Here is a 50,655-nt window from a genome sequence, read left to right on the forward strand (position 1 = left end):
GCAGGCATTCCCAGCAAGCCAGACACTGGGATCCCACCATGTTGCATGAAGAGACCACCTTTTCTCTCTGACTCCATACATATCCCAGTAAATAGAAAGCATGGACCTCGGAACAGGTGACAGTGGGCTTGAGCCCTCAAGACTACAACAGGGAAATGAACTCCCCTGAAATGATCTTGCAGAATTGGAGCTCCAAAACTTCTATGTAAGTGAGTTCTTCTGGAATAATCTAAAAGACATGTAATAAATTATTAACTTCTAAGAAATATTAACACAGCTATTGTGGTACCCACAATCCATTTTAGGCACTCTAACTAGAGAGTAAGCTATACTAAACACATAAATATACACTGTGCTTACATCAGTCTTCCTATTTAAGGATGTTTCTATCATAATGGATTATTGGATGTGGAAAGCAATCCCACCCACCCCCCACCCCCCTGCATCAGTCTTCCTATTTAAGGATGTTTCTATCATAATGGATTATTGGATGTGGAAAGCAATCCCACCCACCCCTGCATCAGTCTTCCTATTTAAGGATGTTTCTATCATAATGGATTATTGGATGTGGAAAGCAATCCCACCCACCCACCCCCCTGCAGATACCTACAAATAGGCAAAATTAATAATCCACCTACCAATGTTGTTCCAGGATCCTTGGGGCGAAGCTGAGGTTGTCAAACCATTGCCAGAAAAAAAGGCCATACAATTCTTAATCCTGCCTTAGTGTTACTGATTCTTTTTTCAAGAGACAAAATGCAGTGACATACTTTAGAAGTATGGATTAATTTTGAACTAGAGAAGTTACGTTTGAAGGACATTTCCTCAACTTCATCACCTAAAATTGCTGATGTCTGGCAGCAATTCTCCAAGATTCCAGGCAAAATAATTGCTTAGCACTACTTGGGAATATCAGGGACTGAATTTGCAACATTCAGAGTCAAGGCATATCCTTTACCACTGAGCTACCACCCTTCCCAAACACACAGCATCAAATAAATTTGTGTGTGTGTGTGGAACTAAAGACACTAAAGGCAAAGTTTTGTTGGAAAAAAACATTGATTTATTATATGTTCGGTATCAGCCTTTTGCTTTCTTAAGAAAAACTATTACAATTTTTTAAAAAGTGCATTGATTCTTGGCACTTTGCTCTTGGCACTCATCTAACCTGTACAGGAGTATTAGACCTACGTCCACCACAATATAGGAATACCATGCCTACATCCACATTACAATTTATCCAGTCTGAAGGATGTTTTAAATGAATAAGAAAGTATTAAACAGGAGTGCAGCAGGGACAGATTGTATAAATACATTTTTTAAAAAACTGATTTTTAAAAAAAAAAACAATAGTTAATGCTAAGTGACCTAGCCGTTTCATGTTATGAACAGCATGAGGCACAGTGCAGACATATCAAGTATATAATTTTACATAAGGCAACTTAGGCCAGCCTATGTTCAGAGGAAAAGAAAAATAACCTGCCTCTGTTTTGTCAAGAGCTAGCAAAAACCATCAGACTGTGGAAGTGAGTGCCCTTTCTGAACAGCTATCTCAGACCAGTTTCACAATACATTGCTACTGCACACACATGCCAACATGTATGTTGGATCAAGTTAGTTTTCAGCACCTGTATGCATTCTTTTCGCAACTGCAGTAATCAAGGCAGCTCCCTTTCCACTCCCATCTTCAGACAGCATGAATGTCACATCACACTGAGGGGCCAGCTCCTTCACTGTTTCTTGCAAGATCCTAGAAAAGCTAAATATGCAGGGAGGAGGGGAAGACATAAAGAATTACAAGGATGTAATGTTTTAAATACTGCTTCTATCATTCCCATCCTTATGCTAGGTAAAAGGGGTGGGGAACCTGTGGAAGAATTACTATTCCCATTGTCTCCCCTATTTGTTATTTTAGGTCAGATTGATGATACTTGGAATTCAAGAACAGCATGGACTACAGGAATGAGGGAGATGGATCCTCACTTAGTACTCTCTACACATAAAGACACATTGAATTCGGTAAAAGACAGTCAGACAGGCTGTTCAACAGCTTCCCCCAGCATCACCCACATTTATTGGACTATAACTCCTACTATGCCAGCCACTACGCTGGCAGGGAATGCTAGGGGTTGTAGTCCAGTGCATCTGATAGGTGGATGGGCTGCAACAGGATGTTTTACTGTGCCAGGGATAAGAAGGCAGGTATTGCTCTCACCTCAGTGGGATGTCTAAATGCAGCACCTAACCCTTGTTACCCAAAAATATAGGTGGGGATACTTGGTGTCCCCACTAACTGTGTCAGTGTCTCCTTAAATGCTGGTGGAATTATTTAGCTTGGAAGCCTGCAAGAGGTTACTAACCAAAGGAATCATTTCACCTGTGTATACCAATACTGTGGGAGGGCTCCAAGTTTGGTGACTAAAGGTTTTACAGTATTTAGAAATATTCAAGAGAGCACACAGATACACAGTAATAATTCAGTCTGAGACACCATATATGGCAAACCAAAATGGAAATAGGAAAATGGATAGCAGAGGCTTAGAGCTATAGAGCAATCTTGTAAAGCAATCCACAGAAAATAGGTCATGGCTCAGGTAGTGTCTGAGGGCGATATGGGAAGAGAAGGCTCTGGATGTTGGACAGAGCTCCAGTGGTCACTCACCACTCTCACAAACTAGATATGTGCAAGGTGAATGTTTATATCCTTTTCAGTGCCCTCAAGGAGTACTTTTTTCCCATATGAAATACAAAGAGTATGATCACTTTGTCATGGGACTGACAAAGGGGGCAGTCCCTTCGCCTGACTGCTCAGGTGAATGCGACGGTCAAGAGCACCTGTCATCAGCTTCGGCTTATTCGCCAGCTGTGCCCATACCTGGCCCAGAGGGACCTTGAAACTGTGGTACACGCCCTGGTAACCTCGAGACTGGATTTCTGCAATGTACTCTACATGGGGCAACCCTTATACCAAACCCAGAAGCTTCAAATGGTGCCGAATATGGCAGCCAGGCTGGTCACTGGTACGTCCAGGGCCAGCCACATAACACCGGTATTAAAAGATCTCCATTGGCTGCCCATTTGCTTCCGGGCGCAATATAAGGTGTTGGTAATGACCTATAAAGCCCTAAATACCTGAAGGACCGCCTCTCCCCATACACTCCGCCCCGCACCCTCAGAACATCTGGGCAGCAATTACTTAGGGTTCCCGGGGCGAGATTGATCTCCACTACCAGGAGGACATATTCCATCGCCGCCCCGGCCCTTTGGAACACGCTGCCCATAGAGCTCCGCTCAGCTACCTCCCTGGCCCAATTTAGACGGGACCTAAAGACCTTTCTGTTCCGGACCGCATTCCCTGAATAAGGTCCTATAGGCCTCCTCCGCCGCACTGGCAACGGGACTGGCTAATCCTGGGGCCTTTTGTTTTGTATTTATGTCTTTTGTAATGGTGGTATGCTTTTAATTGTGTATTATTGTATTTTAAGTGCTGTAAACCGCCCTGATCTGATGGAAGGGCGGCATATAAATAAAAATTTTATTTTATTATTATTAATTCCAGTTGGTTGTCTTAACTCTCTATTGACAAAACAGTGATTGGATCTGAGGGAAACCCAAGACAGCTGGATGGGAAGGGCATCTGGAAATACGGAATGGGGTAGGTGAGATATATGGTTTCACTTGCCTAAACTGTATTGGGTACGCTAACACCCTTTTCCAAAATCTTAATCTAAATAAGCATAATGGGTTAACTAGGACAGTACGCTCGCAATTTCTTGCTTTCCATACTTTTTATTCCTACCAATGAAGGCAAAAATATTTAATTAACATGCCTGTTTAGTCAGGTCTACTGTGGTGCGTTACAGACCGCCTGAAAGCGGTGGTCTGCCGGCACTGCCGGTTGCCGTGTCCGGGAACCGCAGTGGCCAAACCACATGGTTCCTTGACGTGGCAAAAAGCCTGAAAATGGTGCTTCTTTCTGTGCCCCAGAAGTGGCGCCACGAGGCACTAGTCGCACACTCGCAGCGTCACTTCCGGGACGCGACATGTGGACGCTATGCGTCCGCTACGTCAAGATGGTGGCGCCCGTGTGGAAAGGCGATGCCATTTTGTATGTACCCAATATGTACTAGGGTTAGGGGCGTCAGGAAGTGTCACCCCTTCCTAACCCTAGTACGTCCTGGGGACATACTATAGGCTTGTCTGTAATGCACCTAAGTAAAAAAAAGTGATGACAAGTACTTACTGTGGATGCAGTTTGTATAAGGTGCCATCCACACCAACAGTGGTTTTTAGGTACTCGAGGTTTTTGTTAGTGCGTATCTTCTCCACTATAGCAGCCAATCCAGCTCCACATAGTTGGGCTGCTCTCTTGGAAACAGAGCCACACACTTCCTTCACAATGATACTGTCATCACAAGTGCTGTCAAGCCCAAGCTGTTGCAGGATTCGTCTCACTTGAAGCAGGGCAAGCCGGTCACTGTATTTGACCGAAACACAAAAGAGCAGTCAGAGTGTAGCTCTTGGAGGAAAGAACTGGAAGGCAGCACTAATATAAATATAAATATAAATATAAATAAAGAACAATATTGTCAGAGATACCCTCTGTGTCAGAGCTTGGGGAACAGTTGTTTCTCATCTGAGTACTCACACCAGCTTTCACAAAACCTTTACTCATCCAACCAAAATGTGCAGAATACATGATGCAAGCTAGCGAAGCTCCACTAGCTTTTTCATCAGGCAAAGGTGTTAAAAAACATACAGGAGGAAAAACAATTAAAATCATGATGTTAGTCACAGGCCTGCATTTTGTCAAGGTGTTGTCGGTGTGTTGCTCTGTGTTGAGATAATACGAAGGCATATCTGTGTATTCAGCCTAACCCTGAATACACATCAGCTTTTCTGCTACATATTTCAACTACAAATGGCATGGGACAATGTTTTCCCTGATAGAATACCCTGTGTGGGACAAAAAGAAGTACACCAATGACAAAATACAATTTTTATCCTGACTGTTTTTGCAATTTTTTGACAGTACACGGCAGATGGTGGGGTTGTTTAAAATCCTTGAGGTGACAATGCTGCAAAGTTAATTAATTAATTAATTAATTAATTAATTAATTTCTATGCTGACTTTCTCCCGGAAAGGGACCCAAGGCAGCTCACAAATGAAATGCTTATCTTCTGGAGTTAGCACTGTTAATTCTCAAACAAAATGTCACTCAGGGGTACTTTAGGGTATATTTAGTAGGGTGAAGATTTTAGAAAAAGGTTTTGTAATAAAGAAAATTATTCTGGGTATATGAATATTATCTTTCCCTTATCATTGGAAATCCACACTGCCACACACAGAGACATAAGGAACAGGACAAGTGTCTAGGGCAGCCAGAAGGTCTCCCATATTTTTTTTCCTCATCACATAAAGTGCATTCAATAAACTTCAACTGTTCATCCTCTCAACAGCTTTATGAGAAAGACAAATGGGTAGAAGTAGTTTAGTGCATCATTTTACCTTTCAATTTGAGACAGGAATTTAGTTTCAAATATTCCTCTTCGTCTCAGTGATTCTGAAATCTGGCCTCTGAAGAGAAGTCCTCGCTTAGTCAAGTCTATCAAGATCTGTCTCACTATTTCTCCCAAATACATGCCACTCGTCATTTTTTCATACCTTTTACACAAAAGAAAAACATTTAGTGTATTTTCAAGTATGTATTGCAGTAGCCCTACTGTTATGCTGATGACACACAACTCTACTTCTTTCCATCTAATTCCAAGGAAGCTGTTTCAGCATTAAACCAATATCTGTTCTCATTAATATCCTAGATGAGGATAAACAAATAAAAGCTTAATCCCAAGAAGACAGAGGTACTTTTGATCAGCCAAAAGGCAGAAAAGTGTTTTAAGGATGAAGTTACACACCCTTGGAAATCCAAGTTCATAGTTTGAGTGTACTGGATTTAGCCTTGAGCTTGGTGGCCCAGTTTTGGTGGCCCCAAGTGTGTTTGCACAATAAAAGTGAGTGTGCCTCACTTTTCCATTTCTGGAAATATCAGATCTGGCCAGAGTAACACATGCCTTCATTACATCCCATTTGGATTGTGTGTTGTTGACTTATGGTGACCTTATTAATTGCATAGTGTTTTCTTAGGCAAGGAATACTCAGAGGTGGTTTCTCCAGTTCCTTCCTCTGAAACATAGCCTACAGCACCTGATATTCATTGGCAGTCTCCCACCCAAATACTAGCCAGGGCTGACCTTGCTTAGACAGGATCTGGTGCCTTTAGGCTGTAATGCATTCTACATGGGGCTGCCTTTGAAACCTGTTCAGAAAAATCAGCAAGCCCAACATACTGCAGTCAGAGTGCTGACCAGGGCTGGTTACAGGGAAAACATAACTCCCTTGAAACAGTTCCACTGGCTTCTGGCCCCTTGCTAGTCAGAATTAAAAATGCTAATTATAGCCTGTAAAACCCTAAAAAGACAATTTGAAATACTGTGAAGATTATCTCATGGGAAAACAGGCACCAGTTACATGCGGTTTCTATCTGTCTCTGACGGATCTTACCGCACTGCCCTGTGCCCAGGCAGTAGGCAGCCCATATGCAACCCAGCAGCTTTTCAAGAATGTGCAGTAAGATCTGTCAGAGACAGGCACAAACTGCATGTAACCCGTGCCTGTTTTCCTGTGCGATAATCTCCATTATCTCCATATATGAGCCTGTTCAAGTCTTAAGATCCTCGGTGGATGGCTTTCTCTTGGTCTCTCCACTATGGAGGTCCATCAGGTAAGGACACATGAAAGGACCTTCTTGGTGGCTGCTCCCAAATTGTGGAATTCTTTTCCACAGAAAGCTAGGCTAGCCCCCTATCATCTCTTTTCTCACTAGCAGACAAAGAACTTTCATTTAAACAAGATTCTGAGGGATAGCTGATTGTGCAGGAAGGGTCCTCTAACTAGGGAGCTACTGTACTTTTATTCTTATGGTTATTTGTTTTTAAGCACTTTAACACTATTTTAAATTAGTACATTTTAATAAGATGGTTTATTTGTTTGTGTAACTTTTTAATCACCAGGTTTTCAGCTGTACTTTATTTCAATCTATGCTGTAAGCTGCCTTGGATATCTTGTCAGGAAAAAGATAGGATATAAATAAAACAATTTAATTAAATTATACCCTTAAATAAGCCTAGGGCCTAGTCTGCTATCCAGCAGCCATTTTACTAGGCTGATGAACCCCAAAATGTTAAAAACTTGTGCCGAAGTTTTCTTGTGTTTATTTTCTTTCCCCCTCCCTGTCTCCTTTTTTCATTATGTCTTTTATGGGTTGAATGCCTAATGGCAAGCACTATATTGATATCAACATTATCACCAGCCTGGAAGCCATTCTGAGACCCTTTATATAAGTGCCATAAAGAAATAAATAGTCCATAGTACAATATGGCAACAACAGACCTTATTGTCGTAAATACCGGCAAAGTGAGACAGTAGAGGTGACTTCCAGAGAAAAAGATACATCAAAAAGTCATATACTGGTCACAAAACATTACAGCAGTAGCAATAAAACACTCATTCTTGCCTCTGTTTCCCAGGATTCAGTGAGCCCTCATCCACTTCTTTATCGTATATTGTTCTGAGTTCATCTATGCAACCATTGTCGCCAAATCCTCCCCATTCTGTATTGATGCACATCCTGCCCTCTTCTCCTTCTACTATTTCTATATTCTTCATCTCTTCCATGTAGCAGACATTACTGCCTGTCCCTGGAACAAAAGAAGAGTCGTGTGCATTTATTCTGATTAAACTGTATTTAAAACAGCAGAGAGGCATAAAACCTAGGAAAGGAAGAGTGCTTCCTTATAATACATTTGCTTTTTTCCTGATGAGTGTTAACATCAAGAAGCTGAAAATGTAAGGCTGCAGTCCAGAAAAAACCAAATGCAAGCAAGGCTATTCAAATGTCAGAGTGGAAAGTGACCATTCCTCATAAGTACATTTTCCAGCCAGTGTTATTTTTACCTGCAATGAGGCCAATTTCACAGTTTGGATCTTCATAACCACAGGTCATCATTGTCCCAACGGTGTCATTCACCACAGCTACGATATCCAAATCAAATTCCTGTGACAGAAAGCTCCTTCAGTTAAACAGCAAGAAAATGCTGTAATGTATTATGTACTAGAAGTTAGATGTATTTAAGAAGGGAAAGGTTGTTTGTGCAGTAATTCAAATACCGAAATCACATTTCAGACCATTCTACAATATTTTTATTGTGAAAATGGTAGATTTAGCTATGCATACAGCAGACAAATTGCTTAAAATGCACTAAGCAGTTATAAAGTTAACAAAGAATATTGGTGAAGCCATAAAACTGGGTTTCTTTTAATTTATTTCTTTCCTCTTCCTCCTCTTCTTTCTTCTCTATTTTTACTACTACAGTATTACTTCTACTACTGCTATTTTATTTATCTGATGCAATCATCAACATACAAGGCACTTTGAAGAATAACAAGAAAATGACACATCCCTGTCTGAGAGTGCAGAATTAAAGCGGTTTGACACCACTTTAACTGCCATGGCTTTATCCTACAGAACTGTGGGATTTGTAGTTTGATGAAGTATTCAACCTGATCTGTCAGAGAACTCTGGTGCCAAAGAGTGAGGATGCTCTACAACCAAAAAGGAAACACATTATATGACCAAGTACAAAAAATAAAGAAAGAGAAAAAGAAAAAAAGACAATAAAAATAATACACTGAAGAACTATATGAAAGACATGAAAGGATAGCAGATTCATTCCAGGAAGAAGGGAAGTGAAAGCTGCATTCAGAGCACTTGGGAGAAAGAAAGAAATTACCAAGAACTGATGGCATACCAATACAGCTAGTGGACGCTACAGAAACAGAATGTACTTAGGTCCAACAAAAATCTGTCAGCAGATGTGGGAGAAAAACAGTAGCTCAGAGATTAGAAATTCTCGATATACATTCCAATCCCTAAGAAAGGGAACAGCAGGGATTGCTGTAATCACAGGACCATTGCATCAATTTCCTGTCCAAGCAAAGTGATGCTCAAACTTCTATAACAAAGATTTTTGCCATGTATGGAGCAAGAAATGCTAGATGCCTAAACTGGATTCAGGAAAGGAAAAGATACTAGGGATCTTAATGTAAACATATGTTGGCTGATGGAGCGCACCAAAAAATTTCAGAAGAAAATCAGCCTGTGCTTCACAGATCACAGCAAGGTCTTTCATTGTGTAGATCATGAAAAACTATGGCTTGCTCTTAAAGAAATGGGTGTGCCACAATAGTTTCCAATTGGCAAGTCCAACAAGGGTGTATTCTATCATCCTATCCGTTTAACTTGTACACTGAACATATCACACATGCAGCACATTGGAGGAAAGAGGCATGAAAATTGGAAGAGGAAACATCAACAATTTAAATTATGTCAATAACACCATACTACTACCAGAAAATAGCAAAGAATTGAAACAATTACTGAAGAAAGTCAAGGAAGAAAGTGCAAAGGCAGGTGTACAGCTGAACATTAAAAAAAACAAAAAGAATGGCCACAGATGATTTAAATAACTTTAAAGGAGACAATGAAGACATTGAAATACTTCAAAACATATATCTGAGGAAGTAGGCTCAAGTCTACAAAAGCTCATGCTAGCAACATTTTTTCAGTTAGTCTCCAAGGTGCTACTAGATCCCTTTGCATACCTTTGTTCAGTCATTAATCAGAAGAGAGACTGCAGTCAAGAAGTAAGAAGACTAGGACTTGAAAGGGCTGCTATGAAGGAACTAGACAAGATCCTGAAGTGTAAAGTTATCTAAATGAATACTAAAGATAGGACATTCATGCTATCATATTTCCTGTTTTTATGTATGATTGTGAAAGCTAGACAGTGAAGAAAGTTGATAGGAAGAATATTAACATAAAGTTTTACAGATACCATGGACTGCTAAAAAGACCAGTAAATGGGCCCTAGAGCAAATCAAGCTTGAATTCTCTCTAGAAGCCAAGATGGCTAAACTGAGTCTGTTGTACTTTGGACGTATCATGAAAAGACATGACTCACAAGAAAAGACAATAACACTTTTAAGGTAGAAGTTCCCATATTACAGATGGATAGACTCAATCAAGGAAGCCATAGCCCATGCACCAGCTATGGGTACTGGCAATATACTGGCCACTTTTCACACTCAAAAGAAGATGACTCACAGACATAGTTGATTCATCCAAAGTTCTGGAAGCTTTATCTTCAGTTGCAATGTTTACAATATGATACAATATTTATACACACCGATTATCCAACAGCTTCCAATCAACTAACCCAACTAGTCCAAACCAACTCAACTAACCCACAATTACCAACATGTGATCAATCTCTTTGTCCACTTATATAGGAGGTTGGCTCACAGTCATTATTCAGTGCCAGAAAGCATAATACAGTAACTTGGAGTTCTCTCATTTATAGAGTCACTGTAAGTTGAAGTCAACTTAATGGCAGTTAACAAGAACAACAAGAAGTATCCAATTCTAGGCCAGACCTTTTTAAAAAAGAAGTAAAGTGAACAATTTAATGTAAGAGTGAAACAGACGGGTGGAATGAAGTGGCTTCCAGCCACTTTGGAAACATATCTATTAGATGATGTATGCCTCCAAAGTGGCCAGAAGCCATGGTAAAGCCATGCTCCCACTCTTTGGACCAGAGCAAAAAGAAGCTCAGATAATCTGACTCCTGTCAACCCCTTGGGAGAAAGGCATGTGATCAGCTGAGTGTTGTTTAGCTCTGGGACAGGAAATTGTGTGATTAAATAATATCCTGAATTATCTGAATATCATGGAACAAAACCAAGCCATTTGAAATTACAGTGTACATTAGGCTACGTGGATACAGACAGACCTACATTTTGATAACTGAGACTCACGCAATGGGACTTCTGCCATACTTACATTTCTTCGTTTAATAGCTTCCCTCAACATATCAACAACATCTTCTCCTTCACAGTCAGTTGCCTTGAAACCTTTGGTCCACCCGACAAGAGTTCCCTAAGTGGGAGAGTGGTTAAAAGGCGATAAATAAAATATATTCACCAAGATGAGATAAATTGGGTGAAACATGTAAAGATGGATTATCCTTTCAAAAGAAGATTGTTTCTGCTTATTATATTTTAGAATGTTTATATGAGCACTTTTTACCTCTTCACAGGGGATGATTGTAAGCCCGAGGGCAGGGAACCGTCTAACTAAAAAGATTGCATGTACAGCGCTGTGTAAATTTACAGCGCTTCATAAATAAAGGTTAATAATAATGATGATGCTTCCTGGGGCTAGCAATAGGCAGACTGAGGTGCCTACCTAAAACTTTTAGAAAAAAAATAGCATGCCAAAATCTCAGCTTCACCCATGCCACTCCTTACCTTATCAATTTTTGCTTGTCTACAGGGGAAGGAAAATGTGAAGCCAAGAGGGAGCCGTGCACCCTTTATGCCCATGTACTCCAGAAAGTCTGCAGTGCATTGGACAATGTGATCAAACAGCTAGAAAACAGAGAAGGAAGGAAGGCATTTCTATTTTCAATTCATTTAGATCAACAAAAAGAATTCACTCTTGGTTTTTATGTTTATGTTTTTAACTTTACCTCTTCTCCTGTTCCTTGCATAATTTCCAAAGGAATGGCAAAGATTTTGTTGTACATTCGGACTGACCTGCTCCTTCCACTTCTGATTTTTACAAGCAAAACTCTGAAATTTGTTCCCCCAAGATCAAGAGCTAGGAATTTTCCCTTCTCTGAAACAGAAAAAGATAATATACTTTTCCCCAACACTTCTTCTGAACCAAGGCTGGGATTTTCCAAACAAACACAGACTGAATTTCTGTGATCTACCTTCAAGTGACTCAGACCACCACTGTCTTGTCTGGATTAAGTTTCAATTTTAAATAAATAAAAAAAGCAAAATGTTTATTTCTAAAAGTTTTATAGATGTGGTGGGGACCAGGTTGGGGTAGATACTTTGTGGTCTTTGCTCTTCTAGGTCCCTACCTGTTCCATCTGGAGTTCCATAAACAAACGTTGGCAGCATTTTCACAGTGGCTGTTGGGTTTGTTTCCTTTTTTAACCCACGCTCCAGTTCAGCTCTCATTTTGTTCTTCACACCTATGAGGTTCTCTTTGGTTAGCTTGAAATATGCCAAGACCTTATCGATCTGTTTATGTTGAGATAACAGTCTATATGCAACTGCAGTTACCATCGCAGCTCCTTTCCCACTGCCACTCTCAGAGACCAGAAATCGAACATCACAGTTAGGAACCAGCCTTCTAACTACTTTATGGAGACGTTTTGCATACCTAAAAGAAAGAAAGCAGGCAAGCAAGAAAACAAACAAGAACAAATTATTCTGGCAAATACCACATGCATGACCAACATGTTTTAAATACTCTGTGTCCATCACTTTGCGATATATCCGACTATCTAGAACTTGCAGAAATTACTTTTTTGTAGTACAATTTCCCAAGCCCCCTGCCTGCTTGGCCATACTGGTTGAGAAATCTAGAAATCATAGTCCAAAAAAGTATTGTGCACCTTTTGGGTACAGAGTAATCAATTTAACACCTCTCTTTGCCAGCCATGATAAAGTAATCTCTCTTAAGTGAACTATAATCAGCAGATGAATCAATATTCTGAGGCAATGCAAAACAGTGAGATACACAAACTTAAGCAAGTCTGAAAGGTCTCCAGAAATGCAGGGACGTAACCAGGATTTTGGGACTAAGTCCCACCATTCTAATGGGGCTTGGGTGTGGCAGCACAGCAGTGTACGCCATTCATTCATTGTATCTAACAGAAGGAGGGGTCCGGACCCCACGGACCCACCCCCTTGGCTACGTCCCTGAGAAATGCTTTAAAAAGAATTCCAAATTAAAAAGTTGTTGATGTAGGGGGGTATCTTTTACATTCAGCCAGACAATGGACAGTTTTACATAAAAACAAAGGATTAGATTGAAATTTAAATATATGCCACACATTAAAACAGCCCCTCCAACATCTGAGCCTTTCTCAGAACACTTCAGTCTCCCGAGGGGGGGGGGGAATCTACATTTTATGGGCAAAAAGAACTGGTTTAAAAATACACTGATGTAAATTAAATGAGAATGAATGTGAGGTAAATTAAATCGGAATGCTTTGCACCCCCCATGCAAATGGGAACGATTGGAAAAATTCGATTCAGAAAGCGAATCATGATTCACTGTAATTAAAGTCGCTTTAAATCCTAAGTGGGAACACCCCCAAAGATATTTCAAGAGGATACCACTAGGTGTCAGCTGAACTTAAGGGCTATATTGAGATAATACTTTCTCTATATTGAGATAATACTTTCTAAGCACAGGCTTCACAAGCTTACAAAATGTGCCTTTGGCAGATGCAATTAGACATTCAAGTTACAGTGCAACAGAACCAAAAAAAATACTTTATCATCCTTTTCCTGCTTCTGAAGTAAAAAGCAAAAAGCACTAAGAAGACTTGAACTGGAAAATACATGATAAATATGTTAAATCCCTTATATATTGCCAGGATGCTTATGCTAATCATTAACAGCCAGTGTTAATAGTATAATACTCATTCTCTGTGTCCAGTTTCATACTGTACCCATCCTGTACAACACACACATGTATACACAATACCTGAAGATCTAACATTGTACACCAGGGGTAGGCAACCTTTCTGAGCCGGGGGCCGGGTTTCTGTCCCTCAGACAACTGGGGGGCCGAAGCCGGGGGGGGTGGAGCTTCCACCCTCCAGGGGTGGTGCCACACACTGGGGGTGGAGCTTCCACCCTCCAGGGGTGGGGCCAGCACTGGAGGCCTCGCCCTCTTTCCGGGCCCCGCGCAAGAGGGAAGAGGCCGGCAGCCCCCCGAAAGGTCCCGGCCTCTCGCGCAAGCGAGCGGCGCCTTTGGCGGCTCGCACGAGGGGGAGGAGGCTGGCGCCCCCCCAAGGGCCTGGGGCTGCCTGCGATTGCCGCCGCGGCGGCAGCACCGGGCGCGGGCCGGTCCCCTAGCCTTGGTGGCCGCATGTGGCCCGCGGGCCGGGGGTTGCCGACCCCTGTTGTACACTATGAATCTAAGAAAGTGGATTGTAATCAATTAAAGCTCAGTTTAAAATATATATGTTAAGTACTAGAAGTGTCTCATGTTTAAGGTGTTTGTTTTATAGACACAGACTCCCATGGCTACAGCTTTGAGAAAATAACATGAAAGTTAAAAACTGTCATCACAACTAGTACATGTTGGTAGATCATGCATTTTTCTAAACTTATTTCAGAACCATTTCTGCAGGTGGTCATTATTATTTTTGCATATACACAAATGATTATGACATGCAGCTGAGCAATTTCTCCCTCTGTGTGAAAATCTGACCTGCTCCAGTGAATTAGTAAGTTGCTTACTGAGGGTGCGTCTTGTACAGTGTTCCATCCATTCCAACAGTGGTTCGGAGCCTTGTCAACTTTTTGTTTTCACGCAAGCGTGTCAGTATTGCTGCCAAGGCTGCAGCACAGAGGTTGGCTGAACGAAATGAAACAATAGTGCAGACATGCTGAACGGCAATGCAATCGTCTTCAGATGGGGTCAAACCCAATTCAGTCAGAATCTCTTTAGTATTGTTCAGGCCTTCTTTATATCTAACCAAAACAAACAAATTAGGAACACACCACTAGGTACCAGCTCAGCAGATGGAGGATGCAACAGTTAGCTGTTTTAGAGGCGGAACTAGTGTGTAGGCCAAAGTGATTCCTGAAACTTTATTGTACCTTGCCTGAACTATGGGACAGGAGAAAATACCTGTTTCCTTTGACCCGCCTAAATGGCACTCGTATTTATCTTCCTGCCACATATAGGCCTTCTATGTGAACTATGTTGTTACTGTGTGCCTTCAGTTTTCAACTTATGGTGGCCTTAAGGCAACACAATCACAAGCTTTTTTGGCAAGATTTATTCAAAGTGGGTTTGCACTTCCTCCAAAGCTGAGAGAATGTGATTCGCCCAAAATCACCCAATGGGTTTCCATAGCTGAGCAAGGATTCGAACACTCAACTCCAGAGTTGTAGTCCAATTCTATGAGTGCTATAGCAGCAGGTGAAGATGAAGACTGAGCCAAACTGCCCTAGGGGTTCCCAGAACTGTCCCAAGTAAACTAGTGTCCCTTATATAAAATGATGAAAAATTCATTTTTTTTCTTTTTGGATTTTTAAAAATATTTTCAAGCTATGGTTGTTTGAATCAATGTATGCAGAATCAATGGATACGGAGGGTCAACTGTGCTTTTCAAGGCAGTGTCTTCACCCTGAGGACCAGAGATGAAGGTCTAGCCAGGAGGATCAGGGCCAGGACTAGAGACATGGTAAACCTAAGAAAACCCCAAAACCAGTCTCAGTCAGAGCAAATCAGAACATTTTGCATTCTGAGGCAGAGTAGAAAATGTCCCCCCAGTCAGAACACACCACTTTGGCATTCAAGGAGAGTTATGATAATAGTATCATACCCTCCAAGTATACCAATTTGGCAGGGACAGTCCTGATTAATCTTCTGCCATGCCACCTTTTCAGCTGCTTTTAAAATGTCCCAGTTTCTTTTGCCTCCTCCCACTTTCCTCCCCTGTCCTCATTTTAGTTGATCTTCTACAAACTGAGATCAAGGTGCAAAAGCAAGCTAATTGCAGTTTCAGAAAATTATATGATGAACAAACTCAAACCTCTTACTTTTCCATAGCAGCTACATGTTTTGTCTCAATCTTGCCCTTGGTACAGAGAGCTGTTGACAATTTCCCATTGAAAAGCAAACCTTCCCTTGCCATTTTCAGAAGAATAAGCCTGATGAGTTCTCCTAAATACAATCCACTAATCATCTTCTCAAACCTGTCAAAAGAAAGCACTTGTTAAAACATGACAAGATCCTTAACAATTTCTATTTACGTTAGTATAATATTACTATGTGACTAAATAGTGTATGTAAAATATTGTTGTCTGTTGTTAACAGCTCTCGAGTTGACCGCAACTCATGGCAACCCAATGAATGAGATATCTCCAAGACTCCCTGTCCTCAGCCTCTCCCTTAGGAATTAGGATTTGCCTCTGCCAAAAAGTTTTCTCTGTGTTGGACTACAGCCTCCAGACACAGCACTCATCCCCTACTGCCTATGATTGCAGATGAACATACCAAAAGCTACTTTTGTTCCAAATTATGTCATAGTTATAGATATGCCTCTAACTGTTTCATTTTTAGAAAGAAACCTTATACCAAACTGGTGACTCAAATTACAATTGTTTCCCAGGGTTGATAGATCCCAAGTCAATCTCCTTGTCAAATTCTGTCCTGATGTCATCCAGTGACGCATCGTCTCCAAAGGCTCCCCATTCTGTGTTAATGCACATTCTTCCTTCATCACCTTCCACAAGATCAATATTGCTCATTTCTTCCATATAGCAAGCATTTGTCCCTGTTCCTAAATCCAGCAGATTTATTTTGGAAAGGGAGAAAAATACACAAAGATGTGTGAATTGCATTGTTCCAGAATTGTGTAGACTGTTATCTAACTCTTACTGTTGGTCCCAATTAGAGAAGACACCTTGAACCAATGGGATGTGCCTCCATATTGACTCACCAATCCACTGAACAACTGATTCAACGGGTCTATTCTAATTGGAAAAAACTAGTAGAACTCCATTGATTTGTCATCCAACCATTTGAAACTAGCAACAATATCAAGACAGATTAAACACCCATTTACACTGCCATTGTGAAATCAAGACAGCCTTGAAATAATCTTCACAAAGCTAAAATATAGTGCAGAAATTGCTATTTTAAAAAGATCTTTAAAAGACTGAGAAAATACAATGATATCAGGGTTTTTTTCAAAATTTAGTACTCTCTCCTTTGTGAAATACAACAGAGCGCTCTTCAGACTACTGCAAAGAAGTGAGAGCTCTCACAACAGAGTGAGTTTCATATTTTCTGTTTGCTGTTGTGTGCCTTCAAGTCATTTCCAACTTATGGCGAACCTAAGGTGAACCTAGGTTTTCTTGTGGGGTTTTCTTCAGAGGGAATTTGCCGTTGCCATCCTCTGAGGGTGAGAGCATGTGCCTTGTCTAAAGTCACCCAGTCGGTTGACATAGCCAAGCTGGTATCTGAACCCTTGTCTCCAGAGTTCTAGTCCAATGCTCAAACTACTACACCTTGCATATTAACTGTTGCATATTCTTGATGCTGCTTTTGCATCCAAGTGGAGCTTCTGCTCCCTATAGAAGCCTGGAGAGGAGGGAGGATGAAGGAACCTGTATGATGTAATTGGCTATTTGGCAAATCCTTATTCATATCTCATGTCACTGTAAGCAATTCTAGTCAATCGTCATTAAGACCTTTGCTCACGGTTGGATCTGAATTATGTGAGAACCTTTGGACATGCATTCTTTTTTAAAGGAACTAAAAATCGTAAGTGCTTCCCCCCTCCCATCCAGCGAGGAGGAGAAGGAATAACCAAGGAATTCAGTATAAATCACTCTGGGTGGAAATAAAATGTTGCTGCTGGTGCTGGGAATTGCCACTGAATGCTCCAGGAAAACAAAAATGTCATCTGGTTGTTTTAAAAAAAACTCAACAGCCAATACAACAGCCAGCAGCAACATTTATTCTATATGGATATCACCACAGATTTCACATTCTAAAACACTCACTTTCAGTTAAGCCCATCTGACCCTTACAGCAACATAATAATTACCAATAATAACACCAACTTCGCACCGTGGGTCATCATATCCACAGGTCATCATTGTTCCCACTGTGTCATTTACCAAAGCCAAGACATCTACATCAATGTCCTAATGTGACAAAAACAGCATGCCAGTAAATATAAGATCTGTTCAGATTTCTACAGTCATTAATATTATTGTGCTTTTAAATACAAACAACTTAATCCATGGGACTTTGTATTCAAAAGTTGGGAAAGGGATCGTTATGACCACCCATGATTTTCAATAAATAGAGCTATACATCATGAAGAAATAAATGCTTGAGGGGATCAAATCCCTTCATTTGTTTTAGCATAGGAGAATGCTCTGCAAGAACAATTTTCTAAAGGAATGAATGGAGCAATTCCTCTTTGAGCAGGGCTCTATGTATCGGGAAATGTGACACTCCAGACATTGTTGGACTTCAGTTCCCATTATCCATCACCATTTGCTATCCTGGCTATAGCAGATGGAAACTGCAGCCCAATAACTAGAGGGTCACACATTCATCCACTTCCCAGATGTGTATCACACCTAATGGAATTTCCACTAGTGTTGTTTTAAGAAAATGCACATGCATCATCAGTCATCATCATCATCATCATCAACATCATCATCATCATCATCATCATCATCATTTGTTGTTATTTTGCTGTAATAGTACTGTAGTAGTGGTAGTAACAGTAGTAGTAGTAATTCTGAACTTGCCTGATGTTTCCTGAGGGCTTTGCGAAGAGATTTCACGACATCTTTTTGCTGCACTCCTCGAACCTTAAAATGTTTTGTCCAAGAAACTAGTGCACCCTAAAAAATACTGCAGTTATTTATTATTTTTACAGCGCTTTATAAATAAAGGTTAATAATAATAATGACAGTAATAAAATAGTGCCACCAATCCACATGAAGATTTCCATAATGACAAAGCAAAAACACAAAAACCTCTCCCATTTATTTTGTTTAAATAATGGCAAACTATCCATTTTAAATTAAAAATTTCTCATAATGTAATTGGGCTGTGGGTATCCTTAGTAGGAAATCCTGTACTAATAGTCAACGTTGGCTAAGACATACTGTTGCTTGAGGCAGAGCACCAAATGTCATCTTTTATGCAATGCATATCCCACACAATTAACTTGATTTCCCTTTCACAGTATGATTTCCTCAGGGATATATGTCTCAGGAAAGAGACGTTAACATTAAGTTCCTTCCAAAAACAATTACAATACAAAGCATGCTAGCTGCAAGATATGTAAGTGAAAAAACCGTGTACTGTACTATGACAAACAAGCATCTTTCCCTGCTTAGGAAAGCAACTGTTCTTAAAGCCTTATAACCTTATTGTTTCACTTGAGGCTATGTGCCCAGTGCCCAGTTCTTACCAGCAGAACAAAATTTATAATCATGTGTTGTTTCCAATAATAGTTAATAGGCAGAATGAAGATCTGGAATCAAATTTCAAACTCAAAGTCAAATCAGTCTGCGTACTAAATAGTCAAACTGAGATTTGAACTAAATTTTGTTACTGGTGCACCCCTCTAATGTATAAAACCCCCAAACAAAAAAGCATTAAGCAAGTACTTGATAGGATAAACATGCCAGTCAAGAATGAAATGGAGGAGGAAGAGAAAAATAAAGGAGAGAAGAAAGTCTGACTGAAGAATGAGCTTAGAGGAGTGTACTGCAGAAGGTGGTCTTAGAATGAAGCCACAGACTGTACATACAATACATCTTAACATACATTTTTTTTAAAAAAATAGCCACTCCTATTAATAAGTTTTCCTCAGTATCTATGCACCCTATTATTTGATTTCTGGTCCTTTTATATCCTCAGACCTTGCTTTCTAGACATCATTGCATAATGAATTCTAAACCTTTCTAGCACAAACAGCCATCCAACTATAGCCAGCATTACAGCACCCACTCCATTTTGGAAGTTCACATTAAGAAGTCTGCAGAAGATTTAGCATGATTAAGAAACCACAAATAATGGTAGTCTTACCTCTGCTAATTTAGTCTGTCTACAAGGAAATGAAAAAGTAAAGCCAAGAGGCAATTTCTTATGCTTTATGTCCTTAGTCTCCATGAAGTCTGAAAGGCAGTCAGTTACATATTCAAAGAGCTGCATCAAAACAGGAGAAATATACACCAGTTATTATCATTACATAAATGTGTAATGTGTAATTCCTTCTGCATTCACTCCTCTAATAAAGGTTTCATGTAGCTCAATCAGAACAAGAGATGCAACTTGCTTCTTATTTACAGTATTTATATTTCCTGTGTAATATGGAGCTATCATGCTATAGTGATGAGAGTACTGTACTAGGATTTTGAAAACTTGAGTTGTTGCTCTGACCGACCTACACCACAGGCTTGTTGTACTGAATAGATGAAAATGTGAGAAAGTAGAGAACTGTGAAAACCACTTCAAGCTCCTTGGAAGACAGGAAAAATGCAGTAAACCTTTAAGTAAAGCACAAAGTCAACATAACTGAGGAGCTTACAGCATGGAACTGTAATTGTTCAGAATAAATTGAGTCTAAACTGTTGTTGGAAAGATTGCCAAAAGAACTTCATTCCATCCGTTCTGATTTAACCCTTAATTTGCGTGGCATCCTGATATTTTGACAAGTTTTTTGGCTCAAATTTTGGTGCATGAATATCCCCACTATTTGCAAGGAGCCCTGGTGGTGCAGTGGTTAAATGCTGGTCCTGCAACCACAAGGTGGTAAATTTGATCCTGGAGGGCTCCAAGGTTGACTCAGCCTTCCATCTTTTCATAGGTCACTAAAATGAGTACCCAGCTTGTTGGGGGCAATTGGCTTACACATTGTAAACTGCTTTGGAAGTGCTAGTTCACTTCTAAGCAGTATAGAAATGTACTTGCCATTGATTTTGCAATATTTCTTAACAATAGAATTGTTTGCTTATGGAACCTATAAATACACAGCCCAAGATAGTTTCTTGGCTGACATTAAGAACAAGATTACGCCCCTTCTCATTCCATCTAGAAAAGGTATTAATTGGACCAACACTGGTGATGGCATGGCACCCTCCATCTCCACTGAAGGCGGAGCTGGGAAAAGCTACTTTTTGGGATTACAGCTCCCAGAATCCCCTAGCACATATGGTTACTGGGAAATATAGTCCAAAAAAGTTGTCTTTTCCAAGCTTTGAGAGTTTAGGAAGCTCAGGGCAAAAGTGTAACACACAGGAGATTATCACATGGAGAACAGGATAGGGACATGACCCAAGTGAAAGTGACAGTGCAAATCACTTTCACACTGCAGCCAGATGAAGTGTGGGTCAAGTGTGAATGTCCTTCCCGTGATCAGGCAGGAAGGACGGGACAGAAATGGAACAATGATGTCCCGCCCCTCGTGTGATAATCTCCACAGCTGCTTCCTCCTCCTCCTCCTCCTCCTCCTCCTCCTCCAGCTGACGCAAAGCATCTGCTGCCTCACTCTGCCTAATGGTAGGGCCAGCCCTGCATGCATATATTAAAATTAGACTGGGCAAATCAATGACAAGATATTAAGGTATTTTATAACGCATTATACATTCAGCCCAGAAGAAAACACAGAGAAGAAAACAAGATACTTACATCATTCCCACTGCCATGTATGATTTCTTTAGGAGTTGGATAGAATTGACTTTCCATTTGAACATTTTGCTTCCCATCTTCAGATACTTTGACCCTTAGAACTCGAAATTTTGATCCTCCAAGGTCTAAAGCAAGAAAGTCACCCTTTTCTGTAACACATAGATAGAAATGGTAGAATCTTCCACACATTACTTAAGTGTACATCACATAGAGAAAGTAGTTTCTCAGTAGGAAGCCAAAGATGAATTTTTTTTATTGTTGTGTGCCTTCAAGTCATTTCTGACTTTATGGCAACCCTAAGGCGACCCTATCATGTGGTTTTCTTGACAAGATTTTCTTGGGGAGGTTTACCATTGTCTTCCCTTGAGTCTGAGAGCATGTGACCCAGTGGGTTTAATGGCCAAGCTGGGAATCAAACCCTCATCTCCAGCATTGTAATCCAACACTCAAACCACTATGCTATGCTGGCTTCTCCAGATATGCTTACTGATTCCTATTATTCTCAGCCAAGCAATATTTATGCACTACAACCCACAGAATACTTTATGCACTACAATCCCTAGGGTTCAGAAATTCTGGGAGTTGTAGTCCCAAAGTTTTACTTCTCAGAATAATTTTTACAGCCAGAATTTTGTAGACACTGACAGTGTACCTGAAGGCAAATGAGCTTCTTAAAAGATAATTAACCCAGGTTTCCTCCAAGAGACAGCTCTGCTTAGCATCTGGTATCACTGCAGAACATTATGACAGTGAGAAGTGCTTTCCCCAAAGTCACACATATTAGTGAATAATTAACTTTTGACATAATCTAACCTAATTCCCAACCTTAAGCACACAGAAAATATTTGTTAAAGAATACACATGGTCAAGAGGTCAGAGCCGGAAGCAAAAATACGACTGTCCATTGCCCAGTTCTTCTAGACTAGATCCTCTAATGCAGGATAAGATAATTGCCTCAGTTACTAGAAGCTGAGCATTTCTTGCTCTTGGAAGAACTGGTCTTCCGCTCTCAAATGTTAGAGATATTATTCTGTCACCAGTACTGAACTAAATATTTAGCTGGAGGATTTATCGTCTTCTGCTTGAGGAATGGGGGGAAATGGCACCATCTTGACCTTCGCTTAGACTGCAAAATGTCATCGGCAGGCCCTGCTCTAAAATTTTCCTTCAGTTTGGTTTATTTTGGATTGAGTGGGCAACTTCAGTGGGTAAAGGAGCCTATTTTCCACTCTGGAAAACCTCTGTGAGCAATGAGCCAAAAGAATGTGGCAGATTCTAATTTGTAGAAAACAACCCACCAAACTTTAGTAAGTAAAAACCAGACTGATCTGGCAGCTTTATTTTGTTTCATTTGGTTTTTTGGGGGGGTTTCAGTTTTTGAATTTTGGGTTTTAGTCGTTTGTTTTGTGGTGTTGTTTTTTTAATTTATTGATTAAACCACATTTCATCATTAAACAATGCCCACCAAAGCAGGAATATTCTACTCCATATGTGTATCAAACAACAGTATTGCATTTACTTTTGTTACTGACATTCATAAAGACTTGTATTGACTACTCTCAGGGTGGTGTGTAGTAGAAAGAAGAAAAATGTTATGATTTTCTGAAAACTTAAGTTCAGTTTGGCTTCTTACCTTCTTTCATGGCCACCATAGAACACATAACTGTGACTTTATACCAAAAGGCATTAAGCTTTCTAGCATACTATTGTCTGCACCACCTGTCAACGTGTCTGGAACTTCAGGGGCTACTTTCATGTCCACCCTACAAAGAAAATGTCATACCTAACATTTTCCCCCAAAACAGAAGTTACATTCTGGTCCCTCCTGATCAATGCTTTTTGCAGTTTGGGAGATATTGCAGTGTATGTGGATAGAAACTGCAGTGAAGGTGCAAACTGAATCTTCTACAGGAGTTTTGCCACTGGAGATTGCATTTTTTCAGATGGCCCATAGGCTGCACAATCCCCATTCCTTTTCTGTATTAGCTTGCTCTCCAATGAGGCTAGTGTGGTGCAGTGGTTTGAGCATCGGACTGGGACACTGGGAGACCAGGGTTCGAATTCCAGCTTAGCCATCTAGGGTAACCTTGGGCAAATCACAATCTCTCAGCCTCAAGAGGATGGCAATGGCAAACCCTCTGAGAAGAAACTTGCCAAGAAAACCTTATAATAGATTTGCCTTAGGGTTGCCATAAGTTGGAAAAGACTTGAAGGCATACAAGAACAACAAGCTCTTCAATAGAAGTCTTTCCCGCCAATAACTGAAGATGCCAGGGAATGAACTTAGAACATTTTGACTTAACTCTTATTGATAATCTGATCTAGAGCAGATCAAATGAATCAATTATAAGGACATTGACAGAAGAAACTCCAAATGGATTGCTTACCTGAGCCATCAGGCAGTGATCGCACGAATGTTGGCAGCATTTTTACGGTAGTTGTTGGATGGGTGTCCCTTCCCAGGCCTTTCACCATCTCTGATTGGAAACGGGTCATCACATCAAGCAGGACCTCATCAGAAAGACGCATGTGGTAGAGATACCGATCAACCTACGGAAGGAGGTCATACAGGATATTTCTACTGGCTAGTAAACATCATCCACTGCCCCAGAAGACTAAACATTTTTACACTGGCTAATAGTGATTTGCATGGGAATGCAAACACTACAACAACCCCACATATACTATATACACAGACAGGTGCTTACTATTTTCTTGGCATCTCCAAACAGCTTTGAGTGCTGCATTAATGTTTTTTTTTAAACACCCAAGAAAATCCTTTTATTATTTAGCAAAAAGTTACACAATCGTTAGCAAAAGTGGGTGTTTTTTTTCAGAAATGTAAAATATGCAACAATAAATTCCAGATTTAAAACAATTTTTTCCATGGCTCGTGAGATTGTACATAGAGGATGAGAGATTGTAGTGTCAGTGTGAAGCAAATCAAGATAGCTGGGAGCAGATACTATAGGAAGAATGTAAGTCAGTGGATGGTATTCAAGGAACAGGGACGAATAGCTTGACCTAGAGATTTGCAATCGCCCATTCTTTATTGATAATATCATATTTTTAATGATTTACAAAAACAAAACAAAAAGCACCTGTTGGAAACATTTCTGAACATTAACATTCCGGGGAAGCATGCACATGTGAATTTATTCAGACTTTTGCTTTTCCTGATTTTATTACAGAACTGGAAATCTGTGACAGTGATATACATTCACCATTCTCTCTCTCTCTCTCCCTCTCCCTCTCTCCCTCCCTCTTCCTCTCTTTCTTAATCTCTCTCTCAGACTTGTATTTGCTCTCTTCCCCCTCTGTCTTTTTTTTCTTTAAAAAATGTCCCATTTTAACCTAAAGTATTTTGGTCTTAAATGAGCCATTAAGTTCCATTAGCTTTACAAAAGACCTGTTCTTGGTGGATCTTTAAGCACATTGTTGACTCCAGTTCAAGAGAGGTTAATAAACATCTTCACTGAATTTAACAGGGCAGAAATGTGCTTCATTTTAGCCAGATCATATCCTTGACTTCCTTGTATGTATCAGTGGCTTTACTACAGTGAGAAACAGGGACCATACTGTAAGTCCCTTTGCCCTAGGAATGTGTAGCACCCCTCCTACCAAACCAGAAGGCCCAACAGCTAGTGTTTATGATCTTTCTAGCCATCCATTATAAGCCTAACTCTGTTTGTATGGATTCAAAGTCACATGAAGTAGAATGGATTTAAGAGGTTGTCATCTGGGGTTGGTGGACAGCAGAGGCAAAGTCAGTCATGTAGGTGATCTAATGGGAAGGGAATTTCCATTGACAAGGGTGTTGAACAAATAGGTCTGTTCTGTACTCAGCCAGACATCAACATGTACTCATGGGACACATTTGGGGATATATTGCCTACTCTTGATCCCTTTTGAAACCAAATGAGCAGAAATGATCCACTGCACTTCCATGTAAACAAAGATAACAATCGCTGGCAACCATGCAGACATTGCCAGAACCCTGGATGGGATGCCACTATAGACGTACCAGGGAGAAAAAAGACATGTATTTTTCTGGGACATTTCCCTTGCACAAGACTGTGTACTGTAACGAGTCCAAGTAGGGACCAGCTGATGAAGACTCCTAGGAATATGTCCCACAGGTGGCAGATTGGTCTGAGGTGCCTCAGTATAAATAAGTTGTGTATTCAATCCATCTCTGGAAGCAATTCAGGAAATCCATAGTAAGGATGGGTTTGGATTTTTTACAAATAAAAATGTTCAAAATTCTCAGATTGGCATCAATTGTGTTTTAAAAAATTAAAAATCAATGTGAGAGTAAGCAAAATTGAGAGCATCACTCTTCTAGACAGCATGCTCTGAGTGCTTAGCTTAGTATTTTAAACTCTGCTTGAATCCCTGTGTATTCAACCATATTTGTGGTGCCGAATTAGGCTGCCAATGCCACCTTTTTGTCTGACAGTTAAATGGCAGGGAGCTACAACATGGCTTTTTCCATAGTAGGGAATAGCTGACTCTGTTAAATCGCAGGTGGTTGAGAATTTAATTCAGTTTTGTCAAGAATGTCATGCATTTCACATGTTGCCTGAAATAATGTCAGATTTTAAAAAGAAATGAATATGAGAGAAAACAACAGTGATAGATTTATCCATTCCTAAATCACACATGTTTGCAGAGCATACTGCTTTGAGTACAAGTTTATTTTGACAATGTTGTTTTTGTACATACTGCAGAATTTAAATATATGTATCCTCAGTGGTGGCGTTTCCACCTAGTAAGATAGGAAGAAGGCTACTTTTGCACATCTCTGCCTGTTTTTTCACCAGATGGATTGACAACTCTTTCTCTCTGCTGTTATCAAAAAGCTAACATTTGCATTATCTCTTTAGAGGATATGACCTGAATTTTTGCTGCCTCAGATTAAGAGGTGATACGGTTTCATGTTCCATGCCTTACATTTTTTCCTTGCCAGATTAAATAGTAGACAGATGTTACTATATTATCCATTAGTACACCAACAACAAAGAAGTAGAAGAAAATAAAACCCCAAAAAAGAATTCTCCCCTCTAAATAATTCCAGTCTCCAAATTTCTAACATGACTTAAATCTCAGTTCAGCATTTAGCAATCAAATTTAGGCAACAAAAGAAAAGGGATAGGCCAAGGGAATGCAAACTCTAAGTGTACAAGTTGTGAATGATTTTTAGCGTCTCTTTCTCTGTAATGCTAGACATCTGGGGAATGAAAGAAATTTTCATTTTGGGGTAAATTCTTATTTAAATGGGGCCATGTCGTCTTTTCCATCATCACTCACTCTTGCAGCTACACTAATGTCAATGTCCTCCTTTTAAAAAATCCCAATTTCAATCAATTCCCAGCCACTGAGTTTTGCAACAAAATTTCAGCAGTGAACTCATTAATCTTCCCCTTTAAGCAAAGTGATGATCAGAATTTTCCAACAAAGACTTTCACCATATATATGGAGTGAGAAATGCCAGATATCCAAGCTGGGTTCAGAAAAGGAAGTGACACTAGGGATCATATTGCAAACATACATTGCATAGGTTCATCCCCCCCCTTTTTTTTTTAATACATTAATATAATTTAAACATATTATTATAATGCTTTGTTTCCTTTTTTTTATACTGTAATATGCTGGGGGAGGGGATAATGTGATCCTATATCCAAGTCCTATCTTTAACATATTTTTTGGATCATAGCATTCTGAAACTAACAAAGTGTTGGAAAGGAATGAAAGCAAGATAAGTGTGGAGAGCCTACTGATTTATTAGAAAGAAGCACATACCCTTCAGCTGTCCTGTTATGGCAAGGACAATCCCAATTAATCCTCTGTCATCTCACATTTTCAGCCCACTTTCTCTCTCCTTCCTCTTTCCCTCTTTATCCTCAGTTTACTTTAATTACTGCAAATTAATTTCAACATACAAAAGTAGTTTGTACTTGGTGAACTCAGCAAGGAGGAGAGAACAGTAGCTCAGGCAAAAAGCAAACTGCCTCTGTTTGAAGACCTCTAAGGAAGGAGACTCCACGGAGTGTAGTGGAGTCTCCTTCCTTAGAGGTCTTCAAACAGAGGCTGGATGGCCATCTGTCAGGGATGCTTTGCTTGTGATTTCCTGCATGGCAGGGGGTTGGACTGGATGGCCCTTGCAGTCTCTTCCAACTCTACGATTCTATGATGATTCTATGCTGCATCCTCTTGTGGCTTGTATGTTCTCCCTCATAACTTTTGCTATCTTGACCACACTCCAGTGTTACTTGGACACACAGGTCCCATTTTTCATTTGTGAAATATTGGAGGTTGTGATATGGGGTGGGACACAACATTGATTTCACTCATCTTATTTTGAGAGAGATATAGAATGAATGGAGAAAGCCCTCCAGAGGGGTGCAGGAAACTTTCAGTCTGAATTCAAGGTGTTAGTGACAACATTTAAAGCCCTAAATGGATTGGGATTTTTATACTTGAAGGAATGCTTCTCCCTATACACCCTGACAGAGAATTTACAGTAGTCTATTGAAAGGCCCCTCATCTGTGTCCCAGCAGTAGGGGCAATATACTTCAGGAAAACATGTGAGAGGGACTTCTTTGTTGTGGCATCCCAGTAGTGGAATGCCTGATCCTTAGAGGCCTGACAGGCACCAGTATTGGCACCATTCTGACATAAGATCTTTATGCCCTAGGGTAATTTGTTTTATCCAATATACATGCTTGTTATAGCTAACATTATTTTAAATGGTTTAAATTAATTTTTAATAGTCTTATGACATGTTAAATGATTTGAGATGCTTTTAGTCTCTTTTAACCAGCTGATTGTAAAAACAGGCTCGAAGGGAATCCAGGTAAATGAGCCTGAAATTTTCTAGAAATCAGACAACCAAGTAATACGGCAAACCAGGACTAGGGGTGGGGATGTGAAGCAAAAGGCTCACTGCTAGCCCTCAGTTTTCTTCTTCCCATACTCTATATTTCTGCTGCCAAGATGTGGGCAATAAAGCAGTTCACATATCATGATGGTACCTGCTTTCCTCAAAATCACAAAAGGTCAAGCAATCCCTCCAGCTCTCTTCTCAGCCTTTTCCTTTTGCCCCTGGTGCTTTGGTGTACTGACATATGTGCAAGTGCAACACACATATGGACATATTTGTGCTGTGCAAGGGAGCCCTAAAGGCAGCCAATGGCATCACTAGCAGGTGCGGACTACACTAGATGACACTCTAAGAGCGGGCGACATCACTGTTCCTCAAATATCTGCCTTTTGGCAGAAACAGGCAGTAGCATTCACCTGTGTCTCATTAAAATTATGAATAGATGGGGTGAGTGGGGTGAAGCTCAGTGGGAGGAAAAAGAAGAGGCCCAAGAGTTGTTTTTTGAATTAAAATTTCAAATATCAAAAACATTATTTTTAAAATTTTCTTTAAAAACATCACATCTCACCAAATGTTAACTTTAAGCACATGAAACTATGTATATGTCAATAAATTTAGGATGTGTATGATATTGTAATTTAAAAGTATAATTTTAATTGTACCAGTTTATGTCACAACTATTACCATTACATTCAGTGATGTGTGGGAATTATGATTTATGGGTAACATTAGTATTAAAAAATATTACTAAGGACTCTGTATTATGTGGTATAGGAGGAGATCAATGGGGGTTGATACCATGAGTTACTGCGCTGGGTGACACCAACTCTGGAGACAGCTGGGAATGGGCAGCAAGGGGTTCCCAGGCTTCAAAGCCATCTTACAAGCAAAAATCAGACAGTGTCCTCTTCCAGCGCTGCTCACGCTGAGATTTGCCTGAGCCCCAGAAAATTCCAGCAATTCCAAGAGGCTTTAGACCAAGGTGGGAATTATGTGGCTTGCAGATCACATGCAGACCTGGTGGAGTTTATTGTGACCCCTCTGGGACCCACGCTGACACCCACTGGCCCACCAAATCCCCAGCAAGCCTCCAAAAATTTGGCTAGAAATTAATTGCTTTTTTGGCTGAAAAACACTTAAGCCAGCTTTAAAACAGTGTGCAGTACTTTTCAGAGATTCCTCACTCTAAAATACTGTAGTCAGAACCACATCTCATCACAAAGGGGAACTGGATTACAATGACACTTCCAGTTAACAAAAATGGTGTCCACAACAGCTTACTATGGCCCTCCACAGCTCTAGGGAAGCTGACATTTGGGAAGTGTGGTCCTCAGAGCTCTGGAGCATATCCATTCCTATCTTTAGGCAGTGGTCTGAGACCTGGCAACCAAGTGATATAAGTTAGGTTGGTCAGGTTCCTGTGGTGGATATATTACCCCCTCTTGCCATCTTACCACTGAATTTGCTGAAGAGGTGGCAAACCCTCTTCTTCCTTATAAAACCAGGTGTACAAGGAGCACACATATTGTTTTGGAGCTCAATGGTGCTTCCAGAAAGCTTCTGGGAATGTTCAAAGGGGACTATAGGAAACGGGAAATAGATTTAATAACAGTTGTACTTAACAATGGTACAATGCTTTCATGTGTTCAAAGAGTTTCACATGTATTAACTCGCAGTAAACAGCTACATCAGTGAAGGCATCATCATTATCTCTTATACTGTAAACTGAGAGAGATTAATTTGAATTAGACCACTTTAATGAGTCATTGGAAGAAGCAAGATTTAAACTGGGGACTTCCTGCCACATAAGAATTTATCACACAAAGGAGCTAGTTTATCCTGCGAATATCCCAGAAAAATCACGTAATTATGAGTAACCATTTCAACGATATCGCACAAAACCTGCCATTAAAGTGGTCACAAAGAAGCATTAATGCGCATCTTTTTACTTTGGGGATTTCAGCGACAATGCATTTCCGATATCACTTTATTTGCACAATTGCATGTGATAAGCATTTGTGCAATTACTCACCATTTCTGCTTAATTTGCAGGGTGCTTTAAATGCTCTTTAATCTCTCTTTAATTTCGAAATCAGCCCCAGTGTGATAAACTCCATGACAACTCTTCCACACTGTGGAAATAAAGCAGTTTGACACAATTTCATCTGTCATGGCTCCATCCTGTGGAATCCTGGGATTTGTAATCTGATGAGGTAGTCAGCCTGGCCTGTCAGAGAGCTCTGGTGCCTCACCAAGTTCCAAATCCCAGGATTCCACAGGATACCATCGTGGCAATTAAACTAGTGTCAAACTGCTTTCTTTCTGCAGTATGGACACATCCTTGGGGTACAAAGCTGTGTGTGTCACCTCAGATTAAACTTTCCTTCAGTCCCCAAACTTCTAGCATTGCAGTGACTTAAAACTTCAGTTGAACTTTTAGAAATAGTTTAACCAACCAAAGAAAAGGGGAGAGCAAATTATAAAGGGAATTGCCAAAACAGCAAATATAAGAGTTCCAGGTGTCAATGTCTCCCTCTCTCAGATGCTTGAAACTTGAGAGATGAAGGAAAATTTAATTGGGGCAGAACTCTGCATTTTGACACACACACACACACACACACCTAGGCTGTATCTGCACTGCACTAATAATCCCATTTGACACCACTTTAACTTCTATGGCTCAAGGCTATGGGATCCTGGGAATTATTTGTTGTGGCACCAGAGATGTCTGACAGAGAAGGCGAAATGTCTCACAAACTACAGTTCCTAGAATTCCATAGCACTGAGCCATGGCAGTTAAAGTGGTGTCAAACTGGATTATTTCTAAAGTGTGGATGCAGCCCTACTGCCTTCAGGTCTAGTGGAGGACCTCATCCCATCACCTGCAGTGTTGAAGTACACTTCAGCTGCCCTTCTGTATGTGGAATAGAGCAGAGGGGGGCACCTCATTCTTGGCCACAGGCAGCACAATGTGGTGGGCCAGCCATGTTACAGAACATTATACCAGTGGTACTCAAAACTTGTCAGCTTCAGAACATATATAAAAGGATATTCACTAATTCAGGGGTGGGTAACTGCACCGGTACTGAGACCATTTTACACACACATACACATACACACACACAAATCCCAGTGGGCGACAGCAATGTGCTGTGACATGACATCAGCTTCCAGTTTCTCATTTTAACTGTAAAACACCACATATATCGATAGTTTTCCCCCAGGCAATTGCACTTTTGCAATGGTTTTGGAGAGTCTGGATATGAGGGGGGATTTTGCCCCCTAAAAAACATTTTTAAAAAACAGTGTCTGGGGCTTTAGGTCTGTCAGAGGAAACTCGGGACCCTCATGTGGCCCATGCACTACACACTTCCCACTTTTCCACTAACTGGTGCTGGGGTGGTGGTTTTTCCTCAAGAGAATAGACTCACTTTTTTTTATTGGTGGTGCCCAAAGTCTACTGGTAGGCAATAATTAAACCTTTTAAAGATACCAGAGATTACAGATTATCTCCCCTCCAGTTTACTATTCTTTCGAGTTTTCCAGACTGGGCCTATGGTCTTTAATGTATCATTTATTACATATACTGCCAAATGTATGTCTGTATGCCTTCAAGCACAGAAACAGCATGGAATCGTAACCTCTTAACCTTCTCTTCCCCAGGCTAAACATATTCAGCTCCCTAAACCACTCATTGTAGGGCATGGTTTCCAGACTTTTCACCATTTTGGTTGCCATCCTCTGGGCATGCGCCAGCTTGTCAATATCCCTCTTGAAGTATGGTGATCAGAACTGGACACAGTACAGTACAGTAGACTCATGTTTAGCTTATGATCTAAGACTCCAAGATCTCTTTCTTATGTACTGTTTTCTAACCAGGTATCACCTATCCTATATCTGTGCATTTCATTTTTTTTTCCAGCCCAACTGTAGTAACTTGCCTTTCCCCCTGTTAAAGTTCTTTTTTTTTTTAGTTTTGTTAGTTCTTGGAACTGTTAAGCTCATTTTGAATTCTGATCCTGTCCTTTGGGATATTGGTTACTCCTCCTAATTTGGTGTCATCTTCACGGATGGGAGAGAGCAACTAAGCCTCACCACACCATGCTCACTGCTTAGCCTCTTCCTTCCAGAACATTTTTCTACCAGCCAGGTTTACTTCCAGTAATTCAGCTAGCACTAGCGATGTTCTGTCCCACCCAAAACAGGATTTCCTGCTATTTTTAAAGCGTTAACAGCCACAGGTGTTCATGATTTAGAGTGGGACATCGAAACTGGGGTAGAGGGAGTCAGCCAGTCAGTCAGTCATTTAAGGTATTTGACTAAAGCCATTACAAATCCAATTAAATATACATATACTGTATGCATGTACATGTACATCCATAGAAAAAAACAGATTAATGAATCTTCCTGCACAGTCTATAGGAATATCTTTCAAATAGCTCATATGTATACTTTTAGCAGCTTTACCAAATAAGACTGTTTTATGTATAGCATATGGATTGCACTCTGACAGTAGCCAGCATAGTTTCACATAAGAGCTCTCAACCTGTAAGGAAGCTAAAATCTGTCCCAAGAATCTCATCCTGGGGTTATGTTAAAGATGGAAATAGAGCGAACAGAAAATAGTTTGAAATATCCTCTAACTCTCCCATGCCACAAATGCAGAACCTTATTTCTATTTCTACCATCCCAAACAGATACTGTATTGGTTTTGTTGGGAAACTTGGTTCTGTAAATGAAGTTATCAGAGTGGCAAAAGTAGGTGTTGGTAAGTATTGAGCTCTTACATGATTAGATTTCAATAGATGATCCTAATTTGGGGGGGGGGGGGGGAATGAAGATTTATGTGAATGGGGGAAAATTGAAAATTTAATAGGGAAAAATTGAAGATTTAATTGAAATTAAATCCTGATCTCTCTGCATAAGTCCTGATCATTATCCAATTTATAGATCCTCAGATTGTTTTTAATTGCAGGAAAGATCAAAATATCTGGGTTTGGGGTACTTGTCAACAGTACCTCTGGGGACTTCAGCTGTGTTTCTCAGGACAGAGGCAATGTGGTATTTGTAAAAGCTAGGTCTGAGATAGCAGATATTTAGAGGTTAATAAGTCTTAAACTAGCTTAGGGAAGCAGTCCTCTATCATGTCCAAGGCCCTCTTATAATATGAATGGGCTGTAATCTCAAACCTAGCTTTTACAAATACCACACCTATCCTGAGAACCACTCCTGAAGTCCCCAGAGGTACTGTTAACAAGTATTTGAATAACTTGTTCTGACACGCCCCCAGGTCATTCCTATTATTATAACTTATCCCCCCCAAAACTCAATACCATATTGCAGTATGACAGGAACACGCCGCCATAGAAAATAATTGGATTTAAGCGTACGCGGTTTCCCCACACACAGGGGGATCTGGAACGGATCCCCCGCATATAGAAAGGGACCACTGTATATGTAATATATAGCTGTAAAGAAAACGTATGAAATTAATTTATATTTATATTAGTGTTTCTATCTTTTATTTAGTAATGTCCTACATTCTGCAGACCCTTGTTCTTCTTTGCAATTACGACAACTGGTCACCCTGTTACAGAGGGCCAGGATGTAATGGAGACGCTGGCTGCAGTGGAGGGAAGGAGCCCAGGAGCACAGCCCTGGCAAGCAATGTGGAGTGGAGCCCCTTCCTTCCATCCCTCCTCTGTCAGGCTCCACAACCATGCTCTCTCTCCCTCCCTACCTCTGCCTGCCCCCCCTTCTTTCTCCTGCGACTGGAGCCAGACAACCTCAGCTGCCCAAATCAAGCATTGGCTTTTGAGGATTTGATTATCTGTGGTTTTAATTAATATGTCCTTTCTAGGAATCTCTAGGTCCTCTAGTACAACTCTGCCAGATGTTGACCATAATGTTGGGCTGGAGAACCTAGAAATTCCTAGAGAAACCACTTGATTCTATGATCACCTTCTGGTAGATGTTGACCGTAGAGTTACACTGGAGGACCTGGAGATTTCTAGAGAGGTGTTCTCTTAGGTAAAAAGAATAGTGTTTTTTATATTCGCAGTTTTTCCACATTCATGGGGGTCCTTCACCCCTAACCCCAGTGAATGGGGAGGGACCACTGCATTTGATGCATTTTACGGTTTAAAATCTCAAATTTTAGGGGTTCATGGCAACAAAAGACGTTTCAAAGGGGTCCCTGGTAAAGAAAAAGTTAAGAATCACTGAAATAGAAATTAGTGATGCTGAAGAATTTACAAATACAATTACTTGAGATTGGAGGCAAGGGTTCTTTAGGCAAGAAATTTAAAAGCACACATCTTTTCTGTTACAGACTCAGTTCTCTTAGCTAATCTGTTGGCTCATTTTTCAAGGCAGTAAAATTGCTTCACCTAATTGCCGTCCTCTGTAGAGATTAGGATGTATGCGTGACAGGCCACACATATTTAGGGAATTCCATTCTGACAAATGACAAATTACCAGGGAAGGTGAACAAAGATGAAGAAGGTTGGTCAGGTTCTACAGTAAGAACAGAGTTATAGAATGGAACAACCTGATGCCAAAAGCCAGTCCAAGTTTCATTAAATTATAGTGCATTTGATAAAAGGATCTCCAGTTTAATTAGATTAAAGCACATTTGAGCTGCTTTTTTTATTTTTATTTTATTTTTTGCTGTTTGCCCATGAGAAGACATTTATTGGTTGTTATTGTTGTGTGTTTTCAAGTAATTTCTGATTTATGGTGATCCTAAGGCTATTGTTGGGTTTTCTTGGCAGAATTTGTTTGGACAGGACTTGACTGTCCCTTCGAGGCTGAGAGTGTGTGACTTTCCCAAGGCCACCCAGTGGGTTTGCATTGCTGAGTGGGGGTTTCAACCCTGTCCTTTCAGTGTCCAACACTTAAAGCAATACACAACTCTGGCTCCATGTTTTGGTTAGCTCTTTCAAATATTCATTCTATGTGTGTACATGCCTTCAAGTCACCTGTTGACTTATGGCAACCCCATGAATTTCACAGAGTTTTCTTAGGCAAGGAACACTCAGAGGTAGGTTTGCCAATTCCTTCCTCTGAAATATAGCCTACAGCATCCAGTATTCATTGGCAATCACCTGTCCAAGTACTAACCAGCACTGATCTTGCTTAGTTTCCAAGATCAGACAGGATCTCCTGCCTTTATGATATTCTGGCCCTCAAATATTGCTTAGACTCTTTTAAATATAAAGTTGCAAACATGACATAGAATCATAGAATCATAGAGTTGAAGATGATGAATATAAAGACTCCCTTCTGTACCTCCAAAAATTTTATTTATGTAGCTAAATATTTGGATATGTTCTGTAATTCTTTTGGAGAGCTTGGAACCCAGTTCTCATTATTTTAAAAAGTTTTTGATCAGATGGACAAGACCAGCTTTTATGTTGCAAATCAGACCAACTTTAATAGAGATTTGTTGCTGGTGAGCAAATTAGGCCATCCAATTGCATATGCCATTTAGAATCCCAACAGATCATGCCTCACACAATTCCATTAATTTTGAAACTGATTTCATTGTTCCTTGACTATCATAAACTCTGAACCTTACCCTGTGTTTGTACCAAGATTTCTCTCCTGAAACCTCAGAATCCTCTCTGTACAATGGTACAATTAGACATAAACAGACATAAACATTCACTTATTACTCCTCTACCTTAAAGATACGCTAACACTATTAGAACAAAACCTCTTATTTCTGCCATAACAAAATGTTCTCTTGAACAGCCCATCTTATAAAAAAATAAAATCCAGCACAATCAAAGCCTACCTTTTTGATCTGATCCTCTTTTAGCTTTGTAAAATAAAAGGCCACTAAGTGTACAGCAAACATTTTCCCTGGTGCCTCGGTGCAGACAGAATGACTGTGTTGTTGAACTAATAACTCTGGGTCGTAGTCACACAATAGGATGACTGACCGAACGCCTTCAGCAACAGTGCCATTTCCCAAGTGAGTTTGGAGAGTCCCTCAGAGCAGCAAGTCCTGAACAAAATCCATTCAGTGCACTTGGTTCAATGATTAAACTTCAGCCTCTTGCTCTCCAACCATGCAGTCCCTCCCTCCACTTGGTACAGTCTAATACTGAGCAGGTGGCCAGCTGCCAAACCTGGAGAAAAGAAATGGCCCAACTTTGGGATTTATTATTTTTTTTTACCTCTGAACAATCCAGTTGCTATGGTGCCTTCTTTGTTCAACCCAAGCCCAGCATGAATTTCCACAGCATGGCACGCTTCCAGTATGGGAAAAATGTTATAAAAGCAAGCCACTTCAATAGGCATTATATCTCACTTAGAACTTTTACTTTGGGGATTATGGGAATGTAGGACACTTCTGTTGTCCCCCTTTTTTCCGGATTGGCACAGTAATGTTAGACAAGTCCTTCCATGTGTTTTCCCAGTCAAGCATGTCACACATACACATTATCCATTCATGCCCTATCCAGACGGCTCTTCAAAATGGCCATACTCTCTGTGAATCAAATGCCTCACTTCAGAACTTTCAGATCTCTTCGCAAAGGGTAAATCCACACCACACACATATAGCAGTTTGATACTGTAACTGTCATTGATCCAGCCTATGGAGCCCCCAGCTGACTGAAAAGTTTCAGATATTGTTCCTATTCTTTCTGGTTTTATACTGGGCTAAAATAAACTGACCTGGGGCTCTGGTATAAAAAGTTTCTGATCATATTGGGAGCTGAACAGAAAATATTCTGGACAAAACAAAATTAAAATTAGAAAGAACAGGAACAAAATCAAGAACTTTATAGTCTTTTAAATCTGTCCTGATGCACCGAACTGCAGCCTTTGCACTTTCTGGCAGAGAATTCTAAATAAGTTATGAAACTATAAATCCCTGGATTGTCTGGGATGGAACCACAGCAGTTATTAATTATTTGTGTAGAATGTATGCCATAGGCAGATTTATTTTATCCATTTTAATTGTATGTACGGCGTTGTGTAAATTTACAGCACTATATAATTAAAACTTAATAATAAATGGGACCAGAGTGCTATTATTGTGCAGTAGGGATGCACTCAGAATTAGTGAAATGAAATGATAAAGAGGAAAAGATACTCTCATCATGCCTACTTTAAGGAAGATCAACCAGATGAAATGAGATTTATTCCCAGGCAAAGATGTACAGTATTGGGAAAGCTGGTGTTGAGCACATATGGGAAACCTCACACTCAGGGCATGAATTTGGCCCTCTTGGATTCCCTGGAAAGTCATACTTTCTTCCCTGACACCACGGTTGATGTTTTTTTCAGCTTTTATACAGGTCTTTTTTTCTGATTATAAAAAGTCAAATATCAATTATCATACAGTTATGCCTGCTGGAATTTTCTAGATTCTTTGGCATGTTTTTTCTTTGCTTTGTCCTTTACATTCTTTGTTACATGCCCCTAAATTTTACCCTTGATTTATCAACAGGTCATATCAAAATTCCTAATTTTGGCCCTAAAACCTGCCCTCAACTTTATATGAGATCGATTTATGGTCAAGCAGACATGGTAAGACTCTGGAAGGTCAGTGTGGGGGATGACAGCATGAGTTACTGCACTGGGTGACACCAACAGTAATGACGCCACTGAGTCCACCATTTTAAATCCATCTAAGAGCCAGTGTGGCATAGTGGTTTATCTGTTGACCTAGGACAGTGGTAGGCAACCCTTTTGAGCCAGAGGCCGGGTTGCTGTCCCTCAGACAACTGGGGGGCTGAAGCCAAAAAATAAATAATTAAATAATTTTTTAAAAATTAAATAAATAAACAAACCGGGACAAATGTAGGACAAAATTTTCAAATGGACTTTTTATAAAAAATGGAGGACATGTGAAAAAATTTGCTGATTTTTTAAAAAATGTTAAGATAAATGCATGTTTCTGAGGCTTCTATAGACAATTGTCCCACCATGCCCCTCGCACGAGACACCAAAGGCCCCGGCGGCAATCGGTGGCAGGACCAGACTGGGGCCGGTCCCAAGGCCTCGCTGGGCCGCATCCAGCCCGCAAGCCGCAGGTTGCCTACCCCTGACCTAGGACCTCACTCAGCTGTGAAAACCCACTTTCTGAATCATGGGCAACTCACTCGCTCAGTCTCAGGGGAAGGCAATGGACAAATCTTGCCAAGAAAGTCCCGTGATAAGTTAACTTAAGGTTGCCATAAGCTGGAAATTACTTGTAGGTGCACAAGAACAAGAAGAGTCAGATTAGGCCTGAGGTTTGTTCCATTAGCTTGTCTATTCCCTCTTGGAGCCAGTGTGATGTAGTGGTTTGTGTGTCAGACTAGGACTTTGGAGACCAGGATTTAAATCTCATCTCAGCTATAGCAACCCATTGGGTGACCTTGGCTAAGTCACACGCTCAGCCTCAGTGGATAGCAATGGCAACCCCCCTCTGACAAAACTTGCCAAGAAAACCCCATGATATGTTTGCCATAGTAAATCGGAAATGACTTGAAGGCACAACAACAAATTCCCTGCTATGTGAAGTAATTGCAGTGGAGAAGCTTTAAGACTATGGGGCAGCAATAGAGCAGTAGAGGGTAACCACAGTCATCACACTTCCAACCAAAACCTGTCTCTCCAAAGTCGCTATTTGTTTTTCAAGGGTAGGACCCATTGACAAGCACCAATGGGAGCCTGTCTTCAGATGCATACAGCTCGCAAGAGGGAGAAAGACAAACTGTTAAACTGCCTTGCGCCACACAAAGGGCAGCTTAATCCCCCTCCCAATGACTTGTATTCACTAAAGTGGAGCCATGGATGATTACTTGCATTCGAACAATGAATGGCATGTCTAGATTAGCCCTAGTTTGATGACCAGTAGAATTGTGTAAAGATGTATTTCTTAACGTCAAGTTCTAAACTGCTTACTAAAGTGAGACTGAGTGCTAATATAATGAGATAAACAGAAGTCTAATAGAAACCAGCCAACCCCCACAAAAATCAAGCCTCTTGGTCAATGTGGGTGTGTGCCATGTGCCTCCAAGTCATTTCCGAATTGTGGTGACTAGGTGGAGAATATTTTGCTTCCACATTGTCACAATCAGTTGTGGCTTTTGGCTCAGAGATAACTGCAGGACACATATCTACTTCTGCTTGTGAATCTCTCTTGATAAAGTGCATTTAAGAGACCTTTTATCCAACCACAGATAATTTTTTTATAGGGGGCAAACAAGGTTGGCTTAAGTCATGTTGCTGCCTCCTGGCTCACTTACTACTCAGGATGTTCAATTTAGTTTGGTACCTGATGTGGAACATCCCACAAACATATATTCCCCTGTCTGCAGTAAAATACAATAATAAACATTTAAATAACTAAAATTTTGCTGTCCTTTCATGATACTTCAAACCTGCTGTCTCAGGCCAGCACTGGGAGACTAAAAATACAGTAGTTAATGTGTGCGTAGATGTTTGTTCTGGCTGCAGCCACACTGCAGAAATAATCCGGTCTGATGCCCCTTTAACTGCCATGGCTCAATGCTATGATATTCTGGGAATTGTAGTTTGTTGTGGCCCCAGAACTCTCTGACAGAGAAGGTTAAATATTTCACAAAACTACAAATCCCAGAAATCCATAGCACTGAGCTGTCAAGCATAATTATCTCTGCACTGCGGATGCAGCCTCTGCCACAATTCCACATCCTGGAAAGACAGTGTAAACATCTCTTCCCTAGTCAACGATTCTCAGCCTGTAGAAATAACATCCCATATAAAATGGCCTTTAAAATTCCCTCAAGCTGGCACAGAGATGGACCAACTTTTCTCACCCCTTCCTTGCCCCTCAGCCAGAATGCTTCTGCCACCCCATTGCACAGAGATAGAAACAAAAATAATACAATAGATTAATTGTGTACCGGTGACATCATTATGTACCCTCAATTAAAGAAGAGCAGCTACCGAGTACAAAACAATGGCAACACAATGGCACACTCTCTATTCAAATGACCTCTTGGAAGAAGTGGGAGATGGCCATTTCCCAAATACGTTGGTCTTCAGCTAGTAAACTGGGATTCAGGGTCATGGCTTCGGCTAAAGCGAGCTGTAATAACACCACCCCCACCTTGAAAATATACAGTAGAAATCGAGAAGAAAGTTCCCATGCACAGATTTGGGTTAATGATGGGTCCGTGGCCTGAAAAAGATGGAAGAATGCTAGAAAAACACGTGAATTTTCTTCAACAGCAGGGACAGTCCTACCATTAGGCAGCGAGGTGGCTGCAAAAGTTGCTGGCTCACCAGGTTTACATGGACATTATTCTTACTCACTATGGGCGATCAAAGTAGTTAATTGTAGTGCTGACAGATAAGACTTACAAACAGCACATCATTTAAGCAGCAAGTTGATATTAGGATTGACTTTCACAAGTAATACACTTGGATGGGGCTTACAGTTGATCCCAACAACTTTTTCTACAGCAGTAACCCAACTCCCTGGAACTCCCTTCCTTAAGAAATCAACTGGACTGTAACTTTATCAAGCTTTAGATGGGCAGTAAAAGCTAAAATGTTTTACCAGGCAACTGACTGGTTTTCAGTGCTGCTTTTTATAACCTTTTTAAAAAGAACATTCTGATCCTGCTTTTATTTTGCAGTTGCAATTTGTCGATTTTATCATATAGTCGTTTTAAATGGTACATGTTTTAATAACTCCAATAAACAGAAAAGTGAGTTACAAACACTCTGAATTATAATACTTCATGGTTGGCCTTCGATAAAATATTTGGTATATTTCACTCACCTCCCCACATAGTGATCTCATCAAAAACCTTTGTGCACTCTGCTCATTTCAAAGTGCTACATTGCCAGAAGCTACTGAATCTGAAGAGTGCCATTCAGGGCATTAGTGCAGTAGTACAGCCTTTTTACATAGATCATGTGAAACTACCATTCTTCACCAAGTCTAACTGCATCCACATCATTAGCATGGAAGAAAACATTCACCCGAATGAGCCTTCCAAATGGATGAACAGACTCCAGGGTGCTTACAAGCGTTACTGTGGAGACACTATGGGAACATGCAATGAATTAAAGGAAAGGCTAATCTCAGCAAAATCCCCAAGAATGTCCTAGTGCTCATATCTTCATACTAAAAACTTTAAGGATAAAAATTGTATTAACTCTTAAAGGCTCACACTATGCAAAACAGAAGATTGGGGGTTTGCACTTCCTGAGTGTCCAAGTGTTTCTGCATCAGATTATTATGTGCCAAGAAATCCCAGAGCAAGGGAAAGTTCCTTTTTTGGACTGCAACTCCCAAAATCCTCCCAGCCAACATGACCAAGCTGGCTAGGGTGTTGGTTCTATGGTTTGCAGCCCCAAAGGGAATTTTTCTCAGCGTAAATACATCCCATTGAGACAATTTATATTTCACAGAGTCACAATTCAAGGGCTGATTCATAGATAAGAGACACTACAGTCAGACCTAGCAAGGGAGAATGCTTGATCAAGAATACTTTTCAAAACACGTTTGTCACATCCTCACCTTGTATTTTAGGCCTATGCCTACAAAGATGTGAAATGTTGAAAATGGTGCAAAACAGGTTTTTGAAATACACCCAGCTTTTTTTCTTCTGTGGGTGTTACTTTTAAAAAGATTTTTAAAAATCCTACTATTTTTGTTTTGTGCACGCACATCAAAAGTTAGGAACAACCCCAAAGCACAATTCCAGCATTTTGAAAGACCCTTGATTTGCTCATTAACCTGATTGCTCCTTTCTCTCCTGTCACTGTGATGAAGCTACAATTATTACCATTTCTAGCCTTACAGTCATGTTAGATCTTTGCAGTCAGAAGGACCCAGGTGTGGAAGTCTATGACCAGAGACTTTTAATATTACTTTTTTGAGCTACAACTCCCAGAACCCTTCTGCAAATTATGCAATCTGTAGTTTGCAAACATAACTTCACCAGACTCTTCATGACACCACCCCAAAGTTGTTGGGGTTTTTTTGGAGTTTTTTTAAAGCTTTTAAATTGTAGCTAGCCCTCCATATCCATAGACTCTGCATTTATAGATTCTGCATCCATGGATTCAACCATTCAGGGCTTGAATACATCTCTCTCTCTCTCTCTCTCTCTCTCTCTCTCTCTCCATCCATCCAAAATGCAAACCTTTATTTTGCCATTTTACATAAGGGACACCATTTTACTGTATTTAATGAGACTTGAGCATCCACAGATGTTGGTATCCATGGAGGTGGGGAATCCTGGAACCAAACTACAGCAGATACCAAGGGCCCACTAAACACACTTGGAAGCATTGTGGTTACATTATAATTCGTTATAACTATAATTGACCCACAATAAGTGGTATCATTTGTCAATGGCTAAAGCAGTCAACCTTATTCTCAAATGGGGAAGATTAAGTCTCTTTCACACTGTACATAGCTATCTGCCAGCTGTCTGAGTCCCACCAGTTTATACAATTCTTCCCATAAAAAGGTCTCACTTCTGCCAATTCTAAATTCATACAAACACAGAGATAAAAAATAACCATTTGTAGAAGAGCTCTGTAAGCATTATAAGTTTATCACTGAAATCTTTGCTATAGCACTCCCACCCCAATTATCACCCTTCACTGAAGTAGAGCTGTCACAGCCACATGGACATGGCCTTATGGATTTTCCATACTGCACCAGTTGTAAGAATTGGGGGTTTCCACTACTAGCAAGTGATATTGGCATCCACTTGTGAAATCTTAGATCTGACTGGCAGTTTCCATTAAATATTATTGGCTGCGCTGGAAGAAGTGCAGGATGTTTTCAATAAAGATACCATATGTACTCGACTAAGTCGACCTCATGTAGAATTCAAAGGCAGGGTTAGGGACCAAAATTACAGTACTTACATTGATCTGAGGATAAGTTGACCCAGGTTTTTAGGGTCAAGCTTTTGATTAAAATTTCTAGACTTATACATGAGTATATACAGTAGTTCAAGGAAGCAAAAAACCCCAAACTCTTTTAAAAAGGAAAACCTTCATTAAGTAGAACCTTAACCTTTCTTCCACAACACTTTTCCTTCCAAAAGCTACATGAACTTTCGACTGTGTAGGTTAATTCAAAGATTCTGCCTTGCCATCCAATATAGAACAGGTCAAATGGCTAGTCTAGTAACCAGATTTCCTGTGAAGTTGAACATTACCATTTATAATATATTTATCTGTTGAACTATGTACCTTGGAGAATGAGATGAATCACAAACTACACTGTTATTTTAAGGGAACATGCTTGTACTTTGTGCCATGACTCACTATGTCTTGAGTTATGCCACATTCCGCATGTAAGTGCAAATTTACAATCCCTTTGAATCAAATTTATAGTTTGGAGTAGAACATCATGAATGGAAATTCAAAATCAGCTATGCTATAACTGTTTGTAATGATAATTATTTTAAAAATTCAACATATACATGACCAAAAGACAAAAATTACTTTAATAATTTTTATTTAGCAAAAACATATTTTTACTTTCTCTTTTTCCCTTTGAATGTGTTTGGCCCTCTGTTTTCAGACGAATCACTGGCTTCCCCATTGTGATGAGCCAGCCACTCATCCTCTAACTGTTTCAGCATTTCCTTGGTAAGAAGTCCCTGTTGTATTAGTCTAGCAGCTAGAGCACCCTGGACTCGACCCCGAGTGTCCACCTGGGCTTCTCCAGGCCTAGAGCTCATTGCTTTAGGTCCCCTTCCTCTTCGCTGCCCTTGGGCCTTCGTCCCACTTGGGAGAGTTTCTTGCGGGAGGTCTTCTGCATTCAACATCCCTTCACTAATGGTGGCCCTCTGCAGAGGAAAATCATCTGGAACCGTAACAGTCCCAGAAGTGGTTTGCGAAGCTCTAATCAATCTGGTAATGTTAAGAACTCCTATTTGTATAATGTCATCCAGCTCCTTCTGAATGTCCCTCACGAGTGTAGCATCTGGGAACATGTCCATAAACCGGTAGCTGCAAGAAAGCACATAAGGATGAGCTAAGAATTCCTGAAAGGTAAAGACTAACAGTTGTGGCAGCCCTATCACGGGTTTTTCTTGGCAAGATTTTTTTTTTTTTGGGGGGGGGGGGGGCTGCCATTGCTTCTCGTGAAGAATGATAAATATAATTTGCCCATGGTCACATGATGGATTTCCATGGCTGAGCAAGGATCCAGACCTTGGTCTCCAAGAATCCTAGTCCAACTCTCAAACTTATGATACCACACTGGCTCTCCTGAGAAGTAATACTATACAACTTATTATTTCATATTTATTGGAACTGAGCCTATGAAGACCCTGAATGTAATTGGTGGAGGTCTCACTCACTGGCCAGATCTGCCCCAAACCTAATTTCATGCAGCTTGTTAAGGTCCTCAGTGTTTGGACAGGATTAATGATTCCTTGTATGATTCGTATGATGCAACAGAGAGGAACAACTGGAACAAGGAAAAAGAAGAGAGAGGTCCCAAAAATCTCACAGATCTGCAACCATCTTGCACTTTGAAATCATGCCTTGGAGGGGAAAGGCTGGTGTCACATGGACAAAAATAGTGGTGAGATGGCTCAGAGGTCCCCAGAAAGTTGCCCAGAGGGTGACAGTCAGACATCTTCTGAGCCAGAGGATCAAAAAGATGGCTAAGAAATCCCCATGGCTTACTTCGGTGGTGGCAGGAAAAACGGAAGATGGGGTTGGGTGGGGGTGGGGAGAAAAAGAGAATAGGTTCCAACCACCTTTCACTGCAGCTTGTAAATGGCATTGTCATATTTTTCTTTATAGAAAAAGCTCCTACCCCTGCTATATACAATTTTCTGTGCAGTTTCAGCTCAAAAACTAATCGAACCTTCTGACACAAGGTGTTTTCCATTAGCAGAGAAACTTTGACATGAAGGAACTTTCATACAAGCACTTCCTCATAGCCATCTAAATATGTAGTCCTGTGGGATTATGGTACAATGTTATAAAGGTGCTGCTAAAACCAGCAGAGCCAAAATGTTCCTAATCTTGAGTTAAGACAAGAAGGAAAAAGGAAGGCGAAGTCCACTTCAATACCTCAGCCAAAGATAAAGATCAAGGACGTCATGAACAGCTTCTAGATGTACAAGGTCCTTTATGTTCCTAGGTGGGGTCAGGGGCCAATGAATATGCCTGCACAGCCAGTCAAATGTCAGAGGTTCATTTCTGCTGAACTGCCGGGCAAACTAGAAAATGAAGAAACACATTAAGTAATCAATATTTCTGCAAGAACAATACTATTGGTAATTTCTCAGACAATTAATTTCCTACACTGTCAACTACCCTTTGCAACCAGATCTTTTTTTCTTTCCAATGTCAAGCAGTAAAGCAATTCCAGCAATTTATAAACATTACACAATGCAGTCCAGAAGAGTGGGTATTGCAGCAAGCAACACATTTATTAATTAAAAGAAACAACGCTGCAAAATAATAAAAGGTTTTGTGCTTGAGAGCTGGAAAAAAGAATGCATTAGAACAACTGGCAAGTTTTCATATTTTCATGTTAATGAAATAACTTTCCTTTTTTGCCTTCCTGAAAAATTTCCAGTAAGTATCTGAGCTTTAGGGGAAAAGTTTGCCTCAAAATGTCACTTCTTCTTGAACACAGCTACTGAATGCGACATCTCCTCTCCATTAACCTCATTAACTGGATTTTATCTGGGCCCCTCAAACAATAGCCATCCTGGTTGATTAACAGAGCTTGCCCTTGGCCAACCATCTATTTCCAAGACCAGCATCCCTTTAGCTTTAGCTGCAGTGCAAAGATGGGAATGAGAGGGGAGAGACCAAAGTCATATGATCCCCCCAGGAATTCCTCTTCTCATTAGACGCAAGGACAATACCAGCTCTCTAATACACCTAGGAACAGAAAGTGCTATTTATTTATTTGAATATTTATATTAACCCTTTAGCCAAGGATCTTGGGGGTGGCACACCGAAAATAAATAAATAAATAAAGCCAATTCGAACAGTGTAAATGATTTTAAAACCATAAGAATAAGTACAACAGACAAAAAGCTTATTAAACAAATTCACAAGTTAAAACAAAACAGTTTAAAACTAGTTAGAAAACCAGTTTAAACCATGTACAGATTTGGAGAAAATCAGTTAGGCCTCAAAGGCTTCAGTGAAAAGCCATGTTTTACTTGGTACTGGAATGAAACCAGTGGTCATGTTGATCAGGCATCTAACTGGAAGGTATTCCGTAACTAGGGAGCCATAGCAGAAAAGGTCCCCACACACATCCTCCCAGAGTGTATTTCCCCCCATCCCACTGATGAGAAACAGGAGAGCCCCTAGAGCAGAGTTCAGTCTCTGGTTCGGTGTATACAGGGGAAAACATTCCTTCAAGTATTGAGGTCACAAGCCATTTAAATGTTATCATCAGCATCTTGAATTATTGTTGAGACTGAAGCCTTTGTTGGCTTCAGATCTTGAAATTTAATATCAATTCAACTGTATTTAACTAAATAACTCAAAGATACTTAACTGAACTATGTTGTTTTATATATTCAACTTATCACCTGTAAGATTATTAAAGTACGGTATACTTTTTAGTGCCTTATCAACTAGGGGAATCTGCAAGCATCAGTTCTTTTGTCCCTTGTTTTAATTAAATGCACACAATTAAAATATATATTTGAAATCTATGCATAAGGGCACTATAGTCTATATGGAAAAGTGCAAATATAGATGTATGTAGTGAAATAGGTATAAAAATAACACTGGAATTTCAAAACTGGCAAGGATTCACATACCAACATCCACAAAATCTTTCTTTGTTGATCACAGGAGAGATTTATATAAAATTCTGAATATTCTGAGATAGAAAATCTTGTTAGATTGCCTCCTAAGCTGTGTTTAACTACCAAACCTGGGGTGAGCAAAATAAAATCAGACTCAGAGCAAACTGCTTATGGCATACAAGCTTCTGTGGCCCTAGGATGAAAATCAGAAAGTCTTTTCTGCTACAGTAATTCCTGATTTTAAAAATGTTTTTGATTTCTATCCTTCCTTTCTTTCAAAAAACAAGGCTCAAAGAAGCAAACAATACATTAATAAAGCAAATACTGGTTAAAAACAAAACTTAATTAAAACATTTAAAAAATCAGCAATTTCAAATCAAACAACAGAAAAACTCATGTTGGGAGATACTGGAAGATTCTTCGTAAAAGCACTATTGCTTTATACTACAGGTTTGTTACAATTCTTGAATGGGTCACAATTGGACATATGAGTAAAGCAACATAGTCTTCATATCCCACTATCTTCCTCCACCCTGCCAAACTGTAACTATTTTTCTAACCTTCTAACCTTATTTTATAGTTCAGATGCCCAGAGGTGGAGGAGTTGACACCAAATACAATGTGACCCATTCCCATAAAACACATGCAGCTTCATACACACAAACCTGTCAGAGATCATGAAGGCAATATGAGCCCTTTACCTTTAATAGCGAGGTGCACACATATGGCTGTTTTTTATTGATAGGTGCTGTGCAGAACACATATCGTGCTCTCAGGTTCAGTGGAATGTGCTGGATCATGTCAGCAAGAAATTTGAAGTCATCAACATTGCAGACGAAGTAGAGGCCATCAACTTGAGAGAGACTCACAAAAATATCCTGTTTTAAAAGACAAACATACTCTTTACTAAAGATCGTCTACTCTAGTCTATGTTTGGAGAGTGTAGTGTGGTGGTTTGAGTACTGGACTAGGACTGGAAGACCAAGATTCAATCTCCTCTCAGCCATGGAAACTCACTGGGTGACCTTAGGTACGTCACACTCTCTCAGCCTAAAGGAAGGTAGTGGCAAACCTTCTCTGAATAAATGTCACCAAGAAAACACCACGACAGGTTCACTTTACAGTCACCTCAAGTCAGAAACTACTTGGAGGTACACAACAGCTGTGTTCCCAGTTATGTACGTGTTGGGTGTTCCAATATAAGTATAATTTCTAAGCCAAAAGGAGGGAAATTTCGCAATGTACATGTACTATATGCATCAAGCAAATCTGAACAAATCTCCAGAGCCCACTGCAGACCACTTCCACCTTCAATGCAGTATTGCTAAATTTTGACAGTTACCTATGCCACTGGATTTCAGCAGCAAACCAACAATAACCCTTTTAATTAATCAAGAGAATGAAGCACCACAAAGCAGCTTTGGGAATGCATGTGGCCTGCAGGTCTGCTCAACACTATTCTAAGTAATCTGTACACAGGAAATCAAAGCTAGTACTTTTCTTGCTCACAGTCCCACAGCCTAGCCAATAAGTCAGTAAATCAAGCCCTAAGAACTCATAAAAACTGTACCACTCATCAGCTGCACAAACATAAACTGCAAACAAAATCTCATTTGTGGAAATTACATGTGCATAAAATAATAATAATAATTTAATTTGTTTTATTTATATACCGCTATTCCAAAGATCATAGCGGTGAACAGCAAGTAAGCTAATTAGCAAGTAAGCTAATTTGCCCCCAACAGTCTGGGTACTCATTTTAGCGACCTCGGAAGGATGCAAGCCTGAGTCGAGCTCGGGCCCTTTTGCTGGTCTTGAACTCGCAACCTTGTGGTTTTGAGTAAATGGCTGCAGTACAGGCATTTAACCACTGCGCCACCAGGGCTCCATAACTACTCAAGGTAACAGTGTGTCCTTACTAAAGCAATGCAGCATGTAAACTACTGTATACTGAAAAAGTTCAATAGCTTTTCTGATTCTTACAATAAGATTTGAGAGTGTGGCATCAGGAAGATGATATGCAAACATTTCAATCTGCTCAGCAGTGGGATGCAAGCCAGCAGTCTGGAAAAGAAAAGAAAAGAAAAGGGGGAGTGGGGCAAGAGAGAAATCTTCATTTTTCACCAGAATTAAACCTTTTAAAAGTGTATATCTGACTACGGGGCTGTGCAGACAGCCCCAAAGGGATGACCTCCACCCACCCCTTTTACAGCCAGATGAGGGTCATGGCAACCACATGCCACAGCCATGACCTGGCCTTTCCAGAGCGTGAAAAGGAGTCACAAAAAGCGGCTCCTTTTTGCACCTTGGAAAGGGCACAATAGCCGCAGCGCTGTAGCTATATGGCGCTCCTTTGGCGCTTCGTCATACAGATGCAGCACCAGAGGAATGCCATGATGTCACGCACCATGCGGTGCGGCATGCTGGGTCATGGTGCCCTGGGGGGCGTAGTCGGACGTGCATCATATGGACGTGATGCCTCAACTCCACCCCCAGGCCGGCCTTAATAACCAGTCTGCACAGGACCTCCAACTATGAGAAGCTGTAACCCAAGCAATCTGGAAAGAAGTTGCTCTAGGATGCTCACTGCATGTACAACATTTACAGCCACTAACCTGAATGTAATTATCAAGAAGAGGAAAGCAAATAGCCAAACAGCAACAGGTAAAAGATTCAAGAGAGCCAGTTTGAAGACTGTATAACTAACTGAACTGCTTTACAGGAGATAGGCAGCAAGAGTACCTTTACTTAGCTCATGGAAGCTGCTATACCATGTTCCACAAATATTCCATATTCCAGATCAAACGTAATTGCCTTAGCAATTATTTCCACAAGCAAGCCAGCATATGAAAAAGTCTTTTCCAGTTTGGTGCCCTAGATACCCTAGAGTACAATAAACTATCAGCCTTGACCACTATGACAGATGGTCAGGGATGGAGGGTGTTTTAGTTCAAAACATGTAGAGATCACCAGGGCTTGGTGAGTGAGTGTCCCAATGGTCCTGTCTATTCAGCATGCATACATGTAAGGTCATTTCAGATGAGACTGTGGCTTAATAGCAGACCACAGATTTTCCCAGATTCAGGCTCTGACATCTCCAGAAATAGTTTTAGGTCGGATGTAATGGAAACCACCTTGGTCTAAGACCTAGGAAAACTTCTGCCAGTTGAAGTAGACAATTATTTTTCTAGATAAACAGTTGGACCAATCAGAAGAGCCCTAAATAGCACAGTCAATGGTAAGGAATGACAGGATTGAAAGTCCACATCTGTAGGGCCACAAGCTGCCCACCTCTGTTGTCGCTCCTGATGGTCTTATGCTTGCCCAACTCGAGTTAATGTGATCTAACACTGCTCTAGGAACATAGTGCTGTAAAACACACCAACAAGATTAGAATATTTAAGATCCTACCAGTATGGGATCCACTGATTTATTCAAGATTTCCTTCAGCAAAAGAAGGTCATCTCGATGCATAGTAGTAACTTCCCCCTCTTTGAACACAGTGCTAAATCTTCCAGCACGCCCTGAAATTTGTAGTGCCTGGGAAGTTGTAATTGTATCCATTTCTTTTTCACCCTTTTCATTCACAGTTGGTTTAACTAAGGAGTTAAAAATTATCCTTTT

General features: G+C 40.4%; 2 protein-coding genes across 5 annotated transcripts in view; both read right to left on the minus strand.

The window, feature by feature from the left end:
* Positions 1 to 1,050: 1,050 nt before the first annotated feature.
* On the minus strand, positions 1,051 to 36,323 carry LOC149318793 (hexokinase HKDC1). Of its 3 annotated transcripts, none has more exons than XM_089510471.1 (18): positions 36,069 to 36,323; positions 23,774 to 23,936; positions 21,387 to 21,511; positions 19,785 to 19,904; positions 18,494 to 18,589; positions 17,776 to 17,875; positions 16,320 to 16,503; positions 15,761 to 15,916; positions 14,450 to 14,683; positions 12,049 to 12,353; positions 11,647 to 11,795; positions 11,426 to 11,545; positions 10,959 to 11,054; positions 8,015 to 8,114; positions 7,575 to 7,758; positions 5,510 to 5,665; positions 4,244 to 4,477; positions 1,051 to 1,759 (listed from the first exon to the last, which is right to left on the minus strand). In XM_089510471.1, the coding sequence occupies exons 1-18, from the start codon at positions 36,129 to 36,131 to the stop codon at positions 1,615 to 1,617; spliced, it is 2,730 nt and encodes a 909-aa protein (XP_089366597.1). In that variant the 5' UTR covers positions 36,132 to 36,323; the 3' UTR covers positions 1,051 to 1,614. The 3 variants fall into 3 exon arrangements, with proteins under 3 accessions (XP_089366597.1, XP_089366595.1, XP_089366598.1); XM_089510469.1 differs by having other exon boundaries at positions 21,387 to 21,535; XM_089510472.1 differs by lacking the exons at positions 14,450 to 14,683; positions 15,761 to 15,916; positions 16,320 to 16,503; ... (4 more) ...; positions 23,774 to 23,936; positions 36,069 to 36,323 and adding an exon at positions 13,689 to 13,755.
* Positions 36,324 to 43,745: 7,422 nt separating this feature from the next.
* Positions 43,746 to 50,655, minus strand: part of SUPV3L1 (Suv3 like RNA helicase) — a 20,287-nt gene continuing 13,377 nt past the window's right edge. For both annotated transcript variants that reach the window (XM_089510474.1, XM_089510473.1), the window contains exons 11-15: positions 50,443 to 50,655; positions 49,015 to 49,095; positions 47,733 to 47,909; positions 45,323 to 45,471; positions 43,746 to 44,245 (exon numbers count right to left, since the gene is read on the minus strand). The exon at positions 50,443 to 50,655 is cut by the window's right edge and continues 7 nt beyond it. In XM_089510474.1, the coding sequence (XP_089366600.1) occupies positions 43,768 to 44,245; positions 45,323 to 45,471; positions 47,733 to 47,909; positions 49,015 to 49,095; positions 50,443 to 50,655 (1,098 nt within the window). In that variant the 3' untranslated portion in view covers positions 43,746 to 43,767. The remainder of the gene's footprint in view (positions 44,246 to 45,322; positions 45,472 to 47,732; positions 47,910 to 49,014; positions 49,096 to 50,442) is intronic.

Source organism: Sceloporus occidentalis, unplaced genomic scaffold (genome assembly GCF_023333645.1).
Source record: "Sceloporus occidentalis isolate IW3139 unplaced genomic scaffold, rSceOcc1.0.p SCAF_2, whole genome shotgun sequence".
NCBI lineage: Eukaryota > Metazoa > Chordata > Lepidosauria > Squamata > Phrynosomatidae > Sceloporus > Sceloporus occidentalis.

What these genes read in the sequence shown, in the direction of transcription:
- LOC149318793 (XM_089510469.1), bottom strand. Translation starts at nt 36,131, where the DNA reads ATGTTTGCTGTACACTTAGTGGCCTTTTATTTTACAAAGCTAAAAGAG. An exon ending in AAGAGGATCAGATCAAAAAG is followed by an intron (nt 23,937 to 36,068) that starts GTAGGCTTTGAT and finishes CTCCTTCCGTAG; the next exon opens with GTTGATCGGTATCTCTACCA. An exon ending in TTATACAAACTGCATCCACA is followed by an intron (nt 1,760 to 4,243) that starts GTAAGTACTTGT and finishes CTGCATATTTAG; the next exon opens with CTTTTCTAGGATCTTGCAAG.